This window comes from Excalfactoria chinensis, chromosome 5 (assembly GCF_039878825.1).
Source record: "Excalfactoria chinensis isolate bCotChi1 chromosome 5, bCotChi1.hap2, whole genome shotgun sequence".
Taxonomy (NCBI): domain Eukaryota; kingdom Metazoa; phylum Chordata; class Aves; order Galliformes; family Phasianidae; genus Excalfactoria; species Excalfactoria chinensis.
The window spans coordinates 40,220,995-40,273,152 of record NC_092829.1 but is presented as its reverse complement, the minus strand read 5'-3'; the positions used below and the strand labels follow the sequence as shown (position 1 = coordinate 40,273,152).

Genomic DNA, 52,158 nt, shown 5'->3' with positions numbered 1-52,158 from the left:
TCCTATCCAGTCACTCGCTGTCACTTCATGCTAAAGGTGCAAGCAGTGGTGTTTATTTTCATGAGAAAGCCTGGTGGCAATGAAATCAGATTAGAACACCCAACCACAGTACATCACACTCATTCAGTTTACCTTAATATATACACACATACATATATATATAAAATTCACCGAAACAAACTCGCCTCCCACCCCTTTCAGGTGTTAGCATGCTTTACATTTTATATCTTCCACTTTGCTTAATAAACAGAAATCGAGACACACCTGCCTAGCAGGACCAGGGAGGCGGCTGGGTCTGAGCTCCTGCTGCGTGAGAACGTGCTGTAAATTCATCCCGCAGACAGCAGGTCAGTGCGAGCTGGGGGAACAGCCTGCAGAGGGGGGTGTCTTTTTTTCTCTTTTCTCTCCTTTGCTTTCTTTCGTTTTGCCCTAAAGCAGCCGTCCCATCTGCTCACACCGCTACCCGCTTACAGCGGCCGGCACCGAGAGCTGGGGCGGGCGCACCTCCCACCCCGCCGGGGCGCGGCCTCGAAGGCGCAGCCGCTTCGCGCAGCGTCCGCACCCCGCGTAGCAGCGCAGCATGGAGCGCCGAGTCGCCCGCGAGTTCCGGCACAAGGTAGGGAAAGCGGGGGCTCGGGGCACGGCTGCGCCCTGCGGGCTACGGGAGACGAAGCGCCGCTCTGGGGCACGGCTCTGGGCTGTGCGCTGCTCGTGGGCCGGGTGAGCGGAGGGGCAGAGCGAGCTCGGCTTTGGTGCGACAATGGGACGGAAACGCGAGTAACAGCCGGCTGTGGGAGGGTTCCTGAAGTGTGAGGGAGTGGGAAAAGAAGCAGTTAAGCAAACAAACAAAACCACCAGCAGCAAAACCCATTCCTTAAAGCATGAGCGTTGTTACAGTGAGTGCTGTGTCTTTTTAATAAAATCGTATCAAAAGCGTAGCAACAAGTCCGGTTTGAGGAAGGCAAAGGTGCAGGTGCTGAAGTCCAGGCACGCAGTTCTGCACGGCAGCCCCTGTGCAGGAGTTCAGTTCCTCAGTGCTTGGGAGAGCAATTGTGTGTGTGCAGCCATGTGCAAAGGCAGTTGATGCATGGAGCGGCTCCCTCTGCCTGGCACATCTTGCATCGTGCACCTATCAAATAAGCCCTCAGCGGAGCTTGAAATTGCTTGAGTGAAGTAAACCCGAAAGGAAAGGAGGAGAAAAGTGATTTACATATTTAGGAGGGTTTTGTTTTTCTTAGCAGTGAGTGCTGGCTTTGTTTGTTTGCTTTCCTAGGGTGTGGAGTTTCTTTGAGACGAGTAATGGTGGCTGAATGTGCAGCAAGTTCTTTCTGTTTTGCTATCTATTACTTTGTAACCCAGCAGTGGGTTGTGCAAAGTATCTGTAAGGGCTCAGGTTGCTAGGCGGGTGGCTGCCATTCTGAACTTTAAACCCTCTTCCACCTCTCGCCTTTTACTGCTGCTGCAATTATTCATAAACTATCTCAGTCCCACCCTAGTAGCATAAGAAAGGCTTATTTTCAGCGTGTGTTGGTGCAAATACGTAGAGTGCATGCAAGTGAAAACTCTTCCTCTCAGTAAGATGATACCGGAACCCTTCTTTAAATTGGTTTATATTACCCTGCTGCAGTGGCCTCTGTGGGGATTTTGATGTCTTGACTACTTTCTTTCCTTTGTCAAAACAAGGAAAATGACGACATATGTACCACTCAGATATTTGCCACTTTCATTTTTTCTCCTCAGTAATCTTAGTCAATCCTCACTATTGATGAAGCACTAATACAAATTATATATGTAAATCTATTGGCCCGTTTTTCAGTTTTCCTTAATGGCTTTCGAAGGCCTCCAAACTCACACAGAACTTAGTGTTGTTCTGCAAAAGCTGACTGATGGGGTTGTTGCTGCAGCAGCTGTAGTCTGAACCTGTTTCACACCAGAAAGTGCTTATTTTAAACAGCAAGGATGCATTTTCACTTTATTAAGACTCCTGAGAACCAGTTTACTTTTAAGTCGATTCTGCCATGTTGTAAATGGGCAGCAGATGCTACGCATATCGCTTTGCTGTCTTATGTTTCAAGTTAAATGGCGCATATATTGAAGCTCATTCCGGAAACTGAATCAGTGTATCCATTTCTAAATATTCACTTGGACTTACAGAATCTGTATGTCAGTTTTCTGAGAAGCATGCTGGAACACATTTACATCAGTTGTGCTTTCTGTTTTAATCTCAGGTGTTACCTCTTTGGATAAATGTCTGTTGAATGCTTCTTTGTTGTTTTATTTTCTAAAGCCTGCTAGTATGCTGTGAGTCTAGTGATGGCACTGCTTTGGCAGAATGTAATAACATACACAGAGAAGTTAGCCTCAAAAATTGGTTGCACTGAAGAGAGATTAGAAGTCTGTCTTTTACAAGGTTAGATGCAGGCATGTCTTGGCCATGGTTGGTATCTTTGTAGACAAGTTTACCTTGTCCAAACATGTACATTCATGTAACGCTTAGTATGAGATCCTCTACACTCCTCATACAAAGTTCCGCTTCATGTGTGAAAATAAACTTTATCTGTAATCTCTCCAACACAGAGATACATTGGTTGAATTCTTCTTATAGTGTTTTAATGTCAGTTCATTTCCAAAAGAAACAGTGTAATTGAACCAGGAGCTCTGGTCCTTGAGCACAAATCAACAGAAGTTTTATAGGAGTTTTACTTAAGAAAAATAAGTAGAATGGGCGCTTCTTGGCTTGAAAGCTGTGGAATCACCTATCCCATGCCTTCAAAATTAACTTTTATTGAAATATAAAGAGATACTAGAATATTTCATTTGTACAAATTGTGACACCGATGATGTCTTCATAAACATGCAGAGGCATGATCTCTGACAGATTTATGAAGCTGGAGTCAGCTGATAGAAGCTGCTGATGGCCCTAGGTAAACTGCATGCCTACAGTAGGACTGCTCAGAGGATCTCATAATTTAGGAGAATGGTAAGAGGCAGATGGCTGCAATGAAGTGAAATAGAAGGCAGAAAGAGAAGCATTAGAGAGATGTGGCTTTCTGAATATCTAAATACTCACTTGAGTAGTGGTGCCTTTTGTCAGGGGATGGGGGTGTTGATGCTGTTGGTGGAGCAGTGTAGGGGCCAAAGAAAGTGGTTACAGGCTGAATGATCTCTGAGAAGGAATGATGGAATGGTCCATCATAAGGAGTGGGAAATATGTCCACCAGCCAGAGTAACTGGGGAAAAATGTGCTAATGTTACTAGTTGGTTTCCAAGCCAGTAGTAAAGATGATGATGGTTTTGGCCTTTGCTGTGTAGTGACAATACACTTAAGTATTCAGTGCTCTTCATGAGAGCTCTTACAATACTTCAGCTAGCAGGCATGCTTGAGTCTATCTGTGAAGGGACTGGTGATCCGGGCAGTTGTGATGGTAACCATGTTATTCCTTTTAGGGAAGACTTTTTGAAAGTGTTTTGAAATGAGCATGAATAAATTGGTTTACTCACTGTTATTATTCAGTCTTGTCCCATGTGTACGTTCTTTTAGCTGTTAGATGTTTCAAGCATCTTCTACCAGAGGTGACAAGCAACAGTAAATTACCTAAAAAATTACCTCCTGTTGGGTTTGGAGAGCTAAAAGAGACAAAGGGAACATGAGTCACATATTTAGTTTAGAATATAATGTAAAGCACTGCAAACTTAGAAAGCCTTTCTTTAACTATGCAAATTGGCCCTCAGTCTACACGTCACAGTAATATTAGCCTTAAGGTCAGATGTAAATTGCTTTTTTAAATATTAAGCTTCTTTAAATGTAAAACTGTTTCTCTGTGACCTTTCGCTGGAAGGTCTTACCAACGTCACAGAGGGTAAGTTGAATTCCTCATATGAGAATTCTAGTTTGTTGTTGTTGATACATATACATACATGTATAAAGAGAGAGAGCTTTATTTTACTATATGCATTTGAGAACCGGCACTGTAATGTGACACTGGTTTAAGTAAACGTTCTATTACAGGGGGAGGAAAGAATAACTGGCAAGTTCTGCCAGTTAAGAGCTGTGGCTGAGAGGAATGGTAGTGCAGCAGTTTATGTAATGTTACAAATGAGGTACTGCCTGAAATCAGTGGATTGGAACCACAGGACATAGATTATAATTATCTCAGAGGAATGTTTTAATCTGTGACAGCATGTGCTATATTAATGAATGGCCAAAAAGGTTTCTGAAAACATTTATTCAACAATACAGCGATTATCAGGTAAGACTGATATTCTGTTCTTTTAGAAGTATTGCATGGCCAAGAGGACTTCAGTATTTACTATTTTGACCAACCGTTGCAATAATAAATTACAACAAGTCTTGTTGTCAATTTGATATTTTCAAAGATAATTTGTTACAAAAATGTGTTTATTTAAACAAATAAAAATCCTTTTCCTGCTAAAATCTTTTATCTGCAAGTTAAGAATTTGTTGAAGATTTGTACATTCAACGTTTGTGGCTGCTTAATCAGATTTACAGTAACGTCCTTGGATTTTCAGGTTAATCTGCTGATTGACAATGAAGCGGAGAAGGATTACCTGTACGATGTGCTGCGGATGTACCACCAGTAAGAACTAGCTTTATATACGTTTATGTAGAACTTAGCTAATGTTTTGAACTTTAAGACTTAAAGAGGCCTATTTGGAAGTTACAGCAGAAGTAGTAATTTTTTATGCTTTTAAATGAAATATTACGCTTCTACAATGTAGCCTGCAGACATTAAAGGGGCATTTCTTTGTCACTCTTTAAGTTACTTTGACTTTATGACTTGGCTGTTTTGGAAATGAGTTTGGTTGATTTGCGGTGGACGGTGGCAGGGAAATGTCTGGATGATAGAACAGCTCTTTAGAGACAGGAAGGGAATGTTGAGCAAATTAACTATTTCCAAATGATGCTTGTTTCTTTGCAACAGAGGTTTTGATTGAGTTTGTTTTTTAAAGATTTTTGCGTACTGCTCAGCTTAAGACTTACTTTCAACTGCTTTACCCAAAAGCTGAAAAAAAGCTTAGGGTAGGAATCTGGCTTGTGTAACAACTCTGAGTTATTATGATATAATGAAAATAAATTGTAAGGTGATAGGCGGGTCACCGTTCTTTTGCTGAACTGATTTAAGCCACAGTTTCTTTGGACCTGTGTCACTGCAGATGAGATTGGCATCTCATCCATTGTTTCTCAAAGAGTATGAGGAAGTATTTTCCACTCATTACAGAGGAGTGGCTCTGACATTGTTTCCATTCATACCTTAATAGCATCTAAGCTGTGTGAAATGCAGACGTTTAGATCAGATGTTTGAATGGAGCTATAGTTTTTGGTGTATTCAGCTGCATATCTGATTCAGTTTCACTTAGGTCTGCCTAATTGCTTCTCCATTCATAAAGCCTGCTGTTTGGAAAGCAGGTTGAATCAGTAGCTCTTAATTATTTAAAATCTTCCAATTATAGAACTAACAAAGTGTAGAGCGTAACTGCTCCTCAGTTTCCAAAATTGCAATGGCTTGAGCAGAATTTCCAGTATCTCTTTGAACATATATTGATGAAGTATCAATTAAATAAAAATCCTTTATGGAGTATTTCAAGGAGAAACGCACACAATTGCTGTTGGACAAAACACTTAAATTTTTACTTATCTTCTTCTTTGTGATAACACTTCAAAATGAAAGCTGTGTAATAATACATTCCTGATCTGTATTTTCAGTGCAAATGCCTTGAAAATATTTTATGCCAGGAAGAGTAAATTATAAGAGAGGGAACAGCCAGTACTAGTATAGACCAAGTTTAAGTGGATGTTGTATAAATTTTCTTTTAGGAGCTTTTTTGATTACATATGTCATCTATAGAAATCATGTATAGATTCATAGAATCACCAAGATTGGAAAAGACCTAAAAGATCATCCAGTCCAACCGTTCACCTATTTCTAATAGCTACCACTAAACCATGTCCCAAGGTATGTGACTTCAAAAGATAATAACAATGGATAGGAGAATTCAGTTATTTTGAAGGAGGCATTTTTCCTCTTTGCTTACAGAAAGTTTGCTATTTCAGAGGTTTGTTTTTTTTTTTGCTTTGGTTAAATGAAGATTTGTATAAATAACTTTCTTAGTAGGCTGAAGGGGCACGCCAGTATTGAAGCCACATCAGCAGCAAGGTATTTAATAGTGCTTTGTGTTGATAACCCCTGCCTCTTTTCTCACTGTGTTTTTGTAGATCTATGAACCTCCCAGTGCTCGTGGGTGACCTAAAACTTGTGATAAATGAACCAAGCAGGCTGCCTCTGTTTGATGCTATCCGCCCACTTATTCCATTAAAACACCAGGTGGAGTATGATCAGCTTACACCTAAAAGATCACGGTAAGAAAATGCAGAACAATGTAACTAACTCCAGATAAAATACGAACAAGAAATATTGACTGAGTTTTAAGATAACTGGTATTTTACTTGGAGTTCTTCTATGCAGAGCTGGGCACATTTGCTCTTTTAAACTTTGCTGTGTTTTGCAGAAAATCTGAGCCACCTGGAAGTTTTTTGCAAAGTAGCTTGATGTGGTAAAAGTAGGGTATGGAGTCCAAAATCAATGCTTCTCTGTTGAAATAAACTTGTTTCATTTTTACTGCATTTAATAAATACAAAAATAAATAAATAAAATAAATCATGTCACTTTAACACCCTGGAAGCATTGACAGCTTCAGTGATTGCAGTGATTTTCTTACGGAAACAAGTTTATTGTTTTAGTAAATATACATCCATCAAAGTTTTGTTCTTTTTCCATGCCTGAATGCTCTAAGAGAAAAATAATGCACAGCTTTCATATGGAATGCTATTGCTAAGAAAAGTTATGCAGCTGGGCAATCAGGTATCTTCCACTGTTTCAGGAAACTGAAGGAAGTGAGATTGGATCGTTTGCATCCTGAAGGACTCGGAATAAGTGTGAGAGGTGGAGCAGAATTTAGCTGTGGCCTCTTTATCTCCCAGTTAGTTAAAGGAGGACAAGCAGACAATGTTGGACTTCAGGTAAGACAGTTGTATCCCTTGATACTGTGCTGTAAAAAGCCTTTTCTGTGATGTTAGAGAAGCAGGCATTAAGAAATGTTTTTCTTCTTTAGAAATAGCAGTTGCTAGGTGCTTTTAGTCTCTCCTAACAAGATATGTAAAATAAGTGTCTTGATGTCATAGCAAATACCATTGGTGAATGCAGTTATTCATGTTGTTCTCTTCATCAGTTTTACTTAATTGTAGATTATATTCATCTTAAGGGTGTGATCGCTTTGGAAGATAAAAGTGCTTTCTGGAGTTTACACTTTATTTCTTGCAATAGTTAAATGTAAGCAGATAGAGAAGATATTTTGTTCTAACTTTACCAAATTCTCATTAAATGTAGAACAGCACATAAATATAAAGAACATTATTCCCATGCTGCACTGATACAATTTATGTAATGAGGTGTTTATTTGAACTGCTTGTATAAATTGTATTGTGGTGGTGGGTTTTTTTCCCAGTGAAAACACAAAAAAGGAATGCCCCCTTTTTAGTCACTGGAAGTATCCCATGTATTGCACAAAACTGCTTTTCCAGTGATTAAATTCTAGGTATGTGAAACCTAACAGTGTTGGCAAAAGATAAATATGTATAGAAACACTTCTTTTCCTAATCCAGTACTTCTGAGTAGCATGTTTGAAGTTATGGGTTGACTGGTTTTTTGGTTGGTTTGGTTTTGTGGGTTTTGGGTTTTTTTTGGCTTTGTGGTGTTTTTGTATTTGTTCTTAGTTGTTTTTCTTATATGTCATTTCTTGTTCACACTTAGTGAAGAGAGAGGTGAGCAGTTGCTGTGGCAGTTGTCTACATAAATCTTTCTGTAGCTGATGAGGACTGTAGCTGAAGGTCTGTTTCTGAGTAGCACAGTTAATAAGCCTGGCTAATTTCAATTTGTGGAGTGTGAATTAGTCTTTGGAAGTGTTGATGTTTACAGGCTATATTTAATACTAGTTCAAAATGCATTCATTATCATAATTCAATACAGTGTTCAATTAAGCTGTGTTTTGTAGGTGTGCTTCATTTTAACCCTTGATGAAGTGGCTTTTACATTTAGAAAATTCACATTTACAAAAAACAAACAAACAAAGACTAGTCATTTATATTGTTGTTTGTTTTTTTTAAAGCATCTCCTGGAGAATGCTTGAAGGCATTAGTGATACTGAGCAGTAAAAGATTTAATGGCCACTGTCTTCAGCCGTCATGGTACTGCGTTCACTTCAATGCTACCTTGCAGTTTTGGTTCTCATTTGTTTCAGACTAATGTTTGGACATGATAAATAGTAATGGTGAATGGGATTGCACAGGGCTTTTGGTCTGATATTACAAGTTGTACTACAACTTAGTGCTTTGCTAGAGCAGATGTAACAGGGGCAATGAGCACAAAAATATCCTTCAGACTGTGACTTGTTAGGGTTAGATTATATATATTAATAGCTGGTGCATCACAGCTAAACTAACTACCTGATTTCCATTCCGTGATACGGGCTGTTAAAGATCACCTTCAGGTGCCTTCATAATAAGTGGCACTAGGCACTTTCTAAAGCCATCTGAGTGGCAGGAGTTGACAGGCAGCCCATTGTTCTAAATTGCTGTCTCACAGTAAAGCCAACTGCTACTGAAATTTCATCCACTTGTTTTATTTAACTAAATCTCTACACATTTTCTAACCAAAAAAATGCTGTCTGAGAAAGATATAATGATCTTCTGTTACAGCATCAGTCCATTATTGTGCTTTTTTTTTAAAAAAAAAAAAAAAACAACAACAAAAAACTAACTAGTTAATTTTGCAAATGTTTCTTCTTGAAGTCGTTTCCAAGCTACATGAAAAAGGCAGAATAACCAGGAAATTTTCCTAAGGCATCTGACCTTTCTTTTTATCTAAATTTTCTCAAAAAAGGTGAGTGCTTAGTCCTTTCATGAAGAAATATTTTTTTCCTCTGCTTTCTCAGATATAAATATCTGAGAGGATTCTGTTGAATACAAAGAGATTAGATGGATCTGAATGATGAAAGTAGAAGTAGTATACAAAATGAGAAGTTTGTAACAATGGTGTTATTGTGTAAAAGCCATTCAATTTCCTGTAAGCGCTAAATATTATATTTCTCATGTTAAAAGTTGGAAATAAAGGGCATTTCACTTGGGAAAAGTCAGGTTTGCAGCTTTGGTTTTGAAAGTTTGACATCTCCTTGTTTGTAGAGAAACAGTAATATACAAAGACAGGACAGGTACTGTTCTACTCTGCTCAGCTGTGCAAACTTTTATCTTTACTGCTTCTGACTTAGACATTTGGTATGGAATAATACTGGTAGAAAAGTAACAAGATGTATGAAAATAGATATGAATTAACTGAGTATGTGGACACTTCTTTCTTTTCTTCTTCTACATTTTTTTTTTTTTTTTTTTTTCCCAAGAAGTGATGTGTTACATTCCTATGATGTCTCCCTTAGTCTCGGCCTAGACTGGCATTGTTCTAAAGCATCATCAGTTTTCATTGACGATGATGGAACTGTTTTTAGGACAAGTTAAGCGTAGCAAGCTTCAGAAATGAAATGACAACATAGTAAAAATAAGTGGTGAAAATATCTATGTGGGAAAAAATCGTTTCTTTATGGGAGGAGAAAAGAAAATACTCTCTTGGCTAAACTTATAATTTTGTGTCTGCCTGTTAGGAAGATGATGTAATGCTAACAGATACGACCAGCTTACTGAGTAACAACCACTTCTGGACAACACCTGTTTCTGAAATGTAGATTCCTTTATGTGTCCCATCACTGCAATTGATCACGTTAAATTTGGCTTCTTCCCTAAAAATGATTTACTTTTCTTAGGTTTGTCTTTTTGCTTTTATGTAGACCAAGGCTCCATGGTCTGTAGTAGTCTGCTTAGCTTGGAAGTGGGGAGTGAAGGACAGATCTTGAATTGTTCTTAAAAAAAAAAATATATATATATATATTTATATATATATATTATATATATATATAAACAACAGCAACAACAAAAAACACCAACAAAAAGGTGTCAGGTGAACTGAACTGATGAGGTAGAACAACTGAAGTCAATATTACATATTTGAGGTAAATTATTTTTACACAAATATTTGGTAGTTTTTAAAGTGAGTAATCCAGAGAGGCCAGAGTTAGGAAGGGATGAGGCTTTGTAGGTGTTTTCTTACTGAGGTACTCAGCCACCCTTCCTTTAAAAACTGAGGTCACTCACTTTCTTGTTGCTTCCTAGCATGAGCATCAGAATCCTAAATATGCTTGAAAGTCTTTGTGATTTGTAGAGAATGTTAAGTCTCTGTGCACAAAACCACAAGAGTCTGAGTTTACTCACAGCTGATTTTCTATTTGGCAGTACGATCATGTTGCCAATGCTGGGCTGCACAGGGCCCTGGGCAGCTTGGTCTGGTGGGTGGCAACCTGCCCGTTGCAGGGTGTTAGTACTGGACGATCTTTAAGTTCCCTTCGGTACAGTCCATTCTGTAGTTACACTATTCTGTTTGTATGATTTTAAGTGTCCAGCAGGTGGTGCAGCAGTTCCACCGGCTGTGGAACATGTCATGTTGCTCTTCTGCAAAATATTCTCTAATTCAGGAGATTCATAGATTGCTTTTTGTTTATTTATTCCTCCTACAGAAAATACCTCGCTTCAAGGGGTACTTTGGTACAGTGGGCACGTTTGTAGTATGTTGTATACTATTATGCATCATTTCCCAGGAAAAGTAGAAAAGTTTGGGAAAGAACTGAAAAAAGTATTGTGTTGTTTTTTTTTCCTTCATTCCACTTGAACAGAGCACAGTTGGAAAATATGATATTTATTCCATATGAATAAGAGTAGAGGTGGTCGATGATGGCATGTTCTGTCAACTAGGTCGGTGTACAAGACACAAGCCAGACTGAAGAATTCCTGCTTTTAGTTCATCCTCTTCCTTTCCTGTGAATGTGACAGTGTAAATGTGAGGTGTTTGATAGAGCTGCCCAGGGCCAGAGCAGGAATTTCCCTCTGTCTCTACCTTTGCCTTAAAGTTGTCAGCAAGGTACAATGAAGCTACTCTTCAGTGATCTAGACTGTGACTTCTTCACTTTTCAAAAGCCTTTTCAGGCACAGATACTCCCATCAAAAATGGATGATGGAAGAACAATGGAAACACTTCACAATTTAAACTAGCAACAGTAGATCACTTTCTCGCTATGACTAAGGCTGATGGTGTTAACTTCTGTCCTAGTAAAGCTGGGAAGCCTCCATGGGGAGACCTGAAAGACTCTGGCTGAGAAGAAATACTATTTGGTAGGGAAAGATCTGGAGATGTATGATTTGATTTTTGTGTAGTCCTGTGTGGAGCTGAGAGTTGGACTCAGTGATCCTAGTGGTTCCTTTCCAACTCTGGATATTCTGTGGTTCTGTGACCCTAGCAAGGTGGCATTTCAATGCATTTCACATAATAAATATTCATAGTATAAAATGTGACTGGAAAGCAGTAAAGTGAAGGTATTCAGCTTTGTGCTTGTGAAGATCAAAGTACAGAGGTGTATCAGGATATTGATTGACAGTTGTTGAACTCATTTCCTGGTGAGCATTTGCCAGTCCTTCTCTGTAGAGGATGGGTTTATTTGATTTGCCTTATGGAAGAGAGTCAATGGTACCAGTTCTCACAAATCATGTCAAATGATTCACATTGTGCAAGTGCTGGGGCCTGGCATTTTTTAATATAGAATCATAGAATGGCCTGGGTTGAAAAGGACCACAATGGTCATGTAATTTCAACTGTCCTGCTATGTTCACTGTCACCAATCACCAGACCAGGCTGCCCAGAGACACATCCAGCCTGGCCTTGAATGACTCCAGGGATAGGGCATCCACAATGTCCTCGGGCAGCCTGTACCAGTGCATTACCACCCTCTGGATGAAAAATTTCCTTCTAATATCTAACCTAAACTTCCCCTGCCTCAGTTTAAAACCATTGCCCCTTGTCCTATCAAATATAGGGGGTCCTATCAAATATATAATCTTGAGCAGGTAGTAACGTACAACCTTAAATTAAGTAGGTAGTTTCACCTCCCTGATTCCTTCTTAAGCTGCCTTGCTAAGGGGATCATTAGTGGAAGTTGGAGACTTCCAATCAAGTTGTCAAAAAAACCTGTCAAATATATTTATGGATGTGAATTAAAGGAGAGGAGGCCTTTTAAAATGAAAGCTTTGCAGTTGTGCTGTGTCATTTTATCACTAAACATGAGCTACCAATACAGCTAATTCTGGTTTCACTTGAGCTTTCTTCAACTGAATTTGCTTTGGGAATAACCTTAGTTTTGTTCCTGCTGCTATTCAGGTTGCTTGTTCTTGGTCTGTTCTGTAGCTGATTATGCTGTCATCCATGTAGCCCAAATGTGTATTGTATGCGTGCAGAGTAGCCTTGGGAATAAATTAATGATTTGTATGGTTTTGTTGTATGGTTTTGTTCCAAACTAAACCATATTGTTTATTTTTTTCACATCTTACAACAAGAGAGTTGTGACAATAGTGTGGCAGTACCGTCCCCTCAGCCACGGTATATGAAAAACAATGGGTTGCTGCTGTGAGACACATGAAAGCATATCAGATGAATAACATACTGTTTTGTAACTAGTGTACACAATCCAAGAAGGTTTGAGCTAATATAGCCAAGAATAAACTTCCATTATGCTAGTGTATGACTCTTATAACCAATAAGGTATTGCATCCAAAATTGAGCTAAATTCATTAAAATAATGTATTATTCTGGATCTAGATTCAGACATGTGGATAAGATCATGTTTTGTGTCCTAATGACCAAAGTAGTTGAAAAGGTATCTCAGAGAACATGGGATCAAAACTAATATAACCTATTAAAACATAAAGATTAAGTCAAACTCATCCAGAGTTTACCTGAAATCCCTAAAGTCTTGAACTGAATACTGTCAAACTTCTGCATTGTAATTATTGCAGATTACATCATTTCTTAGAAACTTATACTTCACATTATCCTTTTATGTTTCATTTTTTAGGTTGGGGATGAGATAGTTCGTATAAACGGATATTCCATCTCATCATGCACACACGAGGAAGTGATAAACCTCATTCGCACAAAGAAAATAGTGTCCATAAAAGTGAGACGTAAGTGGCATCAAAAATCACCTCTATCATTGAAGGCTGTTGTCAATAGATAGGTGGTGACCTGTAGAAAATCTTACTTAACACAGCGTTTCTCTTTTTCAGATGTTGGAATGATACCAGTCAAAAGGTAATAGTGTTTAATTTTCGTACAGCCTTTTCAATACTCAAGGTATCACTTTAATTTTCTGTATGTTTGAAAATTTGTGCCATGCATCTCTCTAGATAGTTAAAATGGCGTGTCTAGTGTGATGAACAGACAGACATCTTGTTACATGGGTCTGATTCATTACATAGTTGCTTACTTAAATGAACAAATTTTGATTTATTTGTTAATAGTCGATGCTTCCTGAAAATTTTATTCTCCACACATCCTGCTTAATGGAGAGCTTTACTACTTCTGCATGTATATGACATTTGAGAAATGCTGTAGAGCTTAGAAAAATCAAACTATTGTTCTCATCCAATTTGTTGATAAAAATTTGACACTGAAAGTGGAATGTTTGACAAATGTTGTTGATGAAATGCGTGTCTCTGCATAGCAATTTATATAAACTGTTCAAGATTTTATGATAATTTTCATTTCTATTCTTAGAGTTTCTCATTATTGTTTCAGTTGAAGAGGATTACTCAATTTTAAATTTGGCCAGCTATACTCACTGAAGTAATTGAATACTTTACTAGACTAAATCATTTTATGCTTGTTTGATGCTCTATTTAAATAGCTGAACAAAGCATACAACTTATAGGGAACAGTATCCTAAGGAACTAGTGGATGCAAAACAAAATGCCCCATTTCAAAACAGCTTTTTGAACACATTCATATTCTTTCTTCATTGTCATTTTTAAGCATTTTTTTTCCTTTCAGTTCAGCGGATGAACCCCTTAAATGGCAATATGTGGACCAGTTTGTGTCAGAGTCTGGGGTAAGGGATCAATTAGGCTGTTTTCTGTGAAGTCTGTAATTGTTCTGAACTGTTTTCTCCTTGGAGCTTATCACAGAGGTCTTTGTATTTATTTTTTAGGGGCAGTATATGATTACACGTGTTTGTGGGGAAAAAAATCTTTTGTGGTATGAAATGATTCTAGAATCACTAGATAAGGAAAGGGCTTGATACAACTGTAATAACTTCTACTTGCTGATCGGTACCTTGCTTTGTTTGGCCAGGCCATTCTTTAACTGTATAAATCTTAAGCAGATGATTTGATCTATCTTTGTTATATTGGTGGAGGAATGACAACATGAATGCAAGTGAGTTGTAGCCATGTAGAAAAAGACCACAATTATCTAATTTGTCTTTCAGGAAGGCAAATTTTGTTGAGTAGTGAGCATTATCAAGTCTTTTTCTAGCTTTTTTGTTAGGGAACACCTAAATTACTATTTTGCCATATCACTTTCTTCTAATTTTCCTTCATTCTTTTCTGGAGAGAAAGCTGTATAATTGGAACAGTTTTCTCAAAATAGATAAGTTAGTCTTTCACATCAGTCACACTGCACTGCCGTAATTCATATGCACTTCTAATTGGTCCATGGAGGAATCTTAATTTGGCATCATCAGGCTTTGTTCATAGCTTTGTGAAGCTTCTATTGGTCTTCAGATAACTTCCACACAGGGTAATGTCTGCAGTTTTTTTAATCTCTCTGTAGGAAGGAAAGGGCAGTGTTGCTGGTCTTGTTTCTTCTGGAGGAAGGGACAGTAAAGAGAAGAAAGTCTTCATTAGCTTGATCGGTACAAAAGGCATGGGGTGCAGGTGGGTACATGGCTTGTTAAATGAGACATCCAGGGCAGTTTGTTCCTTCACTCATTGATGTGATACGTAGAAGGTAGAGAACCATAGAGGACCAAGAAAAGCTGACAGGGACAGGAGGATATCTGTGACACATACATACTATTAGACAAATATAAGTAACTATGTCCCAGGTTTTGACTTAACATCGTTTGTCTTTTTAATTCTCAATTTAAAAATTAAAGCAAGATTACAGTAGCATAACAAAAGATGTGGCATGGATCTTTTAAAAGCTTTCAAATTTCTAAATTTTTAAATACTTTGAAATGCTGCTCTGTAATACAGTAGGTTTCAGCATTGTCCATTGTGCAGCTTTTCTGAACTAAGAGGCTGTGTCTTGGTTCTTAATATTAATTCTGAATATCTGCCATTTTTAGAAATATGAGCAAACATGTCTGAGACTCATGTCCTTTCATCTAGTTGTGAAGATTTTGAGGTAGAAAAGAAATTGTAGTATTTCTTTGCATGTTGCAATGTGTAGTAGCTGACCACACAGAATATTTTCAAAAGAATATTTTTTCTTTAATATTGATTGGAAGATAGAAAATTTTAAATGCATTTATAAACCTGGAAGGGTGATTTGACATCGCCTTCTGGATGTATTATCCACAGAAATGACTGCTGTCTTGAGGGCCAGCATGGACTGCAGGTCGGATTTCAACACTAGGTGTTGGATCCTGATTGCAATATCCTTTTTGTTTTAGGTAAATAACCCTGAACAATAATATCATTATATGTATACATAGTATACTATAGTTCGATAAATAATTATGCAAGCAATTATCAGCTCTTCATTGTATTACATGCTGATGCCTTAAGCATCCTTAATCCCTTAGTGTTAGGTCCATGTACTGTGTTAGCTTCAGCATCCCAAGCAGTATCAAGAAGCCTAAATACTTTATTATTTTATTTATTTTTCCTTTTTTTTTTTTTTTTTTTAGTATGGTTTTGTGGCAAAAAGGGTAGAAAAGTATCCTCTGCACTGGCAAATTAATTTCAGTGCTTGTTTCAGAGTAATCTACACCGTAAAAAGCTTTCTCAGTCAGAAACAAGAAAACAAGACTTCTCAATTGCTTCTGTATAAGCCTATAATTATTGTTTTTATTTTTATTTTTATTTTTTTTTTAATCTTCCACCAGTATTTCCAGTGGACCAACGCAAAAACCGGGCATTTTTGTCAGCAATGTTAAGCCAGGTTCTCTTTCAGCAGAAGTGGGCTTAGAGGTAAGTATATCATTTTACAGTACGGGTACTACAAGGAAATCTTGTTTGACATTTATTTCTTCAAGGATTCCAGGTCACTGTGGAGACATTAGCTGTCATTTCTTTCTATCAGAAGGAGATACCGTTTGGATAGATTTCCTGTCAAGAAATTTCCCTGCCTTTCAAAAACACATGAATTGATAGCCTGGGTCAGAATAACCATCCACCTAGCTCAGAATTTCATCTGAAATAGTGGCAATTGGAAATGCCTGTGGGAGGACTTACATGCTTGGCTGATTTCCCCTTGTATTCTGCCAGTAAACATAGTTATTATATTGAGAATGTTTGACAGTATCTCTCTCTCTGATTCCAGTTAGCATGTGTATTAATTCAGAATCTGTACTAAAATTTGTATTAACTCCTTTAGGTTGGTGATCAGATTGTTGAGGTGAATGGGGTGGACTTTTCGAATGTGGATCATAAAGAGGTAGGATTAAAACTTCTTAATTCCATTAATATGTTGTTGTCAGCTTTCTTTAAGCTTCTGCCCGATTCTCTTAGCTGCAAAATAAATAAATATTTTGATACTGTACCACTTAAAGGCCGTGCATTGAGCATGAAGATTTGGAGATCTGAATAGATACCACTATTTTAGTTCAGATAGGTCATTTGGAAATTCCAGCATTGACAACCAGCACTTTTTGTCATATCTGCACAGCATGTTTACCAGTAAATGCAGACTAATTTTTGTTTTGTTTTAATTTGCAGGCTGTCAGAGTGCTCAAAAGTAGCCGTACTTTGACTATCTCTGTAGTGGCAGGCGCTGTAAGTAGTATGTTTACAAAAGCACAATTTGAATGAAATAAATGGTAAAAATAAATAAGAAACAAAGCTGCATTTCATTGCAATCTTTTTACTGCCAAATCCGGTCAAACTGAAGCCATTTGGAGTGGCTTCTGATTATTTCTAACCACTCACAGTATGCTCAAGTACAACAGTTTCAGGAATGTGTATTGTTGTGAAGCACCAGTGCAATACTGTTCACTTGCAAGGACTGGGAATTCATTTTATGGTAATGATTTTTCACGTTTTAGTGCTTGTGTTCTGCCAGATAGCTTCTTCTGCTGAGACATTAAAGTCTGAGCCAATTAACATTTTCTCCTGAGTAGTTAATATATTCCTTGTACAATGGTTAGATCTATTCTCTTTAGTGTATTCAACATATTGAAAACTGTTCAATTTTTAATTTTCATTATTTGTACAACAGAACAGGATGACTGTGAGTTCTGATCTAAAGTCAGCGGAAATTAATTTCTGCTGATTTCAATGTGGCTTTCAAATAGTATTTCAATACTTCTACTGCTTTAATCCTTCTGACAGTAAAATGCACAGTTTTATACAAGAGCATACTTAGGTTCAGTAGACTAATCAAAGAAGATACTTTATAATTACCCCACAGCTGAATGAAATAGAAACAAGGTTTAACAAATCACTTAGACTACTTTGTAAGGGTTGTTACATGCTGTTTATCTGTATGAAGGAATCTGTATTTTAATTAAACTACTCTTACAATATTGGAAGAGACAACTGTTCAAAGGCACGATAGATATTGTTTAAAGAAATGCTCCAGACTATCTGATTAAGCTCATCATCTCCTAATGAACATCCAAAGGATTTCATTTCCAAGTGATGTTATAAGCTGCTAGAAAAAGAGTATGTCCTATTGGCCTCATTAAAATTTTTGCTGCGGAACTCTTCAATTCCACTGTACTTCACCTCATTTATTTCTCCTTTCTTTGGTATATGTCTCTGTCAGAAGAGGAAACTGCAATATATAAACGTTGTTTCTTGAATTCTCTTTTCTGGTTAAGTAAAGACCATGGCACAAAGTGAGTGATTTGTATTGGGGTGATGATTGCAGGGAAAGGAACTATTCATGACTGAAGAAGAGAGGCAGAGAGAAGCACATCTTCGTGAGCTGGAACGCCAGGAGTTAATGCATCAGAAGCGACTTGCACTGGAGACTAACAAAATCATCAAGGAGCAGCAAGAGAAAGAGAGATTGTAAGGAATCTGTTCAGGAGGATCTGAAAATTTTAGCTTGGATTTGAAAAGAGCAAATAAGACAGGAATAATTTTAAGAAGACTCCCAGATGAACTCAGTCTTATGGAGTCTGTTCATGATTCCTTATTCTACTAATGTTTTGGGTTTTCGAAACCAGCATCATTCAAATAGGTGTACTGAGTAAAAGGGTTACTTTGTTCCCCAGCTGTCATATTCCTGATGTTTGATGGAGTATTGGGCTATTTTTTGATGCCATTCCCTTCTCCATGATTTTTAGAGGACGGTAACAATTTCATACTCATAGAATAATGCGCTGTAGTACTGTCTCAGAAGAAGACAGAGAGTTATTGTTAAACAGATGATGTGTCCCTGCTAAGCAGGTGATCATTAATGTCCTCAAGGTATGAACAAAAGTATTCTGAACCCTCTATGTCTTAAAGACTTCATAAAAAGAACATTTTTTCCTAATGTGTATGTATTTGCTGTCCATATATTTCATTAATTATATGCTGACGCATTTTGTACAAGTTCTTACTCAGAAAATACTATTTTTATTGTGGTGTCCTAATTCCTTTTACAGAAGAAAAATGGAAATTTCCCAGAAGGCTGCAGAGGAGGAAGAGAGATATCGCAGGGAAATTGAGCAGTAAGTATTAGATCTGACTAAAAACATTCTTTTCTAATAAAATTGTATATTTAGTGAAGTGTAGTATCCCATGCATTTCAGTAAGTGCACTACGGAGTTTCAAAATAGGAAACTGAAAAGCAGCACCTGGAAAACACAAGTGTTACGCTGATAATAAATAATGTGGAATAGTCATGTACAGAACACTAGATAAAATAATTGATGTGTCTCAGAACCTGATTATTCTGCCTCTCATGTTTAATTTTAATGGAAAGGAGGAAACGAATGTTGCAATGAAATTGGTCAAGGAAGAAATGGACGAATGAATGAAGAGCTGGAAAACATATATTTTAAGAAAAAAAATCAGATATGCCTAAATGACAGAGGTTATTAATTCTCAGTATACTTCAAGTTACACTGTAACACCACAAATATATATATATATTTAATTAAATATAATAACTAGGTTAAACATTCTTTTCAGTGTGCCTTGCTGCTTACTATGCTTCCAGTTTTAAATACTGACTTCCAGTACAGATTAAATAGTGCTTTGGCCACACGGTTATGCTTTAGATTTATCTTAGCTCAATTTGGGATCTGCAGGAAAATCCAAATGCAAATATATCATATAAGACCTGTTGAATTTTGGCACCATTTGCCAATTTACCGGTTCAAGAATGCTAGAGCCAAGAATAGATCTTAGACTGCTTAAAGGCGCTGTATGTGAAGCTGCAAGTTATTGGGTTACATGGTAGTACTGCTGTGACATGGGATTTTCAGAATTTTCCTTCAAATTTTCCCTTTATTGATTGTGGTGCCTTTCTAGATATTTTCATTGTTTTATGAGCTGCTTTTTCCTGCAGTGTGACTATTTTTCAAAAATGCTGACTTCAGTGAGTTTTGTGTCTCAACAATATTTATGTTTCGCTGTCAAATGAGTCTTTTTTTTTTTTAGTGAAGCCTAGAACTATGTCTTTAGGAAGCAATCATCAAAATAGAAATAAGATCCAAATGAAGATTTACCACTGGAACTTTTGACTCTAGGAATGTTGTAGATACTTCTACATCTCATGTTTTAGTTAAAGCTGGCTATTTTTCTAATATATACTTCAATTTTTAAAATGAAAAAGAAAAAGAGGAGAAACAGTTGGCAACTTCATTTAAGGTGGTGGTATTGTTGTGCGTTCCTCTTGTCTTAAAATTCATGAATTTGGTTGTATTTGTACATTTGTATATTTGTACATTTGTATTTTGTTTTGTTTATATATCTGTATATACACGTCTTAATATGAAAATCAGAGTATTTTGCATGGGTACAGCTTACAAGTTATCCTAATAGCCACTGAGGTATCAAAGACCATGAATAGATAACACTAAAAAAGCTTCACCACCACCCCCCCCCTCTTCTGAAATGTTGGAGTGTGTAAGTAAATGCTCATTTATTGTTTGAACATATTTCCAGCAAAGTAGAAAGAAGTCATTATGTTCTTCAAAAAATGACTCAAATCATTGAAAGGATTTTGGTTAGGTTCAAGAGGTGTTTTATGATGCATCATTTTAATGGAAATATATATATAGCAAAGTTAACAATTCTAAGGAATTTACGTCTGTGTTATTTTTATACTTTGTATTCATAGCTGCATTTTATTTCCACATAGAATAACAGCAGAGGAAGAGAAATTTAAAAAGGAGTGGGAAGAAGACTGGGGGCCTAAGGAGCCTCCCAAACCTCTGAAAACTGTAACTGCAGAAGTGCACTCTGCTCCTCGTTCTAAACACAAAAGTAAGTAGTTGATTTCAGTCTGATTCCTTGGTAACTTTTTTTTTGTTTCAGATGCATCGAGTTGTATGGAATGTATTGTGTGTCTAAGCCGGGTTAGTGATCAGTCTGATTTTCACAAGACTGGGAGCATGTGGAAATTGTATTTAATGGCTATTAGCTACCCAGCTCACTAATGCTACAACCACTCAATTGTGGGTTTTTTGCAATCAGCTGCAGGGAAGAAAAAGAAAAAAAGTTAAGAAATCATTGCTTGAAGCATGATCTCTTTAGTTTGGGGTTCAGATACATTGCATTCCTTGTTGGTTTTGATTGTGTTTCACTTGCCAATCTTATAATGGAGGTGTTCAAGAAGTACTGGACATGTGGTTTCGATTATATGTCCAAATGAAAACAGTGTGTTTGTTTTTTATATACGTGATTGTACATCCATGTGCATAAACCAAAAAAGCAATGCTGAATTACATACATGTAAGAGCCTTTACTTCAGTGAAGATGATGTCACTTCTAGTAAGTTTTAGTTTTCTTTCATTTGTAAGAAGTCATAGATTTGTTACTTCTGAAAAGGAAGGTATGAAGAAGGGGTAAGAGACAGATATTTCTGCTCTTTTTTTTCTCATTTGGGAGTAGTTTTGACTTTCTATATTAATCATATCAATAAGTAATTTAACAGTTTTGTATTTAGTGAGAGGCCTTGGGAGGTAAACTTTGAAAACAGAAAATTAATACAAGATTTGCAGTTTGAGTTGGAGTGAATGAATGTTCTTTGTTGTGCTCTTTCTAATGCAACCTTTTTCTTCCTCACTCTTAATTGAAGAATTATGTTAGTTACTTAATTGAAGTATTATGAAGGATGGATATCACAGTCTTGTGTATTTTGTCTTGTAACCCTACTTTTGGCTTGAAAGAAATGAATGCAATGTTTAGCTTTCATAAAATTCTAGATATCTTTTCCACCTTCTTTTCAGCAAGACATGATTCTCTTTTATTTTGTCAGACTTGGGAACCATAGGGATGTCTTACAGCTCCCTCACTTCTCTTTTACATGGACAAAGCGACTGAGCCCATTCTTAGCATTTCCCATTCTCACTCAGCATGAGGCCATGTGTTTCAAAATTCAAACGCTTCTGAAGAATCTACAATCTTAAGTGGTTTTTCTGTCTCCTTTAACAAATCAGTTTCTTACTATTATGATTTTCAGACCTTTATTCATTTTAAGGCTGAAGTATTTCTTATGTCATCTTCCTCACTTTGAGCTCTTCTGATTACTATGTTGAAAATGAAATAATGGCATAAAAGTGTTTGGAGTTCATACAGAAATTGTTATTGTTTCTGTCTGTGGTCATGCGTGCTAAGAGCTTGTACAGATGCAAGCATCTACTAAAGAAATCGGAATTTCCAGTTCCCACTGACCTTGTCCTTTGGGAAGTAAGGGTACTCGTAAGCATTTGCAAAATCCATGCATTTGTCTGTGAGCTGGTTATGTGTAGAAGATGTGTTAACATCTTTAATAGACCATCTACTAGTGGGAGAAAAAAATCCTGCTTTTTTTTTCTTTATTTTTCTCTTTTGTAAAACCTGTGGATTTTGAAACACGCTTGACCTACTCTCTTTTTCTGTTCCCATCTTATTGTATCCTTCCTTCATGGATCCTGTTGTTGATCTTTTATTTCCTTCCCTGTCCACTTTTTTTCATGTCTTTTTTCATCTATTGCAACAACTCTTTATCAAATAGACTGCAGAGCCTGATTTGATATCACTGGGCAGTCTGCATCTAAATTATTTGAGAGATTGAGGGGGTATTTTTTTGTACACTGCAACCTTCCAATGAGATGTAAGTTGTCCAAAGGAATTTAAGCTGCTTTAAGCTTAATTTGCAGTTATGAAGCTAAGTTGGAAGCTATAGACTATGACAGGAGATTGTACTACAATGATATTAGAAGAAGTAAGTAGTGGGAAATCCTTGTGGAGCAGGTATTATGTAATTTTAGGGAAACTGGGTCATTTTCTAACCCTATTACATTATTTTTTGTTTGAGTGGGCAAGTCAGTTTTCTTTTCATGGGTAAGAAAGTGAGCTGGGGGAAATGTTTTGTCCATTTAGTGTTCTGACTCTTCTCTACGGTGTTCTCTCTGTACAGTGTTTGCCACAGTGGCAGTGCAACAGAAGGCTGTTATCTGTTTCTGAACCAGACATCACAGAACTTCTGACTGTTTAATAATATGAAAAGCCACCGACCTGTATAAAATTTATCTTTATTGCATAGCAGACTAATTAGCCATGTGTAGATCCTAACTGCTATTTGAAGTTACAGGGAGTTAGAATTTGTTTTGATCTGAGCAAGATTTCAGTCTTCTTCTCTCTTTCTCCTCTTTCTCTTCTTTCTCTCTTTCTCTCTTTCTCTCTTTCTCTCTTTCTCTCTTTCTCTCTTTCTCTCTTTCTCTCTTTCTCTCTTTCTCTCTTTCTCTCTTTCTCTCTTTCTCTCTCTTTCTCTCTTTCTCTCTTTCTCTCTCTTCTCTCTTTCCTCTTTCTCTCTTTCTCTCTTTCTCTCTTTCTCTCTTTCTCTCTTTCTCTCTTTCTCTTTCTCTCTCTTTCTCTCTTTCTCTCTTTCTCTCTTTCTCTCTCTTCTTTCTCTCTTTCTCTCTTTCTCTCTTTCTCTCTTTCTCTCTTTCTCTCTTTCTCTCTTTCTCTCTTTCTCTCTTTCTCTCTTTCTCTCTTTCTCTCATTCTCTCTTTCTCTCTTTCTCTCTTTCTCTCTTTCTCTCTTTCTCTCTTTCTCTCTTTCTCTCTTTCTCTCTTTCTCTCTTTCTCTCTTTCTCTCTTTCTTTCCTTTTTTTTTTTAAATTTTTTATTTTTATTTTGAGGCAAGATACTTCATCACTAATTATTTTTATCTGATGAAAACTACTAGTCACTCATTGCTGGTCTCTTTATTTCATGGGAATCTCCAGTTGACCTGTCATTCTGTCTCCTCACTCCTTTCCTCCTTTGTTTCTCTAGTAGATTTAGAGGGAGTTGCACATGACCAACTTGAAACAGATGACATGGATGAAGTGATCATGAAGCAGGACCAACAGGTTTGCCATCCAGCCTTAACCTCCTATCCTGATTTAGATCCTTCCTATGTTTCTTTTCCTCCTGACAGTCAGTCTTGATACTGAACGATCATCTGCTTTTGCTAGAGCAATATATGTGGTCCTTTGGTATGATGAAAGGTTATGATACCGCAATTGTCACTGCTTTCTAAAGATACTTCAGCAAGAATACAAAACGTGTCAATCCTACAGAAACATGGATTATATTGTGAACTCTGTATTGTCAGTATTTATTATGTAAAATTATAATACTAGATTATGTTGCCTGATTTTACTCCACTTATTTATTTATTTATTATTTTTTATGTTTATGCACCTGCGTGTAAATAGTTCACTATGGGAAACAGAGCTTTTCTTGTCACCCTAAACACCAATGTGTCCTGCTGCAAGCTTGAAATAATTTCATTACTTTCTCATTTTGATAGGCTTGTTACGGTTAGTATAAAGTAGGACTATGACTATAGAAATCTCAGCAATGCATATGGCTGTATGGTTCTGTGTGGTATGATGGTTAACAGTTGCATTTGCTTTGCTTAGTATAAAAATGTATCAGCAAAATAAGGGATATTTGTGACTAAATGTGCTAACACTATTAACGAAGAAGTGGTTTAAGTATTTGTCTTATAATATTGAGCATTCGTTGCGCCTCCGAATAAATTTTAATCAGTTATATGTATCGCAGGAATCAATCTGAACTAGGCATTGGCTTTCTTAAAAAACAACTTTTCCTTTACCTTTTTGTAGCCTTTGGATGGTTTTATCGGTATGAAGGAAAATTTCCCACAATCCGCAAGGTACAAAGTGTGATAAGTGAGCTTGTTTGCTGTGCATTTGAATTTTAATTCCTTTCTTTTCTTCTCTTTCACTTATTTAACACATAGAAATTAAGATGCTTTTCAGCATCTTAAAAGAACGCTTAGGAATGCGTTCTTTTGAGCACTTAAAACTTCTCGAAACCTGCCAGCTGGAGTGAGAATAGAGTGTATACTTTGCAGAAGCTGTTCAGCACAGATTGAAAAGTACTCAAAATAATAAATAGATCCATAAATAATAAAAGTCTTTGAAGATGGAAAAATGCAATGGGTGTCACATGTGTGGTTCCCATTTAAACTTCTGCAAATCTCCCCTTGAGAGTGCTGAAGGCAAAAGGCTTTCAGGCACGTGAATCACACACAAAAAAGAAAAATACCAGAAAATCTTTAAGCATGATGGAATACTTCTTAAATCTGTAGAGTCTCATCTAAAACATTACTGCAGTTTCAAGTAGTATTTTATTCTCTATTGCTTTGTTCTCTTTATTTCTATCAATATATCTTAGTTATATCATAGGTTTTTTGTGTTGTTTGTTTTTTGTGATGGCCAATGGTAATTTGCTGGGGAAGGACTAACTGTCCAAGAGGGCTCATAGATCTCTCTCCTAAAAACTCAGAGTTTCTGAGGAGGATATAGGAAGTATCTGAGTCATCATTTATGACTATTATTTTAACCTTCTAGGAGGGTAAGAAATGCCAGTGGTTTTGACCTTAATAAAGAATAAGGAAATAACAGTGTTCTCTGATGCCATTTTATATTGCCTGTGATTGTAAATCATCTTGATCAGAAGCATATAAAATCCAGTATGGTTAGGATCATCTGACAAAGATAAATACATGTTATGAAAATTCAGCCTCTTCACACAAATAGGTGATCTTTGATGATCACCTTGGTGATCTTGGTCTGCTGACCAAGATAATTTACAGAGCCTCCAAATACTTTTCATATATCAATAAGATTCAACTCGGTTCCTGTTGAACTCTGCTACACAATGTGCACTGAAACTTGAAAGTATTATATGCTTAACCTTTTGCTTTAGAATTATTTTAAATATCAAATGGTAAATTTTCTTCCTGCTGAAAATTGCAAATGGATTTCCTCTGTGTGTGCTTAAAAAATAATAATATAATAAAAAATCACTCTGTACTTAAAATATCTTTAATAGGAAATGAACTGAATCCATGGGGAAAAAGGACAGAAGGGTTGACTCATCTTGGTCTATCTGAAAGCAATAAATGCAGCTAAGACTGTCTCATAGATGGTGATATCCTGAACTCTTTGGCATGCATACTGCTTAGCGTGCCTTTCAATTCAGTTAATTTTCCAAATGTTGATACTTAGTGGGTTGACTTGCCACCTTCCAGATACTACATTTCATAGGCAACAATAATGTATCTTCTACTTTATTAGAGGATAACATTTTATCAAAAATTGTCATCAAAGAATAAACTAACTAGCCCCGCAAAAAACATTCCAACAGAATGTTGTTAAAACATGAGAAGCAGATGTTTGACTTAAGGTTGCTTTGTGGTTTTTTTGTTTTTGTTTTTGTTTTTTTTTTTTTTTTTGTTTTTTTTTCTCCAAATATTATTGGTTTTCCAACAGTAGCTACACTTCACCACAGAGCTATAGTCAGCTTACCACTGAACTCATCCAACAGGATCACAGGCTTCTAAAGACTACGAGAAACTCTTACCCTTTGTTTGCAGTGTGTGCAACATTTTTATTATTTTTATTTATTTTATTACATACAGTATTTGTTCACACACAAGCTGATTTTTGCTGGTGGTGGTAGGGAGTGTTTGGGCTCTACGATCTGGAACAGTTTCCTGAGGGCAGTTCGGTTTCTCCATTGATCTAAGCTTCTCCTTTCTAGGTGCTTGTTTGTATTAAAGCATGCAATAGTGTGTTTAGGATGTATGAGGTATGAAGCAATTTTTTTTTTTTTTTAAGCAGTGTCGCATCTATGTGTACATGAGAGTCTGAAAGCAGTCAGTCTCATACTGATGTAAAAATGAATGAAGAGAGATGATAACTAACCAAACCAAACTAGCTAGAAAGAACTAATCAAAACTAGTTGACTGTTGCAAAGTTTTGTAGTGGGCCTGCCAGCTCTTCAGTTGTAGCTTTGCGGAGGGGTAAGCTGAACACTCAATATTCAATAAACTTAATGGCTGTGTGCGGGCATTCCAATAGAGGTTGCATTTCTAGCAAATTGCTGAGGAAATGCAGTTAAGAATTGCATGTGAAAGACGGGCTCCATACTTGCACTGTACTTCACTTTTCAAGACAGGCACTCATGTACTAAGCTTGAAATTGCCATGTTTTTAGCTTATGTAAAAATCTAGCTTAAAAAAATAATATAATTCCCAGAAAGGAAAGGAGCAAAAGAAGTCAAAAAGCGATAGTTTCTGTGAACAGAAGAAAAATAAAAGGAAATGGAATTTGAGCAAAGACTTGCCAAAGAGAAAGAAGGAATGCTGGAGAGAGAAAAACAACTGAAAATAAATCGTCTTGTACAGGAGGTATGTTGTATTCTTCTATCGGTTGCAAAATTATATTGGAGGAAAATATGCTGAATCTTCAGTGGAAGTATCTGAATAGGGAGCTTGTTTAATTGTCAAAGATAACAAAGTTTAAAAATTAATTACATTTCATTAACCTGTTTCTGAGTGCTTGTTGCTACAGTCAATTTATGTTCAAGTGAAGCAAAAATTCTACATTTGTTTAGTGTCCACATTTAGTGACGAGTTTAATGGAAGAGAGCAGAACAGGAAGTCATTCTCAAAAGCACAGTTAGTTGTAAAACTAATCTAAATGGCATATCCTGAGTTTCAAGCCTTTGTACTGTAATGATATCTCTAATCTGTTTTTTTAATGCACTGGTGATATGCTTAAGGTGTCTGAAACAGAGCGTGAAGATCTAGAAGAATCAGAAAAAGTGCAGCATTGGGTGGAAAGACTTTGTCAGACACGGTTAGAACAGATTTCCTCTGTGGAAAATGAATCTCCTGAGGTAAAATGCTGGCTTTTCTATATGCTGCATGATCTCTAAGTAACTCACTGGTTTTCTCCTAAAAACAAGAGGTTTTACCAGAAATAGAGAAAAAAAGGACAAGGAGAATAAAATGACAACTGTCAGCAGTTGGTGAATGACAATGTAAATTTGACGGTTGGACTAGATGATCTTGGAGGTCTTTTCCAACCTTAATGACTCTATGATTCTATTGTATTTGATGTTTCCATAGTTGATAGGGGTGATGTCATATGTTAAAGTTCAACGTTAATGTTTCTGGTTTGTCCATTTCAGTATGCTATCGCTCCAAAATAGCTGAATTGGTTCATGAACACTCTTTGGGATAGACAGAACATATTGCTGATAAAACTTACTAAATGAGAGTAAAATATCCAGCTGTAATTTATTATTATTATTATTATTATTGTTATTATTCTATACAAATAAGAACATCACTAATCATCTCTTTTATGCCTGCTTGAATTGCAGTCACGATACAAGTATTAATTGGAACTAATAAAGTGACATTAAGAGACTGACAAAAGAAAAAACCTCCCAGAGAATTGGTTCCTTTGTTTTAGATAGGCCCCTCAGCTGAAGAAATTGCAGTGAATGTGTCTCAGAGCTACGTGCCTCTATGTGTAGAGTGAGGCTTTCCCACCATCCTGCTGTGTGGCTTTCTTCCAAGCGTAGCTGTTTTCAGAAGGAACACTGCCATCTACTGAATTCCCTTGGGACCCTGCGCAACTGCAACCACACAACCACAAAGTGGACCCTTGGGGAGCCCTCTTAGACAAATTTCCTACCAGTCAGTATGCAGCAGCCCTGAAAAACAAAACAAAACAAACAAAAAAAACAACAGCTGGTCTTTTGTTCTTCCTACTCATAGGTTTGGGTCCACTTGGTTCTTTGGTGCAGGTCTCCAGAATGGTGGAATGATTATGCTAAGTCTTCTGTCACTACCTGACTTTAGCTGTGTGGGTAATACCAGATCTTTGTCCTTCTTTTTGAAAAGTAGGAGGAAACGTTATGGACTAAAGACACTGTTGCTGAGTTCTACTCTCATTTGAGACAAATACTCTGTATTTGCTCCAAAAATTCTTCTACATTGCATATTATTAGTCTATTATAGTACTTCTGCAAAACTACTCATGCAGTTGCATTAATATGAAATGTAAAGATAGAATACTTCTGAGGAACAGATGCAACAGAACTATATTCAGGTACTACAGGCCTGAACTGCTGCTTGGGTACTAGAGCAACCGAGATCTGTTATACACATTTTTGACAGTAAGGTGTTTTCTTAGTACCAAAAAGTGATGGTGGCATATGAGATCTCAGTGTCAACAGAAATCTATTTGTGGAAAATTGTGTCAGATTAAACTAAGATGCATGCATCTGTAGAACAGCTTATCTCTCTTTAACATTTCCTAAGTTGCATCTATCAACTGGAGTTTCTTACATACTTAAATCATATCACTGATACATGTCTAAATGAAATGTTAGGAACTCTAACAGCATATATGCGAACTTTCCTCATGCTTGTAAACACTTTCTCCTAACTTTCTGTCAGGTGAGTGGCTTATCCTGCTCAGACTGTGGAATTTGCAAGTCTTGTACTGGTTAACAGAAAGTCCAGAGCTTCCTGAAGATTTGGATTTCATGGAACCCAAAGCTGTTTTGTTTTGATAGCTGCTCACATTTACTTCCCCCTTCTCCATTATGATCTGATGCAGATTGTTTTCTGACTTGAAAGTTGGTGGATGTCTTAAGTTGCTTTCCTTTGATATGTAAAATAGCTTCCATAGAAACACTTCATAGATATTCAGTGTGCAAGAAGCCAGGAGATTTCAGAGCAGGAGCAGTTAGGTTGGGTGGTAGTGCAGGATTTAACATTAATTTCTTCAGAGCTGTTGCATGTATTAACTGGTAAGGCAGATTTTTGTTCTCTTGTGCATAGCTGGCAAGTGGACGTCCTTCTGCTTCGTCCTCTGCCACATCAATGAGGCGGTTTGCTGGTGGCCTACAGCTTCATACCACAGATCTTGATGATATAAACTTAGATGAAGTTGAGAAGCATGTGGCACCACCACCACCACCACCACCACTTGCTGTTACTCCAGTATCATCAGCTCATCCACTTCCTGTACTGAATGTTCCACTTTCCAAAGGTCCAGTCCTAACAGTATCACCAGCTTCCCAGGTGACATCATTATCTGTTTGGATGCATGTGCCTTTACCATGCTCCTGCCTAGCCTCCCTCCCTGGCTCCATTATCCACTTCATCTATTGGATCCGTCAGCAGGAATGAAGTGTTTTTGTTGTTTGATAGTTAGTGAATGTAGTTCAGAGGTTGTTTTGTTATTTGTTTATTCTTGTAATTTTTAATCTCTGTCCTTCCTGCGTGTGCTGCTGACTCATCACATGCAAATATGTTGGGAAGAATGTGGTAGTTAAAAAGAATATTTGGACTTGAGTATTTAAAAAAAAAAAAAAAAAAGTAATAAATGTCAGGCAGTAAAATTAATTCGAGTCTGAGATAATTATTATCCATGTAGTGAAAATCCCTGCTGTCAAAGTCTTTAAATTTTTATCAGGTTTCTTTGTTAGGTGCAAAGATTGGAAGAAAAGAAATAGCTTGAAATCAGAAGATCCAACTTTTAAAACCTCAACAGTAAAACAGTTTTAAATGAACAAGAGTTGGTGATCTTTCTGTAAATCAGGTTTGCTTTTTGCTGACAAAAAAGAGCTTGAGATATATTCTTCAGAAGATATTCCAATGTTATTACAATCTCAGTCTAAAAGAGGATCACATGTTATAAGAAATCTTGTGCCAGATCTCATTCTAAGAGAGAAATGGCAGCTGCTGCATTGCACTTTCTCTTGCAAAGCACTGTGATGGGATTTGTATACTCCAGTTTGCTTACCAAAATATTATGTTTGTTTCAAACAGCAAAAGAGGGTCCAGTATGGTCACTTCTTTCCTACATGTTATTTTTTCTGCATGGATTTATTGATTGCACTATTGTGTTTGTTTGCTTGTTGGTTTTTTTTCCTCGCATTTTTATTTGGGAATACTCAACTTTTGCATGATTTTGGTTAAAGTGAGAAAGGATATACAAATTTATCACTTCTTGGGGGAGACTGGCAGATTGTTTTTATGTAAATAACTGCCTTAATGTGAACTCTGTATATTTCAGTATAAACTTCACCTCTAACAGTGCTTCCTCTAATGTGGTTTACAAGCTTGAAGTGCCAAGAATATGCTAGATCTATTGAAACAAAGATGTCATATGTTCTTATGGATAACAAGTTTTCCCTGTTGTCCACAAATAAGTGTGCATGCACCTAATGCTAAGGGTCTGATTTTTAAAGGTAGTAAAGGAACTTCCAAACGGGATCTAACCTCAAACATATTCCAATATATGTTTCTGGTAGTTTTTCACTGCCAGATGTCTTTGAGCAAAAGATCAGTCATTAAAGAAAAATAGAGCTGGCAACAACAAAAAATTACCTAGCCTTCAGTAATGGTAGGCTAGTTCTCACTAAATGTAATTAGCAGTGTATACAAGGAAAGAAGTAAGCTCTTAATAAAGTACTAATACTGAACCAGAGCTGCTTTGTTTATAAGCGGTATTAGCAGTGACCTAGGATTGCTAATGTGGTATCAGACACGATAGTAAAATCAGAAAGTGAACAGTTTTGCCTGGACTCTTCTTGCAGGTAAAACAAAAACATTTCATATTATTTCAATAATGAAATATCTTGCATTTATGCCAACCAAAGCAAAAATTAAGGAAGACTTCTTGTTGTCCACCGAGAAGATTTTGCTAATGTTATTCAAAATTGTAAACCTTTATTCTGGTGTTTTCTTCCCCCCTAGATCACTGTATTTAAAATTAATCTCTTAACAAATACCTGACAAAAGGAACAAAGTTTCCTGTCAAGTATGTTCTTGGCAACTAGCTATTAAAACACCTGGTATAAACTGAACTCTTTCATAAAATTATTAGTAATGGTATATTTTTACCTGAACCCAGTACTAAGTCTGCTACTGTTTAGGTTGTAAGAAACACCTCCCACGTTGGCAAAGTGTCTGCCGTGTCAAGCAGTCCGCTGGTATGTCATGTGTTGTTAATAATGAATGTAATTTTATGAACTTCCCATGTAATGGTAGCATAAAGGGGATGGTAAGCATAAATGGTAGCATAAAGGGTCTCACTCTGCATGGCTGATTTATTTCAAATTTGGCACTTGCAGTCATATATCTAGATCTTGTGTTACATGGTACCTCATGCCAGGTAGTGGTAGTGACTTGTAATGATGTGAAGACTTTGCATTTCAACCCTTCAGCCATATACAGTTAAAGTTTGCATGTTCTGTGGAATGTCTCTACATTACTGATTGTGCAAGAGTGCCTTTCTGCCAAGAAGAAAGACAAAGAGCTGGGACTGAGATGTATTTTAAACATTATGGCTACATGCTACAAAGTGAGCTCTTTTTTTTCTTTTCTCTCTGGTTTACATTGATTTTAATTCAGAATGGCCAAATGTCAGTCTTCCCCATTCTCAGGCACTCTTCAAGTTGTGCAACTTCAGGAGAAATTGTCTGGTTCCAGTGTGACTTTAATGATGTTAATCTGTGAACCTTCTTACTCTTCTGAAATCAGAAAGTAGTAATATATTTTGTAGGGCAGAAACAGCATTAACTGGGAGATGTCTACATGAATTGAGGGACTTCCAAAGAATTGGTTCCAAAAATTCTTTAAAAAATGATAATAATTTAAAATCAACCAATTTACTGGAAGCAATTCAAATAATTTTAGAAGATAGAGCTTATATGATGTGAATAAATATCTGGAAAAGACCATGTTTCTGATGAGAAACATTGACAAGAGTGTACTGAGAGCTGCTGGGGTTAAGTCAGAAACTAAACCCATGGGGCTCACTTTTGAAGTTTTTACTTGAGCACTGCTCTGCTTGACGTCAGTAGGAGTTTTGACTGAGTCAGAAGTGTGGAATCAGTCACATAGCTAGTACGTGCTGGATGATATCTGTACTTTGTAGAGTCAAGGGAAGGTAGTTAGTATTGCTAACCTTTGTTCTTGACTGTGAGTCATCTTGAAGTCAGTTATGTGGAAAGCTAATCACTGCAGTCCTTTTGAATTTCATCTTGTGTGAATCCATTTAGCCACTGATTGGTTAAAATTTCATTTTAAGTTCACTATCTTCTTGCATTCAGTGTTAGCATTTTTTTCTGTAGTATCTCATTTGGTTCATTGCCTTAATGGGATGAATGCCAAAAGCAGAGATGAGGTTTTTTTTTTCTATGATCTTGCTGGTGAAGCCAGAGGAAAAGGGACAAGGTTGTTGTTTGCATTTTAGAGAAACTGTGCTTTCATTTGTTAACTTTGACAGTATCTCATTTAAAATATTTGTGTAAGCCTTTTGTTACATTAGTATCATTAAATTCGTTGCCATAAACTATGTTGAAGTATTTTGTGAAATTATGGTTTATCATAAATTATGCTGTAAATCGTAATTTTCTTAACCCCTGTAGCAATTTGCTCCAAGTCCACCTACCCAGCGACATCCAGGGGTACCAATAATCTCTAAACCAGTCATGCTTCATCCTGACCCAAACGTTATGGTCAGGCCAACTATCAAATCAGAGGCCCTGGTAAGCCTTTTAATGCTTTCATTTTCTTGTGGATGTTACAGTACTGTGGGATTTGTTGTTGACTTCTTATTAAAGAAGCAGTGCTTGTTTCATTTTCTGCAAAGTAAAAGCCAAATAGACTTCCAAGTAATCACTTATGGTAAGTACAAAAGGATAATTTTCCAGTTGTTCATAATCTAAGAGTCACATTAATGGCAGTTTTTGTACTGGAGTGTAGAATTCCAGAGCATTACAGACCTTAATCTCTGTAGGAGAGTCTGTGGGTATTATTTTTTCCCTTGTTTGTACGTTGATTTGCATTTTCATAATTCATGGGTTCTTTTAACAGAAATGAAATAGCAAGAAGTTTATTATACTGCTATTTTTTTTTCCTCCTGTAAATAGTCATAAATATACTTGAAAGGTATCCATGCATCTCATTCTTTTGTTGGCAAAGGGAAAGCAATTTTGTATCGTAGACATCAATAAATGGATGGTGCAGTGTTATTGAAAAGTCTACTCACAATAAGGTACATTTTAATTTTTTTTCCCAATATCTGTTTCAAATGTAAATGAAGAAGAATTAGGGTAAATATAATTGGACCAAACATATGGCATCTTCAAGAACTGTTTTGTGAGGGAAGATAAGCTGTGGCTTTCTGAAAAGAGAGTAATACTGTTTGGGCAAGTGGTAACTCCCACATGTCAGCCCAGAAATTTCATCTAAGATAACTGATGGAGCAATCACTAGTTATAACATTATTTTTGAGGATAATTTTGGCTTGTTTTCTTAGCATTAGTGTTATGTGTCAATTATATGTATTTGTGTAGACTTGAGCCTGTATGCACAGTTACAAGAGTTGGGCATTATATTGTATTGTGAGCTTTCCATGTAGTGCAGAACATCACATTTGCATTCCATTCATTTAATTAAAAGCTTATGCTATATCTGACAATAAATGACATGCGCAATATTCATAGCTGTATTGCTGACAATGGGATGGATGTTTCTGTGACTTTCTTGCATAATTGTTCCTCTACTTTCCCAATTGCAGACTGAAAAAATTCAAATGCTATCTAGTAATCAGCTCTCCTATAGACATATTTGCTGTGAAACTTCTCTATTATAAATAGATTGAAATGAAGAATTAAAGCAAGTTTTGTAAGTTGCTCAAGAAAAGGCAGATGGATGAGATTGAAAAAAGTTAAAAATCCTTCTAGCAGAGTTATTTCCTTCAGTTGTATGCAAGGAACTTCCATTTTAGTTCTGTTTAGAAATTCATTACCTCTATGCAACTTGAAATTCCATAGAGGATTGAAAAGAGTAAAAATCACAATTTAAAGTTAATACAATCAAACTTTGAGAAATAAATACCTGAAATGGAAATATTAAGTAGTATGAAAATATTGGTAATGCCATTGTGTGTGATCAGGAAGTCCTGATACAAATTGAAAATACTGCTTTGCTTGTTGTCACTGCTTACAATTAGTGTGACAAACTGGCAATAAGATCCATTTTCTCAGGGAAATTTCTTACCATTTGATATGCATCTATGTACGTTGCCCAGACCACAAGACTGCTCGAATGTTCCAGATATCAATAATCTTGATTCCCCAACTGCCTTACATTAGTTGGAAGAACACAGTTTCATTGGTAGTAATATTCTAATATGACTTTGAGAAAAACAACTGTCTGTAAATCGTTTTTGCAGACCAGTTACCTCTTTGCTTCATTTGTATCTTAGTGCTTTAAGTTATTCATACTGGCTGCATTTGAAGCCACAGTAGTAGTATGTAGAATAAGATCTGCATGGATTCTGTCTTGCATGGATTCTATTCACAACGTGTATGTGTGTGTGTGTGTGTGTGTGTGTGTGTTTATATAAAACATACTTTTAATATATGTAATGTTTGTATATATGTTATATGTATATGAATCTTCACATATATGTATATGCAAGAATGGGTCAAATCTTTCTGTTATCTAGGAGCTTTGAAGATTCTATTATCTCAACTGTGTGGCTCTGTAGTGCTGCAGTTTAATTGAAATACACTCATGGCAGAGCTAATTAAGTTTTGGTTCAGAGAAAAGGGATGGCTATGATTCAGTGGTAGGGTTTTCAAGGGGGCAAAACCAACATGGATACTAGTCTTCTCTCCCAGCTACCACAAACATCTGTTTGTGTGTTAGAAGGCTTTGATGCAATTATGAATGATTTCTTTCCTGAACTTCACTGTGGTTCTATATAGAGTTTATGAAAGGAATAGTTAACGTTTAAACTTTCCTTGTAAGATGTGAATCTTGATTCTGCAGGACTGCAGCTAAAGTTTATCAGACATAGCAGCAGTAAGACATAGTAATCATAAATTTCAGATGTTGACCATAGTTACACCAAAATCATCTGAACAAAAATAATTATTTGTTATTGTTAAGTGGCTGGGAATGGGCTCAACAGTTTTGGCATATGGGAGTGTGAGCCAACTGCCTAGATCTCGTATTTGATATTTTGCTATGCATATTCTATCTATTGTAGTTGCGTAGGGAATGAGTACTAAAAAGTGCAAGTATGATTCAGTCCCAAGAAGAGCAAAAAAAACCCACAACATTGAGTTCTCTTGTTATCAGGTGATATTTGTCTACAGCAAGGAGTTAATACCTGGTTTGGCCGTGTTCTTTCTTTTGCAGCCACAAGAGATGTTTAAAAGGATGGTGGTTTACAATTCATCATTTAGATCTAACAAAAAACAAGTAAAATAACATTTTCCATGTTTTGTGTGATACTTTTTTTGACTGGTTGTAGGTTTTAAACCCTCTTTTCTAATTCTGTTGCTCAATTTCTAAAACAGAGGACTTAAGACAGCACTGGTGCATGAAAACTGCTAGCCTTGGTAAAGTTGCAGTGTGCATGTGGCTCCTGTAGCCTAGACAGGTGGTTCAGATTGAGCCATCTTGTTGCATAGTGCAATATTTAAGGCTGCTTAACACTGATAAATGTCCTGAGACTGGGTGATTTTTTAAAAAATATATTCCTAGAGCTGTTTTTGTTTGTTTGTTTGTTTTTCCCTCTTTTAGCCTCCAGTTACAATACTTTCTGTAATATTTTCTTAGCTTAACAAATAAATCTATTATCATGACATAGCTGCTGATAGGAAATCAGAGGAACTGATGGTGGAAAGCACCTATTGATATAGCATTATATATGTATATATATAATATAGTCATATTATGTAGGATTTTCTGCCATATTACTATATTTATTGCCTTCCTCTGTGCAACTTTAAATAACCACAGTGCTGAAATTTTCATCTCTCTCTCTCTTCAGTTGACTGCTTTGTGTCTTGATAGATGATGCTGTGAAGTGAACTTTGTGCTTAAGTTCTCTGTTGCTGTTAAAGGTGCCATTTTCTGTCCAAAACAGCTTTACTAGTGCAAGCTGAGTTATATGCATTGTCACATTATATGGAAGTGTTGATGCAAAGCTGTAAGCTCACAGCGTGAACCTTTGGTAAAGCATGCAGATCAATCATGACTTTTTCTTTCCTCTGTTTAGTTTCAGTCTTTCTTGATATTCAGCATGGGTCAGTTAATACGTAGAATCATTACATAGGCATCTTTTCCAGATAAGTGAAATTGTAATGCATAAGAAGAAAAATAAAAATGATTTTTTGAGAACTTCAGGGTTAACCATTATGTATCCTTATGAAATTGATGAATTAGGGCTGTTTCATAGATGCAGTCAAGTTAATATGTGAAATGCTGGCAAAATGTCAAATATTTAAGGTTTTTATTGGTCTACTGAAAAACTCCCCCAGACAAGATATGTCTGCCATACATGTGCTAACTTATGATCCTTCAGGTGTCCATTTGAGAAGATAAATTTCTATGAACAGACCCACTGCTGAGGATTCAGATGGCACGAGCTGAAGGCTCAGCTCAGAACAGAAAACTGGATTTGACTGAGATAGCAAATCAAACTTGGAGACTGTTCGGTTGAAACTGAATAATAATATGTTTTAATTCTTTTCTCTTTATTTCAATCAGTTCTTACTTGCTATAAATGCTAGAAACTCCACTAAGCATGCCATTGAGATAGGTGCTTTTTGAAAAAAATTATTTTCCCACTCAAAGCAGGAGCATTAACTTTCATCTAGAAGTCCAGACAGGTAGTTGTTTCCGCATAGTCAAACATTTTAATGTTCTGTATTCTACAGATGTTAATTCCTTTGTTTCTGTAATTGACAGTATTGTCAAGAATGTTTATAACTTTCCCCTGTAATGTGTGGAAGGTAGAAAGAGCCCAGCGGTTTCCAATTGGTATTGCTTGGTGCATGTTGTGTGCACTGCCTACACTGCAAATTTGATACTTGTTCAAAGAATGTGTTTTTGTTTTGTTGTTTTTTTTTTCATGACTGTATTTGTACATATGTTGTATCCAGATCACATAATTCCTTCCTTTGTAGTTTTTTTTTGCTGTGAAGTTTTACCTTTTGTCCTGCTTAGAAGTGGCTTTCCCAGGAAAATTTTCTTCAAGGGCAACATCTGTTTTCCGTGAGGTTGACTTGGGACAAGGAGTTCAATGACTCTCTTTACATTACATAATGACTTGGCTGAGATTGCAGTCCTTTCCTCTAAATTGTTTGCTCCAAGATCATAGATGTCTACTTCAGCCACTGTACCAGATATCTCTACAAATTCAGCTATTCAATCTATTAGTTGTTTAGGTAACTATCGTCATAAAATATCTCTCTCCCAGTTTTGAAAATGTTTGTAATACTGATATGCTTTCTAAAATCATGAATGATTGGGTTTTATTCCTCACAAGATGAAATTCTGTCCTCATTGAGGCCTGTGATCAAACTGCACACATTTAGTTCATCAAAAGTAGCAGTTCACAAGTGCAGTGAAACTAATTCTTACTTAAATACTAAATAAGATGTGGACTCTCAGTTCTCTGCAGAACGGCAGACAAACAAAATTGGTTTTTGTCCTTTGTTTGCTCATGGTATGCAGCCAGCTCCCCAAAATGCTGTGAAGAAGAGAAGGAGTTTGAAAGAGTCTGGTCCTGCAACTTAGCGTTTGTGGAGCAGTGTTGGTGATACGCAAATCACACTGTCACTTCTGTCAGTGTGAAATAGTGCCCGATGTGATGGCAGTCCCAAGAATGGCCAAGTACTGATAGAGTAACAAACAGTCCCTCAAAATTTTTCCATAGTGTGGCCAGTTCTAACTGCTGATTTACTGTTATGTTTTAAAATCTCTTCTGACTGTCAGGACAGACTACTTGCTACCTTTCTGTGCTTTTCTCCATTTATAGTCTTCTTTCTTATCTTACAGAATTATATTTTTTCATGAATAGCTAAAATGGAGTTTGTGTGTTAAACATGAGGCTCATGCACGTGCTTCTACAGCTGTGTCTTATTTTATTTGCAGGGCTTCCAGAAATATGTGGAAGACTTTGATCCACATTCAATGGTAAGGAGAGAATTCATACATCTTAGTTTAATATAATACACGCCAGAAAAATATGAACTTCCTTGATTATGAGGCCTAGGAGGGGTAATGTGGTAATATTCTTTCTTGTTGGCTTGCTGGGCCTTGTCTGTTTCTTCTAGTCCTTATGAAAGAGAACTTTCTTACTAGAAAAAAAAAAAAAAAAGCTAGTGTTTTGAACTTCCTCTAAGACTATTTTAGGGGAAACAAAGGACCCTTTTCGACAATCAACTACATAGATCAGCTTAATTGTTTTATGTTGCTGAGGTGGAAATAACTAACAGTGTCTTTTCATAGTTTACTCCAGAGCAGATTGTGGGAAAAGATGTACGCCTCTTACGCATTAAAAAGGTAAATACTATCTTACTGATTGATATTTAAAGAGCTCATGTAAGCATTTCATGTACAGATGTGTTTATTTGGAAGAGTGGAAGGTTGAGCAAAAATTCACGGCTTTTTCTGAACTAAAACTCTTGTTTAATAGGAAGGATCATTAGACCTTGCAGTTGAGGGAGGAATTGATTCTCCTGTTGGAAAGATAGTTGTATCTGCAATCTATGACGGTGGTGCTGCAGACAAACATGGTGAGTAACAATGGGGAATCTGAATACTCCGCAAAGCGGCTTCTTGCACTGGCTGATTTCTTAGCTAACTTCAGAGCTATAGCTGTTGCTGAGAAGCTCACTTAGACTGTCCAAGGCAACCAATTCTGTCTCATCTCTAAGAGCAGTGCAAAGAGAGGTTCATGTTTTGAAGAGTGCTGCTTAAGCTGATACTTAAGTAAATTTTATAAATTGTCTTTAAGAAATAGTCACTCTTGCTGTGTTTTTATTGTGGTAAAAACTGTAATAATGTGGACCAAAAATGTAGAGCTGTTCTCTTCTCAAGGACTCCCCCTTTTCCAGTTGTATATCAAAAATCACTCATTCTGTTAATTAAAAAAAGTTAAATCTGGTCTTCATTATTTCACACTTCCCAAATAATTGTATTTGTAGGATTTAATGTGCAAAGCAGATACTAGATAATGTATGTATGCTGTGTTCGTCTGTCACCAGGAGGCATAGTGAAAGGGGATGAAATACTGGCTGTAAATGGCAAGATAGTAATTGACTGCAGGCTGGCAGAAGCACAAGCAACCCTGGCAAACGCTTGGAACATGGGTGGGGTAAGTATATGGGAATATTTTTCCATTCTACCTGTAACTCTCATGATGTGTATTTTTCTTTCACAATGTTGTCACAGCAGTAGAAGTACAGTTGAAAATGTCAAAAGTACAAGTATGTCATGCCACCAAAGTGAGTTGAAATCTGTGGATGATATTGGTATACAGCAACTCTGAAAGTCTTGACTGTAATTTACTCCAAAAGTTTATGACAGTTAACCACACGTCAAGATTTGTATTTAAACACATGCTGAGTGATTGTAGTACTTTCATGTATGGAATCTCTCTTTAATATTGAAAATTACTTGGAAGCTGATCAGAACTTTGATAATAGCTTATCTAATCGTTGATTTCTTAACGTACAAATAGCTACAGTGCATTTTGGCTACAGTGAACATATTCGCAACAAGAACTGTATTAATTGCTAAAATGACCAAATATGGATACTTAGAATGATTTTTTTAATTATTTTTATTCTTGAAAGCTTATTGCAAGACTAGTAGATTTTCTCCTTAATTTTGGGATAAAAATCAAACAGGTCTACCTTGAAACTGTATTTTAGAGGACAGGACATCTCCCTAGGTTCCCTTTTCCCTCTGGTTTTCCAGGAATAGATTGCCTTTCTGACCATCTGTCTGATAATTCGTGGTTGTCCATTAACCACCTCTAAAAGGAATGTTTAGCAGTACTCATTTGCCTGTTCATTTCTGTTGCAGGATTGGATTGACTTAGTCATTGCAGTGTCACCTCCAAAGGAATATGATGATGAAATGTAAGTGTATAAGCTTTCTTTTTGTGGGGATTAAAAGACTAGTAACAACAGTTTGTACCGTATGCTTTTTATGGGACAGATAATGCTTAATGTATTTATTTACTGTGGACTATATAACCTTTTGCACCACATGGTTGCTAATTTGTTCGTCATAAGTAGCTATCAGCAGTGGTTCTCAGAGTTCTCAAAATGCTGAATCTCAAAATTGCACATGATTACACACTTTTGCTTTTGGTTTAGAGTTGAAGGAATTGGGGTTGAGAAAATGCAGCTCTCAAGTTTGGATCACTTAATATGATCCCATGGATCGTAGATTGGAATTTGGATAAACAAATGTCCATAAGCATTCTTCATTACAGCAAGATGTTTGATTCTGTGGTGTAGGGTTTTGTTTTTTTTTCCTTTGGTGTTTTTTTTTCAGCCTTCATTTTACATTAGATCACAGTTACTACCTGTAACTGGGGTTGGGTTTTTTTCATTGTTTTTGTTGTTGTTTTGCTTTGGTTTGTTGGTTTTTGTTTGTTTTGTTTTGAAGATAATCAGTGCAGGTATGAAACAAGATTCCATGACACTGTGATGCAATTATCAAGTCAATGTAATTTGTATTATATTGGACAAAGTTTAATAGCAAAACTAATGTTTTGTTGCTTGATTAAAGGAAATGATTTCAAGATATCCTTGCCACTAAATAAAATGGTGGAGGAAAGTTTTAGCCCCGAATCTTGTTCTAAGTAGAATACCAGCTGTTAGTTGCTGTAAATCAGTATAGTTTTACTGACTAACACCAACTGAAAACTGCTGTAAAATTGTTTGATGTTTAATAACTGTCATTATTTTTCTGTTGTTTTCATATTTCATATATTTAGCCCTACTATCCCCACCTCAACAGTCAGTCCCAACACACACAGAAAGGTTTTTGAAGGCAGTGCACCTGTGTACAGACAAGGGTATCTCCTGCAGCTGTAGCCACTGCAGTGTTCCCTCATGGTGAATAGCCAGACCTGGGTTAACATAACTGTCCATTTTGAGGCCGTGTTATATTTCAAGCATGTGCCTGCTTGTGCATTGCATGCTACGCCCCCCTTTTGTTTCTGCCATGCTGGAGTGTTCTTTGGGCTTTTGCCATGCCTGTCCTACTAAAGAATGAGTATTTGTTAATGTCTTTTGGAGATCCTCTACAGAATTGGTTCATCATCTGCCAGACCATGAAATAAGTAGGCTCTGCCTAAATGATTAGTATTAATCTCATGTTTTTTCTTTATCTGTGGACCACTGCTGTGGCTTTGTGAATTCATAACTATATAAGTATTTCTTCTTTAAGGCTTGTCCAAAGAACAAGTTTTCTTTCGTACTTTTCATCAGTGTGCTTCTGAACAACTGATTACAACTGTGTGGTTTTCACTGAAGCTTACCTATGTTGATTTGTCTCAAAATTACCCATGCTTTACAGGCTCAGTTTAATGTGAATGTTTTCTCTCTACTGTAATAGTTGTAAGTAGAGTCATAGATGTCTGGAAAACCAGGGTAAGGTTTCTTGTTGCATGTGGTATTTGTTTTATCAATTGCTACAGTGCAAATACAAATTGGCCAACTGAAATCTAGTTACACAATGTTGTTCTTACTGCAAAGACAAAAACCCTGCACTTCAGCTAACAGCATCTGTTTCTTCTTCTTTTTTTCCTTAAGGACTTTTTTTTAAAGAAGGCTACACTGGAGAAATTTGGTGTTTGCCCTGAACAAACCTCTGCTGCTCTGGAATTTCATAGAAAATCAAAAGTCACATGAAATACATTTTTATTTTAAAGAAATGTGAATAATTAGAATATGTGGATTGAAAATCACGTTCCTCAGGTTATATGAGTAATTTCACATAATTCTTCAGACATACAGCAAAAACAATTGTTTGAAAGCTACTGAGAAGGGCTGCCAGTGGACACAGCTTTATCTGTGAGAGCTCAAAATACATATTTTTCTCTATTTTTGGAAGACAAATATTAAAAATGATCTTGCAGTTTCCCTGGAAATAGACACTAAAATGACAGATGAAGATAGATTGCAGATGTCTTTTCCCAGATGCAATGTTTGTGGTTATACATTCACAGGGTAGTTTGGGTGCAAGAAGGATTATATTTTTACTCTGTACATAGTGATTTTCCACAGGTGACTGGGATGTATATGGGTAATTTCTGTTCTTACTGATATTCTTGTAATGTACAGTTCTGTCGCCTGGTTGTGAGTTGTTTTGATTGTGAAAACTGTGCCTGTGGAAGAGCCTCAATACTAGTTAAACCAGCAGTGCTAGTGTTATTTGGAATAACTTTGGCAATACCTATATGATATTAAGAATATTCTACCAGCAAAATAAATTTCAAGCAGGGAGTCCAGCTAACATCACTGTGTTCAGTCAGTAATGCTAATGTGTATTTATATTGGTCTGTAACAGAATTAGGGGTGGAAAATTTGGGTTTGAATCACAGTACAGTAGTTGTGTACTTTGTTCTCAGCGAATCTACATGCAATTAACTTTTGTACTCAGAAAGCATACAATTTTGTTGTTGGTAATGGTCCTCTGCTTAAGAAACTATTTCCAGACCGTAGCATCTATATTAACCTGACTATAAGGAAGTCTGATTACAGCTGTAGACTTAGTCATTTCTTAATATGGTCAGTGGAAATGCAGTTGACTTTCTTCTTTCCTTGTATTTGCCAGTTTGTATGTGGTTACTCATATTGTGTGGTTTTTCTTACCTGGACTAACGAGATGCAAAGTTCATAGTTCTTTGGCTTATCAGTTTCACACTGAAGTCTTGCTGCTTCAACATCTGGAAGCCCTCCTTTCTGTAACGCAGGAAAATAACCATTACATTCCTGAGAACTCTGTGCCTATATGAGATAAATGATTTTGTTGGCTTCATTTTATTTGCAGTATTGCTCCAATATGCCAATTAGTTTGTCTGGCAGGGTACACACATTAAAGTTTTAAACATTTTGATTCTGTAATTCTCACAACTAATCCAGAAATAAAATAGCATATGCCAAATGGAAAAAAAGTGTTGCTTTCTCTTTGTGAATTTGTACATTGCATTAATAGCTTATCTGCTGAAGTGTATGGATTTCAGTCGTTCTTGAATAACAGATGTATTTGCATCAAAATGCCAACCATGTGGATTTCAAAAGGGAACTTACTCTGTACAGAAAGGAATTGTCATTAGTCTGAGCTGTGGTAACTTTTTACAGATTTTTTAATGGGCAAATCTGATCACTTGGTAGCTGGCATGCTACTAAGTGCAGCTGCTCCCTTTTATTTCCCTTGCTACATCTTTGGATGCATCCACCCAGATCTGTAGACTTCATAACCAAAAAACTAACCCAAATGCATCACTGTTAGTACTGGAGGAGAAATTTGAGCAGAATGTATTCCTCCTGCCCTGGTTCCTACTTGTCTATGTTCTGTGACCATCTGTACACTTAAGTGATGCTGTAAGATGTTCTCTTAGGAGATGCTCTAATGTTATGCAGCAGCAAATAGAGCCACAGTAACGTACCAGTTGTGAACTTCAGCCTGCAACCAGTGTTTGATTGTATTAATCGTTGTCTTGGAACATAAGAAGCAAAACACAGAAACCTTAGAGATGAGAAGTGTTTTTACTGATGTTTTTTTCAGAGAGTAAAGGAGCACAGAAGACTGAACTGAGAAATCTGAAATCTGTGGGAGGACCAACAGTTGAGTTGTAGCACAAAATTGTCCTTCTTTTCCCAATCTACTCATTGGCTTTACTTGCTTGGATACACCTTAAAATGCATGAGAGGCAGCTGAGGAATTAGTTACTGCTCATTACTTCATATATATATGTAAGTAAATGTCACTTTGTTCATTTACCCTCTGTTGAGATGACAATGTGAGGAGGTGTTTTGTTTTGTTTAAGAAAAAGGCTGTTGTTTCTGAAATCCTACTTAACCCTATAGTCAGGTACATTTTTGCTTTATTGTTGGCTTTCACTGCTCTGGGACTAGATCACTTCTTTCATTTGTCAGCAACCTCAAAGAGCTGGACAAAGCAATAGACTTTTGAAGCAGCTTCCCTTTTGGCTCCTGTGATGGGTATGACCAGAATGTCTCAGACATAGAACAGCTGTCCATTTGAGTTGCCGCCGCAGTTTCCTGCTGGCTGTAAAAGTCACTGCATGTGCCCATGCCTCACTCCTGTTCAATCAAGCCAGCTATGAAAAGGTAACAGTAGAGTAAAAGGGGTTTTCTCTTTTATTCAACCAAAGCTTTGTTTCCTTTGGGAGTATGGAAACTCTGACCTGATGCACAAAGCAGGCAGAGATCCAAGTGTTTCACTGACAGAGTCATGTATGCTTCAAACTGCTTTTAACACAATATGCTTTTTTTTTCCTTTTCATTCACTGTAATCTCAGAGAGAACATGTTTAGTTTCTCAGAGCTGTTTGTTTGGTTAAGATGGCTAAGACCCGCTGTCTCTATCTCTATGGGATAATTACTCAGAGGAAGAGTTTCTCAGAACTGTTAATAGTCTTTCTTATTCTCTCAGGAATTTTTTGGCCGTGTCAGTCACAGAGTCGACTTCAGAGTACCCTGACAGTTGCTGAACTGGAGGAAGAATTACATTAGTCTTCTGACTTTCACATCTGCTTTGTGAGCCCGTGCGTGCCTGCATGCAGGAAACAAAAAATGAATCCTTGTGGATTCATGACCAGAAGCATGACACTACAGAGTAGGAAATATCATTGCTAGTTCATGGACACTAGCATTGGGAAATCTTTGATCTGTTTATTACTGGCATTCTGCCACCCTAAGAAATTATTATTTAGCTATCATTTGACATACTCTCTAAATTACAAAATTAGCTAGTGCTGCCTTTTCTAATGATGCATCTAAGCCCAGGTGCAAATGAGCAGATATGTTTGAAGTATATCTCCCTCATTATTGATGTATTCTTTTAATCATGGAGCAATGACTCAGCGCAGTGAGCTGTGCTGTCACACAGCAGATAAGGGCAAACTTTATATCCGATTCTTGTGCGATCCATTTCTCATCTTCTAGTATCTGTAGGCTTCGTGGCCCAAAAATACAAGCAAATGGAGAAATGGACAGTGCTCTTTACGGTATATTGATACCCTAACTGATAGAATAGGAAGTTTTTGCATCTGTTAAAGAATCCTTGGCCAGTTTGGGGATTGAGAACTTCTTGTTCTGGCCAGTTACATTGAGCTGGTACTGAGGATGCATTTCTGCCACATGTGAGAACCAGCTGGATGTGGTTGTTCTCGTTTTCCTCAGTGCACTAATGTTCTCCTGTATGTGGAAAAATAGGCTGTAGATGATTGTACATGAAAACTTCTGTGGCTAAGCACCAGTGCATGACATCCACCTTCATATTTGGACTGACAAAAACAAGAAGTGCTGAAATTTTCCATTAACTTTTACACTGTCCTCACAGAAAACAAACATAACCAGCAGAAAACATTGTGAGACAGGCTACTTATAACCATGAGAAAAAGAAAGAATTAGGAATAGTAAGTATAGGTGATATAAAACTCAAAATAACATTAATTCATGTCACTTGTGAATTCTAGTTATGGACTCAGTATGATTTTAGCTTTATCAGTCACAATTGTGTGCAATTTTGAAGCTCTTATAGAGTTTTAGCACACTGTAAATTAAGCTTGGTTACAGTGAGAGCCAGGGTTGTTTTCTTTGCTAATGCTGTAAAGTGAAACAGTGGAACGTATAATTGCTGTGGAAAGATAACATTTATCAACTTTGAGGGAAAAAAATACATTTATTTTTCTTTTTCAGAAACACTTCTGCAAGGAAGGATGCTTCTCTTAAGAGATATGTAATATAAAACATGATCTTTAGCGTTGTGTAAGCAAAAATGTAGTACGTGTGCTGAAGGAAATAATTACTTTTGAGGCAACAGTGATTATTGTTTTTACAGCTGGTATCATCAGAAAAAACAAAATTTCCAACTTGTTTTTAAAGCTAACAGTAGCCCCTACTTTCCTGAGAGCAGTTCTTATAGAGAAATCGGCAGTTGCTTTACTTCCTGCAGTGCACTGAATACCTAGAGTTGTTTACAGCTATTTGTATGATAATAGTGCACATTTATTGCATCTTAAACAGCCTCCCATCTTTAAATCTTTTTGCTTTCCCCCAAGAGATTTCACAGCGGAAACGATTGTGCATAAGAATAGAGTTAGCTGTAATAATTTATTTTAAATGCTGCTGGAAATGACTCTTTTTCAGTGCATTCTATGCCACAGTATGTTTTAGAGGGATGCTGTAGCTGTACTAAGTCCTTGCTTCTATCATTCGTTATGAAAAAAAAATAAAAAATAGAGCTTTTAAATGCAGTGTGTAACATATTAAGATTAACCTATGGCCACAAAAACGATCCAAGGGATGGAACATTTCCCAAATGAGGACATGCTGAGAGAGCTGGGACTGTTCATCCTGGAGAAGAGAAGGCTCTGGGGAGATCTGACAGTGGCCTTTCAGTATCTAAAGGGGATCAATGAGAAAGAAGGGGACAGACTCTTTAGCAGGACCTGTTGTGATAGGACAAGGGGAAATGGTTTCAAGCTAAAAGAGGGGAGATTTATACTAGATATAAAGAAAAAGATTTTTATAATTAGGGCAATGAAGCACTGGAGCCAGGTTGCGCTGAGAGTTGTTGGATGCCCTGCTCCTGTAGACACTGAAGTTCAGGATGGACAAGGCTCTGAGCACCTGATGTAGCTGTTGGTGTCCCTGTTCTTTGCAGGACAGTTGGACTAGATGGCCTTCAAGGGTCCCTTCCAACTAAAACAATTCTATGAACATCCACAACTCCTGTCAACCCCTTGATTCAGCCACTTAAGGAATTCTGAGTTGTAAGAGTGCATTAAGAGCTGAAAGTATCCTAACAGGATCATTCCATAAATCTTCTGCTACTCTTGGCGTGTTACTATGACATTAGCCTAAACAGCTGAGGTTTCTGGCACTGCTGAGGGACTGCTGTATCCCCTGGCTCCCAAGGACAAGCTGTTGATTGATCATAAACAAATAGCCTGGCCCCTCTGATGCAAGCTAGTTTTCTGTCTGCTAAAATAATTGTCACTGGCTTGTCTTAATGTTACATGCTGGGCTGTTGCTTTTCCTCATCTCACCTTTGAGCTAAGAGTAGCTGTCATTTGTAAATCACAGGCATAAGCTTTGTGTTGCCACAAGACTGCTAGATTGGTAGATGTTCCTACTGGTCTTGTTCAGCTGTAGCAGCCAGGAAGCGACTCTGTTTCCCTGGAGAGCTGATCCTCTGTGTGAGCCAGCTGCACAGTTCCTCATGTCCCAGCTGGATATGACAGTAGTACAACTGCCCTTCTGACTCCTTGTTTGCTTTGTAGAGCTGTCTATACTGTTGCTTTAACTTATTGTTGACTCCTATTAATGGAAGATTCCTGTCATATGGAGCTTTTCAGTACAGTTGAAGTCTGCAACAAAGCTGCTGTTTAATCTTCTGATAAACTAGACTTCATCTCTCAGGAACCTGAGGGGCTACAGAGCACACCTGTCAGATGGCACCTTGGTTTCTTGTCAAATAAGGACAAATCCTGGGTGTTGACTAATTTTTTTTCCACTTCAGTGACTGACTGCTTAACAGAATCAGTGGGAGTTAAATGAAAATGGTATTTTTCTTCATAGAAAAATGTCAAATCCCAGGTGGGGAGGGGAAATGGTTATTGAATGAAAAGTTCCACTCATTTCATTCTCTCAAAGTAAATAAATAAAGAAATAAATCACCCAACACTATATTTAGAATTTTCCCTCTTTGTTTTGGAAAAAAAAAAAAAAAGTGATTGAATGTGACTGAAATTTGCAAACAGTTTTAGCTCCCTTGATGCTGCATTTTTTGCCCTATTTTAGTTTTGTTAACGTTCACTGATTTGTGAGTTTGATATTCAGATTCTCACCATTTTTTGAGGACAACACTGATGTTAAATATTCTTTCTATTGAGAGCAAAGAGTAGTTCCAAGTTTCATTAGCTGGGGGAAGCGTTGAAGCAGTCTTGGTTTCTTCTTTGATATAAACCACTTGATTCCCCAACAGACTGAGAACACAAATATTCCCTGCCCAGAGTGACGAACCTCTGGCTGATGTGAAGGCTGAGGCTGTGTGCTATTTGGTGTGAGGATACTTGAGACTTATGCCACCAGACAGCAGAGTTGCACACTACATGCAAAGCTTCCAAAACAATGGATGCCAAAACAATTCTTTGGAAGAGATAATAAGCTTCTGCTTAAGTTTTGTGGGGGAAAAAAAGCTAAACAATAGGAAAAAAAACAAGCAGGTGTTATTAGTTTAGGAATTACTAAATAGTAAGTAAATTAATTTTTATTACTTTTTGTATTGTTTAATTCCCTTGAGCTTCTGGAAATCCCAACCATAGTCTGCAGGTGGGCTGAACTCCAGAGGAAAGCTTTCTGAAATAGGACTTGTAGGCCTTTGACAATTAGTTGGTGATAGAATGACTCACAGCAGAGAATAAGCAGTCTTGGCTATGGAGGATCAAACTTTTCTATGCATACTTACTCTCTTTTTAAAGCAAATCCAAAATGTGATGTATTGCTGTTCTTTTAAGTGCTTAAATAAATATCATATTGAGGTCTATTCAAAGTGAATGGAAGAAGTGATTGTCGGGCAAAAAAAAAAGTCATTAAATTGAAACACCACCTTTTTCAGTTTTTTGTACGTTTGTCAAATAGTGCCACAGGAACTATATATTCCAAATCCAAGTCTGAATTGATAGCTCTAATCGTTGTATAAGCTTTACTGGTTAAATCTAAAATAACCTGGGCCAATTCCCAGGTGGTGAATGAACAAACCAACAATAACTGTAATGTGCTTAACCAGAAAACAGTTTTCTGTTCTGAGAAGATGATAAAATGAAGCTGTCTCTAAAAGTCTTAAATGTAAGCAATTCATGTTGCGAGTCAGCAACACAACACAGGGTTCTCATGCCAGGAAGATTTCTTTATTGCTGTGATGATCATGATCATAATGCTGAGTATATATCCTGTATATATTCTATTCATATATACTCTCTCATTCTTCTAAGCAAGCCTTTTTATACTCTAACACACGTACTCAGTACATTTCCACTAACAATCCATTGGTTAGAAAGCAAGCAAATTCCATAACAAGCCTTAATAATCAGCAGAGAGTTTGTCTTATGCCTAGGTACAAGACATCCCGGTTTGTTCAGACCTTCTGTCTCCTTTCCAGAGCCTCATTATCAGTGAGTCAGTAAACAACAAGGCCGAGCTGGCCTCTCCATCTCCCACAATTCAAACTCTAGTTTTCAGCCTAGTTTCTGTTTTTGAGAGACTTCCTAAAGAAACTGGTGACTTTCAGCCTGGTTGTCTTTCAGAAATTAACACTGGTTCTATGTCCATTTGTTTCTGCACTTAATTCTTGTAAGTATAAATAGGCCAACAAGATCTCTTAGATGTATGAGTCTGTATGCAAGGCAAGAATCACAAAGGCACTTAATTGAGTCAGTAACTAAAATAACATTTACTGAAGAATACCACACTAGAACCAGCACGTGAGCTGTTTATTGGCATGTGTTACTGCACAGCACTATTCTCCTGAGAAAAACATGATGCTTGTACTACAAGTACTGCACAAGGAGTACTCGAGACATTAACCATTTAAGTGCTGGAAAATAAGATACAGTGTGGAAATTCTAAGCTTGTATTTGTTTACTAAAATGGTCAAGAGAGAACAGAAAGTTGTCTTAGTCCTGATTTTTCAAAAATGGCAGCTGCTTTTGTCTCCTCAGCTTTTATCAGCTCAAATATTTTCAATTAAAATTGAGGTAACTGCTTACATTAAATAAATAAATAAATAAAAAACCTAAGGAAGAAACAGAGCTGTAGGTAGAATAAAGATGTAGGCAGGTAAGGAGCAAACCTTTAATTGAAAATGCTGGCTGCTCTTCTGGGATAAGAAGTAGATGCCTAGAGAGCACAAGATGCAAAGTACTGTCGCTTAGGGAAAGCATTGCACCATTAGAGTATTCTTCTCGTTGCTGTGAGGAACTATGGTGATGCAGAAGGGCAGTGGAGCATCAGATGTATGCTTTGGTCATGCTAAAAAGGCAAATATCCTGCAACCCTTCTGCTGGCTCACTGTTTGTTTTGTCATGTCTCACCGAATGCATGAGTATTTCCTTAACACTTCAAAGCAGAGCAAGTAAAGAGAAGAGCAAGCTTTTTCCTAGATTTCAAGTGTTGTGGTACTGCCAAGTCAGCTCCACTCTGACTAGATTACACTAGGAAGCTGGTTTTCAGATGAGGAGTTTGTTTGAAGCAATTACAGCTGCTTAAATGTTCTGTTGTATGATGGCAAACATGCTTCGTCAAACAACTTAATGATACAGCTCATGTTTCATTAAGTAGCTAAAACCACAAGAGGTCAGAAGAGAATACAAGAGATTGTGTGCATCATCCTACAATAACATGGTCAGGCTTCCTTGGCAGCAGGTAAAAAGAGAATGCCACTCTGCAGATCAGATGGATAAAATATGCAGTTTAACATTCTTGCCATGTAAGAAATGGGAAACAAACTGAACAGTTGTATCATACGTGTGTATATATATATGTTTATATATATATATATATATGATTCTTTTGTGATGTTTTTTTGGTGATGTGACAAGTGGATGCAAAGGAGTGCCCATTCATTAATTAAATTGGAATGTTGTCACACTTAAATGTAAGCTGTTCTGAAACACTTATCTGAGCGTTTGCCTAATGTTTAACGATCATTGTCCAACAAAGCCTGGGCTTTGTTTCCATTCTGAGATAGATCTACTTGCTCGGAAGTTCTTTCTTCATTTTTCATGAGAACTGGCAATTAAAAATTAATAAGATCTATTTAGAGAAAAACAGCCATTTTTGTGAATCTCTGCACAGTACTGTTGTGCACTATTTTTAATAGTTGCACCTTAGGCTATTTTTACAAAGATATTTAATTAGCTTTGTTAGATGGTGTCTTCAATGAAACAATAGAATGGAGTTATTTATTCCAAAAGAATAAAATCTCAGCTTTCTCTGGTGATGATTTTCTGCATTGCTTTCCCTCTCAGCTCTTTAAATGTGTTTGTGAAAGACTCAGGTTTCATCCTGTTCATGTAAATTTCTTTTCCTCTCTATCTCTAAGAGCAGAATTTAATAGCAAGCAAAAGGAATAGGTCAGTACATCTCGTATAGCAAATTCTGAATCCCAGTAAGGATCTGCTGTATTCAGTTCTTCTGATTAAGATTTCTTCTTGATGCTTTGTCCCATTAAGGACTTCAAAATACACAGGAAAGTAAGACTTGCTTGCCTAAAGCCTCGACTTCTTTGCCTAACTAATTTTTAATATGGGTTCAAGCCTTCAAAAAGCTGGTTTTATTTTGTATCTGTGTTTGCATTAAAAAATGAAAGCCTGTGTAG

At 36.8% G+C, this 52,158-nt stretch overlaps 1 protein-coding gene across 2 annotated transcripts; it reads left to right on the top strand.

Moving 5' to 3' along the window:
- Positions 1-472: 472 nt before the first annotated feature.
- On the top strand, positions 473-43,696 carry USH1C (USH1 protein network component harmonin). 2 transcript variants are annotated; one of them, XM_072337728.1, is made up of 21 exons: positions 473-616; positions 4,531-4,598; positions 6,236-6,379; positions 6,901-7,039; positions 13,081-13,189; positions 13,292-13,316; positions 14,055-14,112; positions 14,835-14,938; positions 16,114-16,198; positions 16,605-16,664; positions 16,946-17,002; positions 18,099-18,241; positions 18,823-18,888; positions 20,526-20,650; positions 23,647-23,723; positions 38,660-38,701; positions 39,017-39,070; positions 39,204-39,303; positions 39,775-39,884; positions 40,598-40,653; positions 42,340-43,696. In XM_072337728.1, the coding sequence occupies exons 1-21, from the start codon at positions 581-583 to the stop codon at positions 42,350-42,352; spliced, it is 1,671 nt and encodes a 556-aa protein (XP_072193829.1). In that variant the 5' UTR covers positions 473-580; the 3' UTR covers positions 42,353-43,696. The 2 variants fall into 2 exon arrangements, with proteins under 2 accessions (XP_072193829.1, XP_072193830.1); XM_072337729.1 differs by having other exon boundaries at positions 23,650-23,723; positions 42,340-43,690.
- The last annotated feature ends 8,462 nt before the right edge of the window (positions 43,697-52,158 follow it).

Bases quoted from the DNA above. Each gene is read 5' to 3' on its own strand.
- USH1C (XM_072337728.1), top strand. From the start codon at position 581: ATGGAGCGCCGAGTCGCCCGCGAGTTCCGGCACAAG. The intron at 13,190-13,291 runs GTAAGTGGCATC...TCTCTTTTTCAG, and splicing joins AGTGTCCATAAAAGTGAGAC to ATGTTGGAATGATACCAGTC. The intron at 39,304-39,774 runs GTGAGTAACAAT...GTCTGTCACCAG, and splicing joins TGGTGCTGCAGACAAACATG to GAGGCATAGTGAAAGGGGAT.